The sequence below is a fragment of the Girardinichthys multiradiatus genome, chromosome 19, assembly GCF_021462225.1.
Source record: "Girardinichthys multiradiatus isolate DD_20200921_A chromosome 19, DD_fGirMul_XY1, whole genome shotgun sequence".
Taxonomy (NCBI): Eukaryota; Metazoa; Chordata; class Actinopteri; order Cyprinodontiformes; family Goodeidae; genus Girardinichthys; species Girardinichthys multiradiatus.
The window spans coordinates 1039271-1111359 of record NC_061811.1 but is presented as its reverse complement, the minus strand read 5'-3'; the positions used below and the strand labels follow the sequence as shown (position 1 = coordinate 1111359).

Sequence of the window (72089 nt, the reverse complement as noted above, 5' to 3'; positions counted from 1 at the left end):
CAGTGGCAAACATATTCATCTAGAAATGTCTTAAAATATCTTATATTCATGTTAGAATATCTGCCAAGCAAGCGGAAAAGACTTAGTTGGACTTTGTTCTCAACAGCAACACGAAGGATCCAATACAGCCAACAGTGATATAATAATAATAATTAATCATCTTTATTTTGTTATTGCAATTGTGCATTCCAGCAAAAATTGTCCTCTGCATTTAATCCATCCCATAGGGAGCAGTGGGCTGCCATTAAGTGGCGCCCGGGGAGCATTCTGGGGCTAAGGGTCTTGCTCAGTGACCCAGAGTGGCAGCCTGTGGGATAAGATGCTTGTGGCCTCTCAGGGGCACAATGCTCTGCCCTCTAACCACCAGGCCACCACTCCCACCCCACTTGTTGGTTGAATGAAAATATTTATCCTCAGCCTCTTCATTTATTTCTGGATGATGACTTTTTTTTTTTGAAGATTTTTGTCATATGTGTCACTTTTATATACACCTTGATTTTTTAGAAATACAACAACCTGGAACCAACAAACACTAGAGGACCTTGGGACACTTCCTTTATACTTCACAAGGAAAGTCTGGGGCAACTTCCAAGATGTAAGTCTTATAGTGTTGAGATGAGATCTCGATGCATTATAAAATTCACTAAATAACAAATTACACTTATTTATCTTTGTGTGAAAGCACTAACTGGCATTATTTCAACTTTCTCAGACAACAAAGAAAAAGTTCCTTAAGGGTTTCATGCCCACTTTAAGGAAAGAAGAAACAGAGAAGAAGAAGCTCAAGAACCTGTTTAAACAGATCAACCCTCGAATAGCAAAACGAGGAGCAGGTAAACAAATTTAGAAAGCTGCTACTGAAGCCAGCACTGCAAGATTTCCTTAATATGGAAACCCAAATATTTTACAAAAAAAAGCTAAATTATATCAGCGGGATGCATCAGCTGCAAACCAAACCCCTGCCTTTCTTTCTCTAATCTCTCATTTTTAAAAGGATGCACTGTGGGCAACATCACCCAGGTGACCATTGGCAACCCATCCTTCCCCTTTGGCTACAATCTGATGCAGTTTGACCTCTGCCTGGACATCCCCATTCTGAAAGATAACCTTAAATCCATCTGCCAGAACGTGGATGAAGATGACTACCAAAAGGTCATTCTCAATAAGCTCAACCAGGTAATATGGAAATATGTGTTACTTGTTAAAAAAGAAAAAAAATATTTTTTTAACGATAAAATCCACATTTCCTTCATGTCTTTTCTATCTGCTAGTGCAACGATTCCCAACTTCTTTTAAGCAAAACTTTCTCAGAGTTTAGTGCAGTTGTTGGTTTCTCCTGAAGCATTTAAGTGTGTCAAAAGTGCAGATATGGCTCAGCTGATTCAAAAGGGCCACCTAAGCTAGGGATTCCCTACCTTCGGGGGCCCTCAAGAACTCATTGAGTTCTTGAAAAACTACATTAATTGGAAAAAAGTTAATTATTTGCAAAGTTAACTTTTTGACATTTGCCTGCATATGTGTGCAGGCATAAATGTGGACATATGTGTCTGCCTGTGTGAGTCTGCTCATGTGCATGCACAGGCTTGCACCCGTGGACTACGGGGGTGGGGACCCTGAAAAAAGGGGGCTTTCTTTAGAAGAGGTTGCTAACCACTGGATTGAGTTCAAAATGTTTTGCACATTTTTAAAAATGAAGTGCAAACTGTTTTATTCAACACAAATTTTGGTGTTCGATCAACATATTTTAGTCAGCACCCATCTTTGTGCTTTCAGGCATTCCCAACTGGAGTTCCTGATCAGGAAGTACAGATGCTTGCTTCAGTGTCTCGCACAGCAACACTTGAAGACATCTCCAAATGGAACATCATTACACTGGATACCTTGGCAGCTCTCATGAAACCTGAAGATGGAACCTGGGAGAACACAAAGGTACAGCAGACGGACGGTAAACACGACAAAAATGTTCATACGGCTGTAATTTGGTAACTTGGTGTGTTTTTCTTCATGGTATATTTAGAGCAAAGAAATCATCACCAAGTACCTGAATAACCCTGGAAATTCACTGGGCAGCACAGAGCTGAACGTTATTGACTCCAACCTGTGCTCCTTGGACACCAGCACGTTGCAGACCATCACAGCAGACAGCATCAGGTTTGTTTCAGCATGAATATAATAAATAAACATATCCGCCATATTGGTTAAAGTAACACTGAATGCTTCTTTATCTTTCATCTGGTCAGAAATGCCAAGCTTCTGAAGGTGGCATCATGTTCAGCTGAGCAGAAGAGAGTCCTCTATGAGATCAGCAACAACTCCTTCAGCGGATATCGTGATAATCCGATTAACTTTTACAACCTGATTAAAGGCTATCTAGGTGAGCATTCATGGTAACTATCTAGTTATCCAGCTGAGAACAGTTCAGTAAGGTAACCTTCTTAATCCTTGTTGGTAGGCGGAGCACCTCTAACAGATATTGTAGCATTATCAACCCAGAACATCAGCATGGATGTCAACACTTTCAGGAGTCTGGATATCAATGTGAAAACTGTAAGTTTACATGTTAGGGAAACAATACCAGAAAAAAGCTTGTTTGTCTGTGTAAGTATTTTTTGTGGATGGGAAGTGATTTTAGTGGGCAAAGCTGTTGAATCAAACCTGCCTCTACTGCATTTAGAAGGGGTAACAGTATCTGTGTGGTTTTGAAAATTAATGAATCTTGGAGCAGAAATGAATGAAATTGTCCTGTCTGTTCTTTTCTGACACAGAATTTGACTGTAAGCAACGTCCGAGGTCTCCTGGCTGAAAACCTTCCAGATCTGAAGCTGTTTGAGAATGATACTGTGGTTCAGACCTGGGTGAACCTACAGCTACAGTCTGACCTGGACACACTGGGTTTGGGTCTAATCACCAACAGGGCCAGCCCGACAGCAGTAACTAGCTCAAACACAACCGGCGCACACGCGACAGTCCAGACTACTACAGATGGCACTGTGACACAGGGTAAAAATATAAAGTTGGCTCTTTAGATAGGGTTCTAGTAGGGTTTAGGAAATACCGTCTTTCCAGTTGGAATGAAAAACAGCACGAGTGAGGGTAGGTTTTGATCGAACATTTAGGCCACAATGTGCTACCAAGCTTCACTGGAACCAAGCCTGGTTCTCTGGAACCTTTTAAACAAGTGAAAGAATTAAAACAACTTTCTTAAATGAAAGAAGCCTTTCTGTGTTGTAGGTTTTAGACCATCAGTAGTGTGTTTTCTGTATTGAACTCTTAATATGTCCAACTGTTGATGCTATGTGAGCTAAAGAAACAATTAGACATCTGATGGATCAATTCAAAGGGTTTAAACAGTTACTGTTCTAATGAACCAAAGATTGTTTCTGAGCTTTGTAGTAATGGTTTAATGGGGATGCTCTTTAGATCATCATGCCACTGACTAACAAACTTCATTCTTATTTTTAGGAAACACAAACAGTACCCCTACACCATCACAATGTGAGTATGCTTTACTAACAGCAAACAATTCAGTTCTGTTTCATTCAAAAGCTGAGTTTAAAGGTGAAACTCTGCTATAAATAAACTATTTGTTTTACAGCTGCAACCACTAGTGGTGTCCTGGAGCTCACCAGATCACCAGCCTCTGTTCTCCTGGCAGCTCTGTTCACAGCAGTTCTACGAGTACTACTGCAACCAGCCTAAAATGCCCCACTGCAGCAACATTTATGGGGTTTATAAGCAAAGTTTTTATGTAAGGTATAGTTATTATCATTACTAGCTGGATTATTTGTTGTCATGTAGATAAAATGCTTAATTTCAACAGTTTATTATCTGCTTTGTTCTTTTCTATATTATCATCATCTAACTGTCACTGAAGAATCAACAAAATCTTAACATAACTAGTTGTAGGTGGAAATTTGGGGAAAATTAAATAATGTGCATAAGTAATGCATGAAAATGATAAATCATAAAAAAAATAATTACATTGGTTATCCTTTCAAATATAATCTTGTTCTTCTGTACTTTTAGCAGCAATGTTGTTATCTAAATAAATGAAATCAGATTAACACAGATTTTATGCTTGTGTCTTTTTCTAATGGCATACATCTTACATCTCAAGCATGTGACATTTTGATTTTTCATCAAATTCTACCATGAAATTATATAAAAATACTTTTTATAGAAAGCATCTATAGTAGCAGTGAATTTTAGAACATCCTAAAGGTTAAATCTACAGGGGTTGGACAATGAAACTGAAACACCTGGTTTTAGACCTCAATAATTTATTAGTATGGTGTAGGGCCTCCTTTTGCAGCCAATACAGCGTCAATTCATCTTGGGAATGACATATACAAGTCCTGCACAGTGGTCAGAGGGATTTTAAGCCATTCTTCTTGCAGGATAGTGGCCAGGTCACTATGTGATACTGGTGGAGGAAAACGTTTCCTGACTCGCTCCTCCAAAACACCCCAAAGTGGCTCAATAATATTTAGATCTGGTGACTGTGCAGGCCATGGGAGATGTTCAACTTCACTTTCATGTTCATCAAACCAATCTTTCACCAGTCTTGCTGTGTGTATTGGTGCATTGTTATCCTGATACACGGCACCGCCTTCAGGATACAATGTTTGAACCATTGGATGAACATGGTCCTCAAGAATGGTTCGGTAGTCCTTGGCAGTGACGCGCCCATCTAACACAAGTATTGGACCAAGGTAATGCCATGATATGGCAGCCCAAACCATCACTGATCCACCCCCATGCTTCACTCTGGGCATGCAACAGTCTGGGTGGTACGCTTCTTTGGGGTTTCTCCACACCGTAACTCTCCTGGATGTGGGGAAAACAGTAAAGGTGGACTCATCAGAGAACAATACATGTTTCACATTGTCCACAGCCCAAGATTTGCGCTCCTTGCATCATTGAAACCGACGTTTGGCATTGGCATGAGTGACCAAAGGTTTGGCTATAGCAGCCCGGCCGTGTATATTGACCCTGTGGAGCTCCCGACGGACAGTTCTGGTGGAAACAGGAGAGTTAAGGTGCACATTTAATTCTGCCGTGATTTGGTCAGCCGTGATTTTTTGGATACAATCCGGGTTAGCACCCGAACATCCCTTTCAGACAGCTTCCTCTTGCGTCCACAGTTAATCCTGTTGGATGTGGTTCGTCCTTCTTGGTGGTATGCTGACATTACCCTGGATACCGTGGCTCTTGATACATCACAAAGACTTGCTGTCTTGGTCACAGATGCGCCAGCAAGACGTGCACCAACAATTTGTCCTCTTTTGAACTCTGGTATGTCACCCATAATGTTGTGTGCATTTCAATATTTTGAGCAAAACTGTGCTCTTACCCTGCTAATTGAACCTTCACTCTCTGCTCTTACTGGTGCAATGTGCAATCAATGAAGACTGGCTACCAGGCTGGTCCAATTTAGCCATGAAACCTCCCACACTAAAATGACAGGTGTTTCACTTTCATTGTCCAGTTCTTGTCCATAGTTCTTCTTGTCCATAGTTCTTATTGCTTTGTTGTTTTTTTGTATCTAGCTTGTTCTTGACATTTGATTACCTTTTAGTGCTTTATTGTTTTAGCATTTGCTGATGTCGTGAAAAGATTGTTGATAAAATTCATAAAGTGACAAAGAAACGTGAAACACACACATGCCAGTCAGCCGTAAGAGTAAGATCATAGACAAGTAAAGCAAGAAACAATGCTCGTGTTGTTACCGTGCAACACTGTGCTCACATGGATACTTCACACTGACACTCGTCAGCTTTCTCAAAATTGTTTGGATTAATCTCATAGACAGTTAAACCCAATATTATTCATAACCCAGGCAGAGTTAGGTTTAAAGTGATATTTTAACTTTTTCTGACTATATGTAATGTTAATGTTTTAAAGTCCAGTCTGATGGAGAATCTGTGGAGGAAGCTGAAGATTAAGTTGGTGGCAAAGAGGTCTTCCAACCTTGAAGACTTAGAGCTCATTATCAAAGATAAATCATCAAAACACCACAGGAAACATGTAAAAATAAGATGTGCAATCAGGATGCTTATATTATTAAGTATTTCATTAAACAACCATTCTGTCTGTCAAGTATCATCCTGGGAATACCAGCCAAATATGACGGTGGTATGAGAACAATATATGAAGGAGTAATTCGAGCACTGGCATTACTGAACAGCAAACTCTGCATACATATAGAATAAATTCACAAAAACTTAAAAAATAAGAATTTAGTGACGAAAACAATTCAACTCCAACATATTTCAGCATCATTGGTCACTGGGAGTTGTTCAAATGTTGGGGTGGTTGTAGCTTTTCTTGCTTGGTTCGGGGTGTGTGGGCGGCCTTGGGTGGGGTTAGACATTGTTTTTGTCTGGGAGGATCCGGTTTCCTGTTTCGGTTCCAGTTCTGTGTGGAGGAGGGGTCGGGGGGGTCTGCATGGATTGGGAGGGCGGGCTGACTAGAGTTATTGTAGTGTGGTCTCGGCTGCTTGGTGGGTTTTGGTTTTGGCTATGTGGGCTTCCTGCCTTTTGTGGGCTTCAATGTGAGTTATCTCGCAGGGCTGCCTCTAGTATTTGAGTTTTGGGCATGTATCTTGGGTGTGTGTTTCCTTTTTGCGACACTGCAGCTTCACGGGGGGGCTTTATTTGTGGGAGGCTGGTGGGGGTGCATTTGCGCGGTGTGGGCTTTGTGTGCAGCTTTTGCTTTGGGTGTGTATTTGCCAACGCCGGCGGTTTGCATTTGGGTTGGCCTGCCAATTTGGGTCGGGTGTGGCTTAATGGTCGCTTAGATGTTGGTCTGGGGCCTGTTTCATTGTTCTGCTGGCCTGATTGTGGCTGTGGTCCAGTGCAGGGCTGGGGGTCAGTTTGGGTGTCGGGGACTGGTTCTGCTCCTTGGGTCCGGGGTTGTTTGGGCATGTTGGCCGTGCACCCTCTTTTGCGTGGTGTATTCTTGACTGGCTTGGCTGGCTGAGTGGGAGCGGGCTCTTGGTTGCTGCTTAGCTCTTCCGCATAGTTTTTCTTTGGAGATCGGTGGCTTGTTAGGTTGATGAATTGGGTGTCGGTGCTGGGAATTGGGGTTTGAGAGTTTAGGAAGTACAGGGGGTGTTGGTCCCAGTTTTCGGTTGGTTCTCAAGGCTCAGTGTCTGTCTCTAGACTTTGGTTTTGTCAATGTGCTGGTGGCTCCCCCCTTTGGTTCATCTCGTTAAATGGAGGTGCTTGTTAGGGTTGGCTGGAGAGCTGGCTCCCTGGGAGAGCATTTTGCCCCCCAGTCCTTCCCTCCCCATTCCCAGACAGCTATCTCAGCCCGTTCCATCACACTACCACTCATGTAGGTCCTTGGGATGCGGGTGCATCATTGTAGTGTGGGGAAGGTTTTCCATCTCCACGGTCCCATGGCAGCCTGGGTCCCAATTTTATTGTACAACTTAGACACTCTTATTTAACATTTATTACATGTTCTTTACACACACATGTATGGCCTTTGGGGTGGGCACACTTAATGGCATCCAGAGGGGGATTTATTTATTTAGCAGTTTTCTTTGCAATCTCAAACTGTATCCTGCTAAGGATAAAGTGTGAAATATGATTTTTTCCATCTACTTACCTAATGTGGCCTCTTTTCTCATCTAGCAAGGGCAGCGCCTGTGAGTGGGCAGCAAAGCCTCGGTGACCCGTCCCCCCTTGTCTTGTGTCATGATGTATGTTTGGATGGGTTGTACTGGAATTCTTATTTCCCCTCAGGGATCAATAAAATATATTTGAATTGAATTGAATTGAATTGAATCACGTCTGGTGTCTGCGCCCACCTCTAAATGTTAAGTTGCATGCAGACATCGAGGGTTCTGTGTGGAGGCAGAGGCACCAACAAAAAAAAAGAAAGGAGAGAAGGAGAAAAGAATACAGGAGAGAAAAAGATGAAGAGAATAGAAGACACCACCCTAGAAGACTGCTTCTACACCTGCAGAAACATATATAAACAACAGCAATATTACTGAAAAGTGCATGGTACTAATAAATGCAAGATATATTTAGTGGCAACTTTGGCTCAACATAGAGTACATCTGTGTCTGTAAACATCTGAATCAAAAACACCTGTAGGTGTGTGTGCGAACATAAGGTTTCTCCATAAGAATATTCAATAGTGGCCGTCAAGAGCCACAGGCCGCCTCCTAGGACCCAAGACAGACACGGAGGAGATCGGTGCCACAGACATCCAAGGGCCCCCAAGAGCCTGGGAACCCTGGCTGGACCACCACTGGGACTGCCCCAGGGGAACCACCCAGCAGCGACAGTGCAGATGTACCAGGGAGCTACAGCGACCAGCCCACAGGTCTCGTCGGCAGCCAGCTATGCCAGATCCAGCCATGGACCGAGAGACCCAAGGGTGCAGCCACCCTCCCCCCTGCCGGCCTGCACCAATATGACCCACCACCCACCCAGATCACCCAATGTCTACATTCAGCTTAACATTTAGAGGTGGGCAAAGGCACCCGATGGGAGGCCAGTTAAATAGATCCCCCTCTGGGTGCTAATAGAAGTGCCCACCCCCAAGGCCCTACATGTGCTCATGCTCGTACTCGTACTCATTGTCTTCCGCTTTATCTGGGACCGGGTCGCTGGGGCAGCAGACTCAGCAGAGACACCCAGATGTCCCACTCCCCAGACACCTCCTCCAGCTCCTCTGGGGGGAGCCCAAGGCGTTCCCAGGCCAGCCAAGAGACATAGTCCCTCCATTGGTCCTGGGCGTCCCCTGGGCCTTCTCCCGGTGGGACGTACCTGGAACACCTCCGGAGGAAGGCGTCCAGGAGGCATCCGGTATAGATGCCCAGGCCACCTCAACTGGCTCCTCTCGACGTGGAGGAGCAGCAGCTCTACTCCGAGCCCCTCCCGGATGGCCGAGCTCCTCACCCTATCTCTAAGGGAGTGCCCGGCCACCCTACGGAGGAAGCTCATTTCAGCCGCTTGTATCCAGGATCTCGTTCTTTCCGTCATGACCCAAAGTTCATGGCCATAGGTGAGGGTAGGAACGTAGACCGACCGGGAAATCGAGAGCTTCGCTTTTCAGCTCAGCTCTCTCTTCACCACAACGGACTGGCACAGCGCCCCCATTACTGCAGCCGACTTGACCCACATGCAGAAAAACACAACTAAACAGAGAAGCGTTTAGTAAGAAGTTTTATTTGCAGAACCAGGTACTTGAAACCGAGGATGCTGAGCGACTGCAAGAGAAAAGCGAATGCAGGTAAGACACCATCAAAGAAACCTTAACAATGTGCTCTATGTGAGAGCTTACGTCCGGTTGAGTTAGGTCCGCCAGGGAGAGAGGTCATGATCCTGGAGGGGCTGTGAGCAACACTGCAACGTTGGAGCAAGGTAGTCCTGAGAGGTTCGGAGGAGGGTGGACAGGGTTCGCCTGGAGCTGTGAAGCAAACGTCTGATCCGGCAGCCAGCGGGTAGAAGAGCGAGAATCCAGAATCCATAAACTGTTAGAGGTCTTCCAGAGATCTCTTAGGAACTAGGCTTTGGTATCCTGAGACAGATAAGACCATTAGTCAAGGGAATAAACAGAGTCTTCACAGAAGATCAAAAAACTTCACAAAATCATAAAATTGGCCAGGCTGAATACCACGAGGAGGCAAAACACTCAGGCGTCGAAGTACTGGCTCGCCTCCTTCTTATAGTCCTCCAGCTGATGACACTCATGCGATACACCTGACCACCCAGAACTCAGCTCCTAACGCCCCTACTGGTGGAAAAGGGTTAGTAGCAGGCAAAAATAACCAGGATCTGACGGTCGATCTCCCGCTCCATTCTTCCCTCACTTGTGAGATAATCGAACTTCTCCACTTGAGGCAGGAACTCCCCTCCAACCTGAAGAGGACAAGCCTCCCTTTTCCGGTCGAGTACCATATGTCGAAGAGGGATTTTGGGTCGGACCAAAGTGTAGACAAGAGCTTGGCAACCGCATCTTAGTTTATTCTCAAAAAGGTCAAAAACGTAACAAAAACCCTGCAGGTATGAATCAGAGACAAAATCCAAAACTTACAAAACACTGCAGGTAACTTGGCAAAACGTAGCATAAGCGAAGCATAAACAAAACATAGTCATGGTAGGGAAAGGGGTAGTGACGAACACAAGGAACCAGCGACGAACAGAAACACCAAACCATCTCATATACTGGGGAAAGACAAAGGCAGGTAGATTCATTGCACACTAACTGAAATATTTCAGGTCTTTTATTGTCTTAATACGGATGATTGTGGCATACAGCTCATGAAAACCCAAAATTCCTATCTCACACAATTAGCATATCATTAAAAGGGTCTCTAAACGAGCTATGAACCTAATCATCTGAATCAACGAGTTAACTCTAAACACCTGCAAAAGATTCCTGAGGCCTTTAAAACTCCCAGCCTGGTTCATCACTCAAAACCCCAATCATGGGTAAGACTGCCGACCTGACTGCTGTCCAGAAGGCCACTATTGACACCCTCAAGCAAGAGGGTAAGACACAGAAAGACATTTCTGAACGAATAGGCTGTTCCCAGAGTGCTGTATCAAGGCACCTCAGTGGGAAGTCTGTCGGAAGGAAAAAGTGTGGCATTAAGACAATAAAAGACCTGAAATATTTCAGTTAGTGTGCAATGAATCTAAAATATATGAATGTTAAATTTTCATCATGACATTATGGAAAATAATGAACTTTATCACAATATGCTAATATTTTGAGAAGGACCTGTATGTGTGGAGGTGTCCAGAGCTTCCTAGTGTCTTCCGCTAACACTACTTCAGCAACTGAAGTACGGTTCCCATCTGTATAAACATAAGTTACCATGACTTTAGTAGGGGTTACTTTAGTTAATGCTTCTTCATAAGTTTTATCTGGTCCAGGAGTATTTTTATACCACATGGTAATATGTAGATCATCTGGTGTCATCTGATCTTGTAGTCGAGTAATGACATTTCTTCCTTCTGTTAGTAAAGCTGTCCCTATGTCTAGGGGTGGCTTATTCAGAACATCCAGTGAATAATGGTAATAAGGTGGTCCCACTCCTTTTAACATGAAATAATCTCCTTGGCTGAGTTCTGCTGTTCTCTTTACTACAATATGTCCTTCTGAGGTCGGAATTAATGCTAACCCCAGATGTAATAATCCATCTCGTCCCAATAGATTCACCGGACACTCAGGGAACATTAGAATAGATAGCTGGCATGACTGTCCATTGGGATCTCTTATCCAAACTGGTTCAGACTCACAGACTTGTGTCAATTTCCCACTAGCTGACCTTACTGTTATTTGCTGATCACTAAGTCTGGAATTTGGGATTGTTTCTCTACAGGTGGTCCTGCATGCTCCAGTATCACAAAGAAAAGTAATTTATTTTCCATTCAACAGTAAGGTAACTTCAGGTTTTATGCTATCTAGGGAGAGAAGGTCCTAGAAATGTAGGAGGACATCCTGCCCCTGTGTTTTTTGTTTTTTTGTTTTCATCAATGTCTGAGGTACTAGGAACAATTTCACTTATTTTCTGTCCTAGTCATGCTGAATCATTATTTCTCCTCTCAGGACAGTCTCTGATCAGATGTCCTTCTCTCCCACAACACCAACACCCTGAGGTGTATTGTCTGTAATTTCCTCTGCTCACTCCTCCTCTCTGACACCTGCAGTTTTGTCCTCTGCCTCTAAATCATCCTCTTCCTCTGTTGTTCTGATAATAAATCTGTTCTTCTTCTTCTTCTTGCTGAAAAAAGGTGTTGACTATCTTTTTTTGTTTTTATCCTTCATTACTTTTTCTGCATGGAGGGCATGATTAACATAGTCTTATAGATTTGCTGTGGTGAACCCTATAAAATGTCTCCTTACTCAGGTATTAATTACATCCCTGGAACCAGCATATAGTGCATTTTTTAACTGCTGTCGATAAGCTCCTTGCTCGTCTTCATCTTCTTGTAGACCACTATGTATTTTAAACACTTTTGTCAGTCTAATCCTATATTCTTCAAAAGATTCTTCCTCTTTTTGTTTCACTCTGGCTATTTCTGCGTAGTCAGCTCTGCGTCTGTATCTAACTGTAAGCCTATCGATTAATCCCCTCACTCTGTTTGTTCTGCTGTTAAAAAGAGTAAAATATTTTCTAAGGTTACACAGAAAAAAAAACCCATGTCATGCCATGAACCTCGTGACAAACTGTATCAACATCCTTCAGCGTCTCAAAACAATAATAGAAAAAAAACAAACAAATAAAACATACATGAGGTACAGCCATGGTGGGGATGGATTTATTCACCAAAGGGACTCATTTTAGCCCATCTTATCCTGTCAAACCTCATCAGATCTTTGGTACAAAACAAAAACTTTCCACCTACTGTTTTTACTCCCTTTATTTTGTCCTGCTGTTCTACTTTGCAAGTCCATCAAAAATTACTTCTTAGCTCTCTGACCTTTTCTGCTTTCCACAAAAACATCCATTCTTATCTCCTGCATCACATCTCTCTCTTTTTAGTTACTTTTAACCAATAATCTACATCATCATAACCTTCTTTGTCCATTTTTCTTAAATTCAATTCAATTCAGTTTATTTCTATAGCACCAATTCACAACACATGTTGTCTCAAGGTTCTTCACAACAGTCAGGTTCATACATTCCAGTTAATCGTAATCATTGAACAGTTCAGTCAGATTCAGTTATTTCTTCAAATTGGATAAAAAGTTTTTCTATCTAAGGAAACCCAGCAGATTGCATCCAGTCAGTGACTTGCAGCATTCACTCCTCCTGGATGAGCATGTAGAGACAGTGGACAGTCACTGGTGTTGACTTTGCAGCAATCCCTCATACTGAGCATGCATGTAGCGACAGTGGAGAGGAAAAACTCCCTTTTAACAGGAAGAAACCTCCAGCAGAACCAGAACCAGGCTCAGTGTGAGCGGCCATCTGCCACGACCGACTGGAGGTTTGAGAGAACAGAGCAGAGACACAAAGAGAACAAAGAAGCACTGATCCAGGAGTACTTTCTATGGGAAGGAAAAGTAAATGTTAATGGATGTAGCTCCTTTAGTCGTTTCATCTAGAAAGAAAGAACAGATAAACTCTGATCCAGTTTTCAAGGTTAGAGTCTGAAAGAGAGAACATAGAGTTAGTCACAGTAAAAGCTCAGTCAGTAGCCATGTCTAGGAGAGAGAAAGGGTTGAACACTGAAAGACAGGGCCATGTGGATCATCTGTAGAAGGTGAGCATTAAGTTGTTGCCAGCAGAAGCTCGGACGATGCCCCTCTCCAGAAAGGTGTCACAGGTAGACACAGAGTCAGGCCAGGTGTAGCTTCTAGATGGAGAAAAGTGTCCTTTGCACTTTTCTCTTAGCCAAAATTACGGAAATATTGGACTAAAACAACTTCTTACCAGCGACTCCCAAGGATTATTATTATTATTATAATAATTGTTTTTAAAGGATTTTGATGTTTTTATAATCGAACTCAAAAGAAGGACAAGTTGACGCCAGCTAATCAGCACAAAATGCCTCCCTTCACCACAGAGGACTTTGACAAACTTTTACAGAAATTGGCTGTATTGGAGATGAAAATCCATCGTCTAGAAGTTAATGTGGAGGTGAATATGAGGTACAACGATGATTCAACTCTTCCTGTGATCCCAAACAGTGACATCCAGCTCAACAACTCAGCCGGCAATCAGAACACTGAGAATAAACCTACCAGCAGCAGACCCCCTGGCATATTTTAGGGGCATGCCCAAAAAATCAAGGTGGACGACTCACTGGAAGATCTCAGCAATTAAATAAATTAGAATGGCCAGAATTACAGAGAAATGCCCCCGTTTCTCCTGGGAAAAGGAGACTTCGACAGCGAGCTGCTGTCACAACAACTGATAGAAGTGAGACAGCTGGAAATAATGGAGTTCTCCTCCAGAACAGATTTGCTCCACTACAGAATGAAAACCAGGAAAATGATCCATCTTCTGAGAACAATAAAAGGTTTGAGAACAACCTTCATTCTAAACAGTCTTCTCCTAAGCTGCCAGAGAAAAAGCGCCCCACCAGACCAAGAACCTTAATAGTGGGCAACACAGCTGTGGATGGGATTAAAAACTTCTGCAACAAGAAAAACACAGAAGTTCTGATTGGTACCAGTAACGTGGTGTCTGATATCTCAGAGAATATTCTTGCAATCACAGAAAAGCGCCCGTCTCTAGAAAACCTTATTATACACTGTGGAGCCATGGATGACGTAGCTAAGAAAAAATCAGAAGGATTGAAGGAGGATTTCACTCGTCTTCTGAATATTGTTGGAGGTCTCAATATCAAGGTGTTTCTCAGCGGATCCTTTGCACCGATTTTCTGTGGAGATGAGATTTATTCCAGACTTCTGATGATTAATAAGTGGTTGAAAAAAACATGTGCTACCACACTTGTGAACTTCATCGACAACTTTAATATTTTTTTGGGAAAAAAGACAACTCTCCAAGCAAGATGGTTTCTGTTTGAACAAGCTGGGAGCCAGACATCTCACATCTAATCTCTTCTATTCAGTAAATAATCCGCCAGCAGCTTCAACCTTCAGCAGAGAACATGGAGTATCAACAACAATGATAACGCTGCCTCCAACAACTCCAGCAGAAACAATCAGCCAGTGGGCTGAGAAAGAGAGGTCATCACAAAAGGTCTCCCCGTCGAAATCCACAGGAGAAGTGGACCCCCCCCCCCCCCCCCATTATACCCCCAGACCCAGACCGACCCCCCGGTGAACACCCCTCACCCCAGACCCCGACCCAGAACTCTACCATCTCTGCACTGAGCCCGCTTTTTGCTTTACTGGATTCTGATAACATGAAAGGAGCTCTTAAGATCGGGACCCAAATGGTTCTGACATCTTCTCCATTCAACACCCCCTGTGGCCGAGGCCCTGCTCCTAAACCAACACCACCACCTCCTAATCTATCTCCTCCTAATCAGGACCTTCAAATCACTTCTCTGTGATACAGTCTGGTCCCCAGTGGTAACTCTATCAGAAATGATCATGTCCAGGAAAAACTTGGGCCCCTAATAGGAGATAGTTGTAAAATCTCTGTGTTTATACGTGACAGAAAGAACAAAGCTAAAAGGATAAGAGACAGTAATAAACAATCAATGAAAGCCATAAACTGTCAGGTACAACCAGACACAGAGTTAATATCAGCAACTAAGTCATATAAACTGGGTTTATTGAACATTAGATCTCTGTCAGGAAAATCATTTTTAATCATTGACTTCATTACTGACCACGATCTTGATGTTCTGTTTTTAACAGAAACATGGTTACATTAATTTAATGAAGCTCCCATTCTGATAGAGGCGACGCCTCCAAACTACAATTTTCTTTGTGAGAGCAGACAGCAAAGAAAAGGTGGAGGGGCCACTTTGTTTAAAGATTTATTAGAGTGTAAAAAAGTATTTCTGGGCAAATTTGACTCTTTTGAATATTTGGCTTTCCAGGTAAAGAGCCCGGTCCGAACCATGTTCTTGAATATTTACAGGCCTCCTAAGTCCAAAACAAACTTTATCAGTGATTTTAATGAGCTTTTATCTGTGATATGTGTTGATTATGACTGTTTAATTATTGTGGGAGACTTCAACATTCACATGGACAATCCTGAAGACAGAAGTCCAATAGATCTATGTGACACTCTTAGAAATGTTGGTTTGACTCAACATGTTAAACAGCAAACGCACAAACAGGGACATATTTTGGACTTGATCATCACTAAGGGTCTAAACATTTCCAAGGTGTCTGTAACTGATGTTGCTCTATCTGACCACTTTTCTGTTATTTTTGAAAGCATCATCTCCAATGACTCAGTTTACCAAAGAGACATGATAAGAAAACACATCTTTAAGGACGGTGCTGCTGAAACCTTTAACCAGATTTACTCTTCTACCTCCACTTTGCCCTGTAACACTGTAGATGAGCTGGTAGATAACTTTCATTCTAAAATCTCAGACATCATTGATTCAATTGCTCCAATTAAAGTGAAAGTCGTTTCTGGGAAGAAAATGTCTCCATGGAGAAGTGCTCCACCAGTCAGAAGTGAAAAAAAGGAGTGTCGAAAAGCTGAACGCAGGTGGAGAAAGACTGGACTCCAGGTTCACTATATTATCTATAAAGAGAGACTATACAGATATAACCTACAACTGAACAAACAAACCCTCCTGTAACTGTAGCATCTGAACTCCACTCTACCAGGAACTGCAATGAATTTGTTAACTTCTTCTCTGAAAAAACCCAAAAGATCAGAGAGGCAGTCAGAACATCCACATCAACTCCAGGACCAATGTTGTCTCCAACTAGAACTGATTTTGACAAAATGTCCCAATTTCACCAAATAAACTGCAAAATCTTAGAAGAAATCGTACAGCAACTAAGCTCTTCTTCCTGCTGTCTCGATCTTTTACCCACAGCTTTCCTTAAGAAAGCTTTGCCTGTAATAACATCTGATTTAACACAAATAATAAACACGTCCCTTTTATCAGGTGTTTTCCTCCAGGCCCTGAAAACAGCAATTATCAAACCTTTATTGAAAAAGAGCAACTTGGACAAGCTGCTACTACAGAACTACAGGCCTATATCAAACCTCCCCTTCATCTGTAAGATTATTGAAAAAGCTGTGTTTCAGCAGTTAAACAACTTCCTAACAACAACCAACCGCTTCGATGTCTTCCAGTCAGGTTCCTGCTCACCACAGTACAGAGACTGCTCTTGTCAAGGTGTTCAATGACATCCGTATAAATGTAGACTGTGGAAGAACCACAGTGCTGGTATTATTGGACCTTAGTGCAGCATTCGACACTGTTGATCACTCCATTTTATTAGAGCGCCTGGAAAACTGGGTCGGTCCTTCTGGTACAGCACTCAACTGGTTTAAATCCTACTTAAAGGACAGGGACTTTTTTGTGTCAGTAGGTAACTTTACATCAGAGAGCTGTTGGAGTTTGTTAGCTAGAACTCCTGCGTGTTAGTTTGTTTTGGAAAAGCTATCCTATACTTTATAGTACAAATAAAAACACAAAGACTGCGCAGTCAAGTTATTCTGGCCAGCCAGGAGAAACTCTGCAGCCCCGTTGCTGCTCACCACGAACACTTCTGATCTCCTCTCCAGCTTCAGCAGTTTTTATTCAAAAGCAAGGCATGTACATGCAAAGAAAAAACATACACTTTTATCAGATGTCAGTTGAACTGTCTGATATGTTTTCACTGTTGCTGGGCAAATTATATCTAAGTCAAACACACACAGAAGGCCTGTTAGCCAGGCCACTAAGTTACACAATACATTTTATTTCACACATTATTAAACATAACTTGAGCATAGCAATTCAGACCCTATTAAGTATTTTAAATGTTTCCAACATTACCCCCTTTTGAAGTCTCAATAAGACTTCACCCTAAAATGCCCGCAGATTATATTTTGAGCAACTTTAAATCTTCAGCATGCCTTCCTGCTCCTCATCATCACCGTCTACCTCTAGCAGTGGCATCATGGTGGGATGCTGAGAAGCCTTCCCTTCAAAAGTGGAGGTGATAAATCTTACCACCAGAGAACGAATACATGGTACACAACAACACCCGCACGTCACCATAATAGCTACAAACACAGCAATAGAAATCAACAAAGACATTATCAGTCCTTTCCAGTGTCCAAACATGCCCGTCATCCACTCCTCAAGGGGATTATCAATTCCAGAATGTTCATGCATGGTTGCGGAGAGGGTCTTAAGTCCCTCTAAAGCCTTTGACACTGAACCATCCGGTGCAGTGTTATTGGGAATAAAAGTGCAACACATATCCCCAAACATCGAACAGACGCCCCCTTTTTCTGCTAACAACATATCTAATGCCATTCGGTTTTGCACAGCCATGAGGGAGGTTGGTGCCAATTGTTCAGACAGGCCTTCTACTGCATCCCTTGTTAGGTTAGCTAGACGTAAAACATTGTAATGGATGTAGTTAATGCGGTCAACATTCTTATTTGGGGTCACCGGGAAAAAGGCTGCAATTATTGGGATATTTTCAAAACCTGCTGAGACTTGATCCGCGAGTTTATATTCATTTGGCACTCCACGTGGCATCAATGTAAGTGGGGGAGCCCTGACTCAGGTGACCTTCAGGGTTCCTGCTGTTTAAGAAGCACCATTTGAGTAGGCCAGATTATCTTCAGCTGTGTGGCTGTGCCTGCCTGTCGCACCCTGCAGGAGGAGGTGAGAGAGAAACCACACACATGCACAACACAAACCTGCACTCTGCTCAATGGCCTGACAAAAATAGGAACAATTTAGTTGAGCAAGCTTATGATGAGGCATCTGGAACACGTGGAAAGAACTCTGGACTTCAAGCAATTGAGCCCCATTGTGAGGTGTTTCGTGAGGTCTTTAGATTGTGCCAATAGCTGTTACCATACCTGTGAGTACAGCTGCATGTGAAAGGAGCTTTTCAGTGCTCACATTGGCCAAAAATGACCTAAGATTGAGTATCCTGGGTGCGGTCAGAGTTGAATTGACATGGATCACTCTGTTAATCAGATTGCTTTAAATCACAGCAACCGAATCTGTTTGCTGTGACAAGGAGTTGGTGTAGAGATGGTATTGGTCTGATAAACAGTTGGAGTAGATTCTCATTCTCACAAAGAAGCGCTTTCATGGACAATATTTGTAAAATTAAATAAAACTTGAAAGTTCTGTGAATTTATTTGCTGTTGATTAATGTTTACTAAAAATCACAAATTAAAAGACAAATTTCACAAATGTGATATTTGTTACTTTTTGTGAATACATTAAGTGACCAAAATCACAGCTCAGTCCTTTCAATGTTTATATTATGAATAACCATCAATTATTAACTTAGACAGCATATATTCATAAATATAGGTATATATTTATAAGTATAGCATGGCCTTCAAGAAAATGTTTTCTGTTTTTAGTAAATAGTTTTGAAAATATGGATGTTGTGCTTCGAACTGGCTCTGGCACCAGTGTTGGCCACCCCTGAGTGAGCAACAGTCCCAGCCTGGCCACTCCCAATTTTCTGGCTCTGCCACTGCCCTAAGTGCCTCCATTTCAGGCTGACTGCTTCCATTACCCATGCTATACCAGTAGGTCCTCTGGTTGCCACCACTTCAGGCATGATAACCTTCAGGCCACAGTTCCTCAAAGCAGCATCTGAAGCTTGTTAGAAAAGGTTCCTCTGCCAGACATTCTCAGCTCACCGTCACTAATCGTTTAGGTTTACCGGATCTGTTGGGCAGCCTCACCTCCCATTGGATCCAACTCACTACCAGGTGGTGATCAGTTAACAGCCGTACCAATATCTTCACCAGAGTGTCCAACGCACAACACCACAATTCTGATGATACAATTACAAAATCAACCATTAAACGTTGGCCAAAGGTGGCCTGGTACCAAGTATACTAATGACCCACCTTTTGCTAGAAAATGATGTTTGTCATGGACATTCAGTGCTTCGTACAGAAGTCCAATAACAAAACATTGGGTTTAGATCAAGGATGTTGATCACACCCCTCCAGATTACATTGTTGTTAGCTACACAGGCACTGAGGTCTTCCAGGAGCAACACTGAATCCCTAGATGGCCTTCAGTACACTGTCCAGACACTCCAATAAGGCTGGATAATCTAATATTCCCCTGTAGTAACATAAAGTTGTAAAGAGGCAACCCTCTAACTCACCAGGGAAAACTCCAAAAATTAAGGCACACAGGCGGCGGCTTGCAAATATCCCCAAACCCGCCTGAAGCCAGCTGTGCAACTCTGGAGTAGTAGAGTGACTCTCTACTACTCCAGAGTTGCTCTGGAAGTCCTGGTGACTCCAGGACTTCCAGAGCCCAAGCTCTCCTAGGCCAAGCTGGTACTGCTCAACCTCACACACCAGCTCAGGCTCCTTACCTGCCAGTGAGGTGACTTTCCATGTCTCTAAAGCCACGGCTGAGGAGTACAACCAATTTGTGTTGCGAGACTGAAAAACAAATTTAACAGTTATCCTTAAGTACGAACAAGTGTAGACTGCAACTATGTAAAAACAAAATTATAGAGCACGTTTATTCAATAAATGTATATGCTTATATTTCAAAGGATGAAGTCTATGACTAAATAACTTCAGACGATTCAAGGTATTGACAGGAAACTAATCTACAGTAACGTCATCAAAGTGTTCCCATCAAGGACAAACTCACCAAGTAGGAGTGTTTAATGTTTCTATGAAAAGTATTTTGGTAGAAATATGCAAAAATATTCTTAAGTACAAAAACTTGTAATTGTATCAAAATAGAAAACTTGAAAACAACAATACAAAATTCTAAAATAAATATAATCAAGATGTCTTGCTGTGTTGTAGTTCATGAATTTACACTGTTTTGATCTTTGCAGAACCTGGATGTGCAGAAATTAGGACAGGAAGTGAAGAATGGCTGCAAAGAAACATTGGAGTTTTTTTTTTATTTGCAACACTTCAGGAACTTAAAGAAATGAACAAGAACTTCTCTGCTGTAAGTGAAGTAAAACATTTTAGAAGAGGACGTGCTTCTTATGCCTAAGAATATCAAATCAGATAATCTAAAATGAATGATAATAATTCATGCCACTACAGATTGAAGTCGTAGATAAACTTTCACCGCAACAGAAGTCTGAGCTAATCCTGGATCCAGACAGTGGTGCTTTGGAGGATGCAAACTTCGTAAGGGAGGTGCTCACCAACTTGAAACTGTCTGGCAGGGACGAACAGCTCAGTCAGTTTTTCCAGACTTTTGTGCAATTCAGTCAGCAGGTGAATCATTAACACTAACTTTCTGATATCTCCTCCATAAACTTCTTTATCAAACCACCCATGAACTACCTTCTCTGGACTCTGATAATGCTCATAAAAGCCAAAAACTCAAGTCAGCTATTGGATTCTTGCAAAAGACTTTTCACAGAACTTTTGACATGTCTTAATTTCAGTCTGTAATATAACTGAGAGGAAATATTGGCCAACAGTCTGAATTTCTCTGGTTTTCTGCATGCTAGTATTAGGATGAGGTGACCATTTGAACTACTACTTGAATGCTTTTGTTTCCAGAAAAACAAAACCGCAATAATGCGGATGCTGTTACAGTCTGTTGTGGTGAAGAGAGAGCTGAGCCAAAAGACAAAGTTCTCATTTTACTGATCAGTCTACGTTTCTACTTTTATCTATAGGCATAACCGAAGAACGAGATCCCGGATAAAAGTTGCTGAAATGAGCTTCCTCCGGGGGGCTGGTGTTCCAGCCACGTCCCACTAGAAGAAGTAGGAGCTGGAGGAGGTGTCTGGGGAGAGGGAAGTCTGGGCATCTCTGCTTAGACTGCTGCCCCCATGATCCAGTCCTGTATATGTACTCATACTCGTACAACAAGTATGAGTACTTTTGACCATCAATATAATGACTGCCTTATAAAAATCCTACTACACAACATGTTTGATGCTGACAGAGACTGGCCCTTTGAACATGTTAAGTAGAGCAAAGCATCAGACATCAATCCCAAGGAGAAGGCTTCACATCCCCAATGTGTAACCAGTCCTGATTTTGCAGAAATATGTGCATAGAGCCTGTGACATTGCATATTTTCCACCTTCCAATCCAATTCTAATGCAGTTTGTGTTGCATGGACACTTTGTTCATATAAATTATAACTTAATGGACTGGTCATCTTATGCAGCAGAAGAAGAATTGATGTGTCAGTAGAGACACAAGATAAGGTTCAGTTTTTCACAGTTTTAAGAACAGTACAGTAATTGGCGTATTTAAGAAAAGTGGCACCTCATCTAACATGTTTTTATGCAACAAACTCTTTCAGTAAAACAATATTTTATAAATACTCATTTAAATTTTACAAGAGTGCCATCTAGGATTATGATGCAGTCTGTTGCTTGGCTCAAGCTTTATTTGAATAAAAGAATGACAATTTTTAATCTTCATCTTCTGATTGCAAAAAAAGAACCTGTACTATTTATAGCCACAAGAGGGCAATGTCTCAGAATATTACTTACTAGCTTAAATACAACCACCTGCAGTAAAAGGAAAGTGCATTGCACTTACAATAAATTATGCTCTAGTATTTTAACAAGCGTCATTTTCACATATTAATTATGTGAATGATGCTACTACTAATGATACAAAAACATGCGTTCTTGGTTCCTAATTGAAGTAATCCCTGCCATCCATCCTCTGTACTGCTGTCAGTTTGGGACAGCAGTCTAAATCCAATCTATGAGCTCAGCATTCCAGAAAAGAAGGAATGATTCAGTATTTCTTTAATAATGCTTACTTCTTTACTATAAATAATTATTGTTCTTGTTTTGTGCATGCACAGCTGAGGCAGGGTTTTGTTAGTAGATCATGTTATTTAAAATATGAGTGACCTTGGAATTAAAAATTGCTTCCATTAAATCTGATCCAATCAACATATGATGTATCCAAACTAAATCTTTAAATTCTTTGAGAGTGTCTATCAGACAAAAGGAATGCATTTTTATTCTGATAATTATTAGGGTTACTACAACATTTCAAAGTCAGGAAGATTAGAAATACATTCAACACTTTTATGGACAATGATTTTTATTTTCTCCATTCAGAGAAAGATTTTTAACCACTTTAGAGCTTCTTGATTTTTTCTACCTAAATTGTATTTGTATGAGTATTTCAACAGAAACCACTGAGAGATTTTTGAACCTTTTACATGTTTTACATGTTACCTTTTAGATGTTAAAAAAGCCTTCAAATACAATTCACTTTTTACTGCAACATCATAATGTAACAGAGAATTTAGAAAATGCAACCTTTAATTTGTTCAGTGGAGGAAGAAACTTAATGTTTTGAAGAACCCTTGCTGGTAATACTTTGTATAATCATTCCCAACAGGACAGTACTCTTTGTGTTCAACATTTCCCAAAGCTTCAGCAGACAGATAGAGGAATCTTTGACATCTCCTCTCTAGATGGTCTAGAGTCCTGGTTCCTCTCTGATGCTCTCTTCTCTTCTGCTCAGACAACATGTTCTCTACAGGACTAAAGTCTGAGGACTGAGATGGTCATGTTAGAAGGTTGATTTAGTGTATTGATGTGGTCAGATGTGTTGAAACATTATCCTGCTGAACGACCTAATGGCAACAATCTTTTAGTTTACTGGCAGAGGAAAAGGGTTGACTAGACCATTGGAAGAGAAACAGACACACAGCATCACAGAACCCATGCCGTACTAAACACTGGGCATTAGGTGTTTTGCTGCATATACATCCTGTGTTTCAGAGCGGAAACAGTCTGATCTGAACAAACCCAAATGGCCAGCTAAAGTCCCAGTAGAAGACAGAAACCTTAGAAAGTTCAGTTATATTTCTTTTATAGGTCAGCAGCAGAACCAGTTGTGTTGAACATAAATTCTATTTCTTAATAACCCTCTTCAATGAAGAAACACATTTTTCTAAAACTTTTATATATTTTGTGAATGTTCAGTCTATGGGATTTGTTTATTTTTCAGAAGAACCTAAAATGTCTTTAATGCTCCATGGCGGTAGGACTCTTTGGTTTGTTGTACTGTTGATAATGAGAAGTGAACTTTAGCTCTGATTGACAATTGGTTGTCCAGCTCCTCTTTGTCAGGTTAGGTGTATATCACAAGATTCATCCACTGGAAAAAAGGGAATAAATCCATTATCAAAGATTTCACATCTTTAAGGCAGACAACAGTTATAAATTAAAACCGTGACAATAATGCAGGCTCTAAAGGATCGAATGATTTCTGCCGACAACTTGATGTAACAGTCCAGTTTTTGAAAATTCTCTGAATTACCTCTGATGCTCGAAGAGCTATGGCTGTTCCACTGCTTCACCGTAATGAAAGCAAACAGGCGAAAGGTTCACAGAGGGTTGCTCACAGACCTCTGTGAACCTTATAATGGAGACCCATCAGAGCCCAACATACTTCAAGAGTCACCAGCTATAAATGGCTGGTTTTACCAGGAATAATGGTTGATAGCCACAGCACAGTGTTTAAACTGATATAAATAGATGACCCTGACCGATAAAAGAAAGTTGAAGTACTCAGGAAGAGTGGTGGACATGTTAAAATGTCATGTGACTAAGTTGCAGTGATTCCAGTATCAGATCAGATGAATCCACAGTGTGGGAACACTCATGGTCTCATCTAGAGCTGCTCAATACATCAAGCTAGGAACATCATAACCATATCAACGTGTCCAAAATTGCACAAACAAACAGCTGCTTGAATGCTATATTTGCTCAGCTGGGATACTTTATCTGCTGACCAGTGGGATGGACGTTTTGATACAAAGCTAGAAATTAGTGACCTAGACATTAAAGCTCACACGGAACAGTGGTGATATAACAATGTTGAAGTAAAATGTGACTTAATCACAACCAAGCTGGTCATTACAATATTTGTCAATGTTATTTCAACTGCAGAATTCCCTCATATTGTGAATACTACATTCAGATGTATTAGAGAAAACCTTCCATTATGTAAATTAGCGACTTATGGTGTCATTTTTCCAGGTTGTCTCATCCATCCATTGTCTATACTCATTTGTCCTTGCTGGGGAACTGGTGCCTGTCTTCAGCAGTCATTGGGCAAGAGGTGGGGGACACCCTGGACAGGACGCCAGTCCATCACAGAGACACACAGAAAAGACAAGCATGCACACACTCAAACCTAAGCCAGAGAAAGCCAGAGTACTCGGAGGGAACCCATGCCTGCACTGGTAGAACATGCAAATTCTACGCAGAAAGACCCTAGGCCAGGATTTGAACCCATGTCCTTTTTGCAGCACTGTCCAGCCCTAGTTTGTCTTTTTAAATGAAATAATTAACTTATTTCTTTGCTCATAAACTTAACTAGATGTTATTTAGTAGTCATGTTTTAAAAGCAGCTGGTCACGTAGTTCTGTAGTAACTATTGAACAACCTGCAGCAGTGAATTCACCTTGACTTTGCTCCACTCACCTTGTGCGTGACAGTCTTTCACCACAAATTCCTAACTATTCAGCCTGCCAGTGATAGATATCTGATTAAACAGGTCATTAAGGTATTATGTACACTAATGTAGGCTCTGCACATGGAAAGGAAGACATGTTTTAACTTGTTCAGCTGCCTCTTCTCAGGCAAACAGGTTCACATAAACAAGTCAGAGGAGGATGCATAAATGAGAACAACCATGCTGCGACAGGCGTCAGCGCTGAAGCCTCCAGATTTCAGGTCTCCTGAATAAAAACAGAACAACGTAAGAGAATGATGCAGATAACGCAGAGATGCTTTGATAGTGGTACTGTCCAAAGCTTTGAGAATTCTGTCATTAAGGAGGCTCCAGAGCTGCTCAGCATTCACTGCCTCATACTTAAAATAAAGGATAATCACAAATATGTTATTTACCTGCAAGGTGCTAATCTTTCCTTGAAATGCACGTTACCTTGTCAGAGAACTGCTGCAACAAAGTTCTGTTATTTTCTTCATCTGTTGCATTGCCCTGTGGAGTTGTCTACAGATGAGTTAAAGAACTTACCTCCAGTTCAATATTTACTCAATTAATCTGAGAGACAAAAACATGGTTGACGTTCTGCAGCCTGCCTGTAGAAGAGGGGTCTGCAACTCCAGTCCATGAGTGCCACTGTAGAGCAACTTTGGATGCATCCAAGCTCTAACCCTCAATTAAACTCCAAGTTTATTTAAGGATCAATTATCTCAAATGTCTGCACGCTACATCTGGGACGCAGCGTGCAGGTCTGGGAAGGAACAGAGACTTTAAAGCTGGTCACCTCAACGAGACGTCAGAGATGTATGAAACCATCCAAGAGATCACCATTGCCTGCTGAACTCCTGAGACAAAGAAGTGTTGTTTTCTTTTTAACTCCTCTGTGTTCCTTCATCATCCAATGGGCCACCTTCCAGCTGGAATTTTGCTTTTCTCTGCTCTTACATGGAGGCATCTCGACTGGGATCCAAAAGACTTTACATCATGGGCCGAGGATTCTTCCTTCTTCTGGCCTGTCTACAAGGTCTAGCCAAGATAGAACCAGATTATCAGTGTCCGAACACAGAAGCACTAACACAGTTTACACACTAAAACCAGTTTGATGAAAAAACATCCTGTGAAAGTAGAGTTAGTCCTTTCTTCTGTCTGTTAATTTCCCTCATTTTCTTCCGTCATTTTGTCTCTGAAAGCAATCTGTTATGTTCTTTGTTTACTCACCTGACTCCACTTTAGTAACCTCCCTCCCTAGGTTCTCCTGTCGCTGCCTTGGTTCTGTCCTCCCTGGGTTTTATCATCCATTCAGCATTCTTAGTCCATCAGATCATTGTTGATTGTTTGCCTATCCTTAGTTTTGACGCAGTTTAACTTTGTTCTAGATCAGCTTAGTAGGTTGGTTCTCTGCCTCAGCAGAATGTTTCTGTTTATTGATACAGTCTATGCTCCCCCTGAGTCTTCTAACTTTCTGAGTAGAACACAGTGATACATAGCTTCACACACACAGTTTCTGAGTGTTGCCTACCTTCTCTGTTTCCATGTGCTCATGTTTGCAGCTTCCAGAGTTCTCACTGAGAGGAGTCATTAGAAATACTGACGTTCTACATATTTCATTAATAACTAACGTTAAACCTTTTTACCAAAGATGTTCACTGACTCTATGATTATTTCCTTCCAACATTCAACTAGGACATGTTGATGAAAAGATGGACATAAAATATTTCCTAATCTTTATTTGGTCAATCTTGTGTAACGCCACACGTATTCATGCTGATGATGTCTATGTGCAGATGTAAAGAATATGCTGTACTGCGCAACAAAAATGGAGCCAAATCAAAACACTGAAGTCTGCAGCAAGGGAACATTAAGGTTTCTTATTCAGTGTCAAAATAAGGTGAGATCTTTCCATGTAATCCATGCAACACTCATTAACTGCTCACAGTTTAATCCATAAAAACTACGATAAATATCCTTATGTGTAATCCATGCAATAATTATTAAAACACACAGTTGAAGCAGTGAGGAGTGAAACAAGCTTGTTCTCATATTCTGGAGTTAAAAGTCAAATTAAAAGATGTATGATTGAAAAGTGATTAAGAACTGAGGATTAGAGTAAAAAAAATCAAGGTTTGACATTCTCAGCTATATATGAAAGAAATATAATGTTATCAAAAGTTTGCATATAGCTCTTATAGCTGTGGAGCTATAACAGTCATTTAGTACAACGTCCAAGGAAATGACAAGTGGACAAAGTGGACAACAAAGAAGTAACAGGTGCCAAAATTACAGCAAAGTCTGAATTCATTTAAATGGCATCATCAAATCAGAGGTGTTGCTTTAATGTAGAAAAACTCATTAAGCTCCAATAAATGCAGCATTTTAGGCCAAGATGACCACAACTGCTCAGTGAGCTTGATGAAAAGCTGCAAGACCCTGTCAAGGAATCTGGTTTCACAAACTCCAGTTAGATTGTGCAGACTGGTGCTGGACTTCATGTCTACTTAGTGCTGTTAAATGTCTGAAAGAACCAAGTTAATTAGTTCAAATCTATACTAACCATCATTTGTTTCTTGAATCTACTACGCCTTCTCAGGGTGAGAAGATGTCTGAACTGAAAGAAGACCTTTCCATGACCTTTGCTTGGCTTTCATTAACCCTTTTCTAGTTCTTTTTGTCATATTTTAGCAGATACATCATTTGCCTCTAGCCTATATTCAGTTCGCAGCTCCCTGTTTCTTCCCTATATAATTGGTAACTGTCCTATAAAGGGGAGTGGGGGGGCAGTGGTTATAGAACAGGGCATTTGTGCCCCGAGGAGGCCACAAGTACCCTGGTTCGAATCCCACAGACTGCCACTCTATCCCTGAGCAAGATCCTTAGCCCATGAATGCTTAGAATATTATGCTTACATATTTAGCACATGCCCTCTCCAACAAAGCGGGCCAGAATTCCGTTGGGTTCTTAAAGTGGACAAAAATTAATTTGCCACAGAGTTTTGGTAGCTGGTTGTCAATGACAACATCGACCCATTTTCCAATCCTCCAGAACTCTGGAGGTCTGGAAATGAAAAATAAAAAAAATGTTAACATTGGTTTGACCTAAATATGGGTAACTGACCTTTTATTTTTAAATGAAATAATGAGAGAGATTAGAGAAACCTTTTCCAGAGCAGATAGATGGATGTTTGTCTGTCTGTAAGAACCTCCACCTCCATCAGTTGCCTCCACTCTCTCCACCAGGATAGTATATAGTATGTGCAGTGCTCATATTTATAATATGCCATACATCTGTTTATAGTTTTGTCTGTCTTCCTTTAATTTATATATGGTGTGTTTTTGTCTCTGCTTTGTCTGTTTACCTTGTTACCAACCTATAAGATCTATTGGACCTGTGTCATGTAGTTCAGGTTCTGCTTACACACAGGTTTGGGTTCACCTAAATGCTGTAGTAGCTCAACCAGTCTGGAGATGTGTTAGAGGTTAGCTTGATAACGAGCTGCCACAAACGTTTGCAGCAACAGCTACATTATCCTGGTAACAGGGTTACAGCCAAGAAGGTCACAACATATTTAGAGGACATGGATACAAGACTTAAGTTCAAACGTTTATTCATTACTTGGTTTCTTCTTTGAAGTTTCTTTTCTTCAGATGTTTTCAGACTTTCTGTGAAGGGAAAAAACCAAGAACCATTACCTCCCCGTGCCCAAAAGAAAACTCGATAAATAATACCACAAGACGTGTTTTAACTTGTTCAGCTGCCTCTTCTCAGGCAAACAGGTTCACATAAACAAGTCAGTGGAGGATACATAAATGAGAACAACCATGCTGCGACAGGCGTCAGCGCTGGAGCCTCCAGATTTCAGGTCTCCTGAATGAAAACAGAACAAAGTAGAAAGTAGAAAACGCCAAAGATATCAAACAAGTAACTAAGGGGCACAATTCCAAAGTCTGTCGGCCAAACTCCTCAACTAATGTTTAACAAAGGGAAGAGATGTTCTTTTAAAGAAGGTCCCAGAAAATTCCCAGAAAGCAGACTTTATTCATCAACTAATGCAACACAGTTAAATAAAATTTTCTTTAAAAAATGTTATTTAAAACTGTCATAATGTGGTTTACGGGCGGACCAAAGTGCAGACAAGAGCTGGGCAGCAACATGTTGCAAAAGGTCTTCATCTTTATTTCCAGAGATTTTCCAAAGAAACCAATCAAGGCACTGCAGATACAAACAAAAGTCCAGATCCAAAATCTTACAAGAATGGTTCTGCAGGAACATGGAAAAAACTCAGCACGAAGACGTGGGTAGAGAACGGGAGGAACCAGCGATGAACAGAGACACCAAACCAATTAATATACTGGGAAAGACAAAGGCAGGTAATCAAGGGAACTGAGAACAGGTGTGACAAGGAGGCAGAAGGAACAGGTGAAACAAATACAAAGGATGAGGAAGAGTGAAAGGACTAAATAAACAGAAAACACAAACTAAGCAAGAGAATAAATCAGAGGAGGAAATAAAGAACTAGAATAACTATAAACTAAAGTAAACAGAGAAACTAGAGGGAAACATAGAAACAAATAAACATGATGCAAAAACCAAAATGGAAACATCTAGACAAAATAAACCCTCACAAGACACCAAAACCAAAGTCCAAAATGTCACACCGTGACAAAAGCAAAAGTACAAATGTACAGACATTGATGTTAAATTAAATTTGTGTCTTATTAACGCTGCCGAATTTCCTCCAGGTCCCAACTTTATTTTAGGCTTTAACGGGTTGAGTTTTAAAGCATTTATGCTGACAGAGACTTTTACCTCAGACCTGCAGTCTTAAATTAAGACTTGTTTTGTAGTCCAACATGCTGGGTTCAAAGAGGGGACTGGTGAACCTCTTTGTTGTAAATGACAACAAATGTAGTGCAGGGAATCCAGAAACAGATGGACCTTACGACTAATTTAATCAATTATAAATACCAATGTTTAAAGATACATTATTATGTTTGACTTTTGCAGAAAAGCCTCTTCATAGTAGGTGGCCTAGGAGAACCAGTGTGTACAGGTGAGCATGGCGCCCTGTTCAGCCCTGAAATAAGAAATGATGCTACAGATGTTCTCTGTTAGTGATTTTCAACAGTTTGGTGCTGTTAAACAAGCCCCTGGGGACTGAAACATTAATAGGAAGATGGTGAGGGTTATTACAACATATAGTTTAAGTGTTGTTGAAATAATTCATCTGGACCCTTCTGTAAGGATGAATGAGGCAGCAAATGAGCTCCAACTACACAGCTCAGCCCGGATGAAGTGGTTAGTTAGGTTTTCATACAGTCAGAAGGTGTCACATTGCAGCAAGCCACTTCTGCAGCTCTAACTGCTTTGATTATCAAATTAATTATTGACAGATGTGCTGTTCTGACGATGAGTGTGCATATAATAAAGTCTGTGCAGGAACACTGCTCTGTAAATGAAATACTCCTCCCCACTTCACCCGTTTGGTCAACAGAAGCAGGAAGCAGCAGCAGTCTGCTGCAGGTGGCTTCAGACCTGGCCTGGTCATAGATCATTTCTGTATTTGCTTAAGAAACAAAAGGCCCAAAGTCAGTTGACGAAGCTTTGCTGTTCTCACCTTTCCACTCCTTTTTGAACCAGTAAGGTAAGGTCTAATGTTTTCTCAAAAACAGTACTTGTAAAACAGTCCTGCTTCCTGCAGGTAAACTAGAAACGCCATTTGATACCTGTTCACATTTACAGGAACTGAAATAGTGATTATATTTAGGCCGCAATTGATGATTCACAGCTTATCCCTCAGTTTCACTTTCTCTGGATTATCCATGTGTTCCTCTGTCTCTGAAAACTCATCTAGAAGTGTACAGGTGCATCATCAAAAAGGTAGAATTTCAGTAATTCAGTACAGAAAGTTTAAATTCATACCATATAAGGGTCATTGCTAAAAAAGTTGGCTGTTCAAAGTGCTACATCCAAGAATATTAATGAAAAGTTTCATGGAAGGAAAAATGTGGTTAAAAGAATATGCAGAAGCAACATGAAACTGCATTCTCCACAGGATTGTCAAGCAAAGCTCACACTGCTAAAAAAGTACCAATACCTCCTTTAGTCACCATGGTAACTCAAGGAACCTGGTCTGACCTAAACCCCACAAAGAATCTATGGGCTGTTGTTTTGAGGAAGACGATAGACACCAGAACTAACAATGAAAATGACCTGAAGGTCGCTATCAAAGCAACCTGGGCTTCCTGAACACCTGAGCAGAACTACTGGCTGATCTCCTCCATGCCACGCTGCATTGATGCCGTAGCTAATGCAAAAGGAGCCCAGACCAAATACTAAGGGGGAGATACTGAACAGAACATGGAGGTACTGTTCAGTAGGAACACATTTCTGGATTTAAATTGATTTTTATTGGTCCAATTGGTCTTAATTTTAATTAACTATAAACCAGGATCATCAGAATGAACAGAAATACACACTAAAATATTTGACTGTGTGGGATGGATCTGTATCTAAGGGATGATAAACAGTCATCAGTCTGGGAAATAATGTGTGATTTTCTTATTTCATTATTTTAGAGTAATTATCACAGAATTCTAATCGTATAACTAGATAATTATATTTAAAATAACCTGTCATCTAAAATTCTATCATTGCAATAACTATTAATGTTGTAAAAATGCTGCAGAGTAAAATCTTTGTACATTTGTCTATGCTATTGCTTGTTTCACTTTAAATTTCTATACTGCTATTTATTTTATATTATTACATTTCATTTCATTAGAGCTATTTAGAGCTTCGTTCATGTTGCACAGTTTTTGTGTGTGTGAATGACAATAAAAGTCAATCTATCTATACTTTACATAAAACAATTAGATTTATATTTCATAAAACATTTCATTTCAAAATCTGAAAAATGACACTTCAAGGCAAATTAAACAATACTGAAATAATTCATGGATCTAATAACCTATTAGAAATCCCAGTAATATGCAGAATCTCAATAATTGAATCAGTAAAGAAACAAAAGCCAAGCATAAAAAACATGAATTTTGTAAATAGTTAAAGTTCTATCAATATCTTTCCCTTTGAAATATGAGGTTTTCATGCATCAGTTCCAGTTAACATAACCTCTGACCCGCTGCACCTTACTGTGGAGGATCTGAGCAGCTCCTTCAGTGGCCGACTGAAACATCCTCAGTGAAGATAGGAGCGCTACCGCAGGTCCTTCATCCCCACCGCTGTCACACTGTTCAATTCCAATGCATAATAACTTGTGTAATAACCTGCGTATTTGTAAATACCTGCAATCATTATCACTTTAGCACAATCGACTCCATTATTTACTGTACATAACTTATTTTATTGTATTTTCTTCTGTTATTACTGCTTGGTTTTGCACAAAATGATGCAGCCAGAGTCCTGAACAAAACTAGAAAAATGGATCGAATCAGAACCAGCCCTTAAATCATTGCTCTGGCTTCCTGTTTGTCAAAGAGTTTGTTTTAAAATTCTGCCATTGGTCCATAAAGCACTAAATGATCTTGGGTGAAAATACATTCTGAGTTTCTGGTTAGGTATGAACTATGTAGACCCCTCAGGTCTGCTTACTCAGTGTTCCCAGAAGCAGAACTACACAAGGTGAGACAGCATTAAGCTTCTATGCTCCTCAGCTCTAGAATAAATTGTCTGAAAACCTGAGATATGCATAACTTGATGTCTCCTTTAAATTCAGAGTGAAAACATTATTTTTAACTGTAGCTACCCATAAAGTTTAAGGGTTACTTTACCAGGTGATTATTGTCAGGCCTAACTTTTTATTTTAAATGTGCATTTTAACATTTTATTCTTTTATGTGACGCTTACATTTTACTCTTATGTGTTTCCTGTTTTTAATGTAATTCTCCTGGGAGCACTTTGAACTACCCTGTGTATGAGAGGTGCATTAAAAAAAGCTTGCCTTGACTCGGAGTCCCACAACTTTTTATCATGACTGTAACAGTTAAATTTACACATTTGCATTTACTTTCTCCAGGGATCCGAGCTGAAACTCTGCAGCCATGCCTCCCCCAGGAGTGTGTCTGAACATTATGGAGGCCCGTCAAAAACAGGAAGGTTATGGGAGCCTCCTAAACCCCAGCTTGCTTTTCAGTCAAGACTACCAGCAGCTGAAGGAGTTCTGTGTCACCCAGAGAGTAAAGTTTATCGACGACATGTTCCCACCTGACAGGAAGTCCATTGGACAGGGAATACTGAGCCCCGCTGATCTGGCCCGGGTCGTGTGGCTCAGGCCTGCAGTGAGTGTGCTTCAACTCCAGATTTTATGTTTGGTTGTGTTCAACCATGTTGTTCAGATGGTGATAAGATTAAAAAATGTTTTGTCTTCCCACTCAACTTTTTGCTTCTTGTCTAGAAAATAAGTCAAAATCCATCCTTTGTCCTTCATGGGTTCTCAAGGTTTGACTTTGGTCAAGGAGCGCTTGGTGAGGCCATTTTTCCTTTCTCTTTTTTGCCTCTATTATCTGATTTCTTGATAACCTGTGTATGTTTTTTGGAACAGGAAACTGCTGGTTTCTTGCGTCTATTGGTGCTCTGACCTTCCAAGATCACATCTTCAGGCAGGTTGTTCCTGCTAAACAAGGGTTTGATGAGAACTACTGCGGCCTGTTTCATTTCATGGTAAATACCAACAACACCACCGCTGGAACTAAACCAAACACTGCTTCCATGAAAACAGTCATTATGGTCGACTGCACATAGCAGTAAATGTAAAAGAAACCTGTTGTTCCCATAGAAACCAACTTTCTGATGTGCTCAACCAGAGCATTTATAATAATAATAATAATAAGGTAAGGTAAGGTTATTTATATAGCGCTTTTCAGCAACGAGACACTCAAAGCGCTGTACATACAATTACAAAGCAAATAAACACAGATACAGACACAGAAAAACAAATCAAATGATAAAATCAAACAACAGAGGTCATTTAAAACAGTTAAATCAAATAAAGAGAATAGAATGATGGACAAGAAAATGAAAGGAAAATTGGACTGAAAACTTAACTAAAAATGTTTAGATGGCCCAGTCAAAGGCCACTCTAAACAAATACGTTTTTAATCTTGATTTAAAGCAACTTAGGGTTTCGGTGCTTTTACAGTTTTCTGGGAGTTTATTCCAGATTAGTGGAGCATAAGAACTAAAAGCTGCTTCTCCATGTTTGGTTCTGGTTCTGCAGAGTAGATTTGAGCCTGAAGACCTGAGAGGTCTGGGTGGTTGATCCACTGACAACAAGTCTGTAATATATTTTGGTGCTAAGCCATTCAGTGATTTATAGACTAACAGAAGTATTTTAAAGTCTATTCTCTGAGCTACAGGGAGCCAGTGTAGGGACTTTAGAACCGGGCTGATGTGGTCCACTTTATTAGTTCTAGTGAGGTCGCGGGCAGCAGCGTTCTGGATCAACTGCAGCGGTCTGATCCACTTTTTAGGCAGACCTGTGAAGACACCGTTGCAGTAATCAATTCTACTAAAGATGAACCCATGAATTAGTTTTTCAAGGTCCTGCTGAGACATTAGTCCTTTAATCCTGGAGATGTTCTTTAGGTGATAGAAGGCCAACCTTGTTACTGTCTTTATGTTTCTCTGAAGGTTCAGGTCTGAGTTCATCACTACACCCAGGTTTCCAGCCTGACTGGTGGTTTCTAGCTGTATTAACTGAAACTGTGTGCTAACTTTTAAACGCTCTTCCTTTGGTCCAAAGATTATTACTTCAGTTTTGTTTTGATTCAGTTGAAGATAATTTAGGCCCATCCATGCATTGATTTCTTCTAAGCATTTACCCAGCACTTGAATGGGTTCATGGTCACCTGATAACATCGTAACGTATAGCTGTGTGTCGTCTGCATAGTTATGATAACTTACGTTGTTGTTTATTAAAATCTGAGTTAGGGGGAGCATGTAGATATTGAATAGGAGGGGCCCTAAGATGGACCCTTGGGGAACGCCACATGTTATTTTTGTGTCTCTGATGTAAAGTTACCTACTGACACAAAAAAGTCCCTGTCCTTCAAGTAGGATTTAAACCAGTTGAGTGCTGATCCAGAAAGGCCGACCCAGTGTTCCAGGCGCTCTAATAAAATGGATCAACAGTGTTGAATGCTGCACTAAGGTCCAGTAATACCAGCACTGTGGTTCTTCCACAGTCTGCATTTATACGGATGTCATTGAACACCTTGACAAGAGCAGTCTCTGTACTGTGGTGAGCAGGAAGCCTGACTGGAAGACATCGCAGCGGTTGGTCGTTGTTAGGAAGTTGTTTAACTGCTGAAACACAGATTTTTCAATAATCTCACTGATGAAGAGGAGGTTTGATATAGGCCTGTAGTTCTGTAGTAGCAGCTTGTCCAAGTTGCTATTTTTCAATAGAGGTTTGATAATTGCTGTTTTCAGGGCCTGGAGGAAAACACCTGATAAAAGGGATGTGTTTATTATTTGTGTTAAATCAGATGTTATTACAGGCAAAGCTTTCTTAAGGAAAGCTGTGGGTAAAACATCGAGACAGCAGGAAGAAGAGCTTAGTTGCTGTACGATTTCTTCTAAGATTTTGCAGTTTATTTGATGAAATTGGGAAATTTTGTTAAAATCAGTTCTAATAATAGATTTTATTTGTAATGCACTTTACATTTCCAGCAAAATCTTAAAGTGCTACAATCGATAAAAAGAAAAAACCACTGATACAAACAGGGACATTAAAATGCAGATAAAATACACAAGTAGAAGTCTTGAGGCCATTAAATGCAAAAGAAAAATAGAAACAGGACAAAGCTTTGAATGGAGGCCATTAGAAACATTGTGTTATGATTTGGGTTTGTTTGATTTTTTGGTTTTGGGTTTTTTCTTTATGTTTTTCACAGTTAAGGTTTTGAATCGTTCTTCTGTTTGTTTTTCTGGTCATGTGTTAGTCTTGTACATGTTTTGTCAAGTTTGGTTTTTGGATCTGGTTATGTTTAGTTTCATGTTTTTCTAGTTTTTGTTAGTATGTATTCAAGAGTCTGTTTTGCTCCAGTTACGTTTTGTTCTCTCCTGTCTGTTAATTAACTTTATTTGGTTCACCTGCATCTAGTTAATCTGTCTTGCTTCACCTGGTTTACACTCCATATATGCACACCTGTTCTGTTTATTCCTCACGGAATCATTTCATGCTCAAGTCTTGTTTTCAATTCAAGCTCATATCCAGCTGTTCACGTCAAGCCTGTCTTGCCAGCCTGCCCATGTCAGTTTTGCCTGTGCGTTTATTGTTCTTGTTTCTGCCTCCTAGTGAGTGAGTTTTTTGTTATTAAATCTTTTGCACTTACCGTTATGCTGCCTACTAGTCTGCATTCCGGGGTCCTATATCTCGCGAGCCCTAACACATTGGGTAAAAAGGAAGGTTTTGAGGCCTGTTTTAAAATGTGTCAGGGTCTGTGGAGCCCTCAGATGTGGAGGCAAATTGTTCCACAACTGATGGGTGGTGCAGGAAAAGACCCGATCTCCCATGGTGTGGGATCAAGTCCTGGGAATGTGCAGGTCATTGTTAGAAGAATGGAGAGCGTGTGAGGGACAGTGAAGGGTGAGAAGGTCTTTTAAACAAAATGACGCATTACCATGCAGGCAATCTAAGGTAAGCAGAGAGATGTTATAGATGATCCGGGCAGAGATGGGAAGCGAGTAAAGAGAACAGAGAATGGGAGTGATATGTTCATGTTTTCGCACTTTCATCAGCATCCTGGCAGTTCTGAAAGTACTGGAATCTGTACGTTCTTGCCAGAAATCCCGCTAAGACGTGCGTTGCAATAGTCAAGAGTGGAAGAGACAAAGCCATGGGCAAGCCTTTCTGTATCCGAGAGGGAGAGTGAAGGCCGGAGTTTAGTAATATTTTAGAGGTGGAACAATGAGATTTTGCATATGTGCTTATTATGGCTTTCAAATGTAAGCTGTGGATCAAAATTGACACCAAGATTGGTGACCATACTGCAAAGAGAAGATAATGCTGAGATTTTTTGTTGTTGAATCTGATGTGAAGTACAAATTTGAATTACTTCCGTTTTTGAACTGTTAAGGTGGAGAACATTTTGCTACATCCATGCCTTTATCTTCTCCAGACAGGCCGTAAGTGTAGAAAGAGAGGAGAATTGGCAAAGTGAAGGGGCTGACTATGATGAAGATGGAATGGGTAGGGTCTCAGACACATTGCTACCAAGATAAAGGTACAGTTGGGTATCATCAACATAGCAATGAAATGAGACCCCATAGCTGCTGATTTTCAAAAAGAAAATGTGATTTCTCATTATCCTGATCCGGGAAATCTATATGGTTATCAAAATGTAACAACCAGATACAGTCATGTTTAGTCAATTTGGCTAAGGAGTCTGTGTTGGGTTTTTAGACATTTTTGTCCCAACCAGGCTGGCGGACAGCCTTGTCTGTGTTCTAGACAATGACCCATTTAAACTGTTCTGTATCTTCTTATATCCCAAGGCTGGAACCCCAGTCTGTTTTGTTACCAATATACACTGAAGGCACTGCCAAATAAGTATTAATATCAGCAGAGAGTCCATTCATGATGACCTAAGGTCTGCAATCATGACGAGTGGCAACAGCAACTTTCTGAAGTCTCACGCCCTAATGAAAATCAGCTGGAACCCAGCCTTCAGAGGGAGCAGCTTTAAGCACTTCAGAAACTACAAGACCAGTGAGACACCACTGATTGTAAGAGTCATAGTGGCAGAAAAGCAATAGCAAAGCTTGCATTTTACCAGGCAGTTCATTGAGCCTCGAGTCTGCATAACGTTCTACTGTATTCAACCTCTTTCAGTGCACAGCATGTTGACATATGGAGCTTTCACATGTGGTGTAAACTCTAGGTTGAGTAATTGGGAACACACATTTGTTTTAAGGATTTAACTGTAGCGAGAATATACAATCAGCTGGAGTAATTTTTGTAAATAAGACCTGGGTGCACAACCTTACACTCACACTAATATTTGAAGAATTTGGCAAGTTGCATCTCAACCACACACTTTTTGCAACCATCGCCAACTTCTGGCATTATCATGGCTGATATTTGCCCTCTCTTCTGGGCAGAACTGGTAGAGTTTACACTGATTGGTTTCCTGGCACACACCCGGATTTAAGTCCACAGATTTTCTACAGGGTTGAGGTCAGAGCTCTTGGAACGCCATTCCAGAATCTTAATATGTTTATGGGAATACTCTCCTGTTTGAACACCCAACTTAGTTTATAATCCAACGAGTAGTGGCAGTAAAAGAATCCCACAGGATGATGCTACAAGCACCTTGCTTGACAGTTGGTACAGTAGTCTCTGGTTTCCAAACACAATTTTTGTCAATGAGATGAAATGGTTTAATTTTGGTCTCTTCTGACCTTAAAACTCTTCTCCAGAGGACCCGCATTTTAATCAAGTCAGTCTGGGCTGTTCCTAAACATCCTAACCAGTTCACCTTCATGTAAAGAGGACCGTTTAGATCTTTTTTTAGAATGTGGCAAAGTGGTGAAATATCTGAATAACTGATTATGTAATCTGCAGTTGCTTAGAAAACTATTAAAACATTTTTCATGGCATCAGGGACCACAATAAGCGTATTTAAACGTCTGAACACAAATGCATATTTGGCAGCCAACTCTCGTGGATAATAAAGGTTTTTTCATATATTTAGTTCTGGAGATTTGGAAAGTGGGTGGATGTTGTGATTGATGATAAGCTGCCAACAATCAACGGCAGACTAGTCTTCGTTCAGTCCAAGAACCAAACTGAGTTCTGGCCCGCCCTGCTGGAGAAAGCCTACGCCAAGTAAGTACACTGCTTTTTCATATTTAGCTCTTTACATCTGATTAACAACTTCCACACCTTCTTCCATCAGGGTATGTGGCTCCTACACCGACATGAATGTTGGAACTCCTGCAGAGGCTATGGTGGACTTCACTGGAGGTGTCCACATATGTATCCAGCTGTCGGATCCTCCTCCAGACCTGTGGGAGTTGATGTCCAGAGCTGCTAACTTTGGTGCTCTGCTGGGCTGTAGCACACCACAAGAGGTATGCAGAAATCTACTTACACTTACTGTTTTTAATGTTGTCATGATATGCACCTCCAAAAATTTACAGATGAGGAAGATTTAACCCATTTTCTGTGAATGACCAACAACTAAACCTTATAATTGGTGTATCTCTTCTCAGTGAGACAGAAAAGATATACGTTGTTCCCTGTTCATAAAATCTAAAACCCCTCAACCAGGTGATTGGCACAACAGAATTAACAAAGCCTGGCCAAAGACCTCCGTCACACGACGCCAAGACCTTACAAAAGTAAGCCCAGATGGACTCTGCAGGGCTTACAAGTAAGGTGCAGTTCATTATCATGGTGGTTGCATATCCATGTCCTGCATGATGTGTGGAGCACCCAGGCAACAGCAGTGACAACTATTCTTGCTGCAACCACATCCTGCCACCACTGGGGCAACAGCAGACAAAGGGCCTGATCTTCAAAGATCCCAAATAGCGGGTGCTAATTTGCGTGTACTGTAAATAAATTGCACGTGCAATAAGTGGGTGTGTTACGTGCGATTTTCAAATATTGCGTGTGCAATGGACAACAGGTGCAGACCACCCTATTTAAATGAGGAAATTGCGTGTGCTACAGGCCAGAACCAGAGGAAAAGCAAACACATGCTCTGCTGTTTTGCTAGAAATATGCAGGGATTGTCGCGCTGCATCATTATAAATGATCCAGCTGCTGATTTTTTCCTTCTGTTCCGTTCAGCCCTTGCTTTTCGTGACTGTTACAGTTAGTTAGCTTTTGTTGTGCTACTCACAGCAGGTTTGTCATCTGTCCTGATGAGATTATTTCTCTTTTCTTGCTCGAAAAAACTCGCAACAAATTTTCCAATCAAAATTAACTATATAATATGTCTGTTAATTAATTTGTCTCCCTTGATCTTTTAATTATTTTCGGAGACTCACCAGGTTCTGCTGTTTTTTTAGAGTTTATGTTTGAAGAGTTTGGAGTTTATCATAATCAGCCACAATATTTAAGCCTGAACATAATATTAGCAACATAAAAATAGATTGTTGTTGGAGATGGCAATCTGTATCTTATAGCTTTGCTAATTTTAAAACATGGCGTCACATAACTGTCCTGCAAAAAAGTTAAATCAAACATTTATGTATGTAAAAATAAATAATTTTCCAATGATTTTCTAAATTTGTTTTGTTTGCTTTGCCAATATTTTAACAATATTTGTGTTTGATTGTTTAAATAGTTTTTTGGGGACAAAGTAATTTTTAACTGCATAAACAAAACCCTCCCCAGGCATATGTTCACATTTAAACAACGTAATCAAACTGATCCAGCTCCGATTGCCCTGCAATGACATAACATAATACAATGTGTTTTAGTCTCCAGCAGAACCAGGTTCAGTGTGAGCGGCCATCTGCCACGACCGACTGGGGGTTTGAGAGAACAGAGCAGAGACACAAAGAGAACAAAGAAGCACTGATCCAGGAGTACTTTCTATGGGAAGGAAAAGTAAATGTTAATGGATGTAGCTCCTTTAGTCGTTTCACCTAGAAAGAAAGAACAGATAAACTCTGAGCCAGTTTTCAAGGTTAGAGTCTGAAAGAGAGCACATAGAGTTAGTTACAGTAGAAGCTCAGTCAGTAGCCATGTCTAGGAGAGAGAAAGGGTTAAACACTGAAAGACAGGGTTATGTGGATCATCTGTAGAAGGTAAGCATTAAGTTGTTGCCAGCAGAAGCTTGGACAATGCCCCTCTCCAGAAAGGTGTCACAGGTAGACACAGAGACAGGCCAGGTGTAGCTTCTAGGAAGAGAAAAGAGAGAACAAAGTTAAAAGCTGAAATAACAGCAAATAATGCAAAATTGGAGAGTAGTGTGAGAATGTAGCGAAGAGGGTGAAAGTGGTCATTATGTCCTCCAGCAGCTTAAGCCTATAGCAGCATAACTACAGAGATAGCTCAGGATAAACTAAGCCACTCTAACTATAAGCTTTATTAAAAAGGAAAGTTTTAAGCCTAGCCTTAAAAGTAGACAGGCGTCTGCCTGATAATTTGACCTATTGGAAGCATATATATAGTAAAGAGAATTTGCCCAAGTACTGAACCCTGTGGTACTCCACAATTAACCCTGGAGTTTAAAGATGATTTATCATTTACATGAACAAACTGGAATCTGTCAGACAGATAAGATTTAAACCAGCCTAGCGCTGTTCCCCTGATCCCTACAGCATATTCCAGCCTTTTTAAGAGAATATTAAGGTCGACTGGATCAAATGCAGCACTGAGATCTAACAGAACCAGAACAGACACAAGTCCATTATCTGAGGCCATAAGAATATCATTAGTGACTTTCAGCAGAGCTGTTTCAGTGCTATGATGAGCTCTGAAACCTGACTGAAACTCTTCAAACAGGTCATTGCTGTATAAATGTTCACACATTTGATTAGCAACTATTTTCTCAAGAATTTTAGATAAGAATGGAAGATTGGATATAGGTCTGTAATTTATTAAATCATCTCGATCAAGCGAAGGTTTCTTAAGTAAAGGTTTAATTACAGCTAACTTAAAAGCTTGTGGTTCTGATCCATTTACTAAGGATAAATTAATCATATCTAAAATGGGGCTGGTAATCAGAGGGAACACTTCCTTAAATAATTTGGTTGGGATTGGGTCTAACATACAAGTTGAAGGTTTAGATGAAGCTAATATTTCTGATAACTCAGGAAGCTCCCCAGGATCAAAACAGTCCAAACACAGATCAGGTTCTGCAGTTATTTCCAATGTTGTGAAGTGAATCCTCTATTCTCATCTATTTTTAATATTTTTATTTTTGACAACACAAATCTGTTGGCACATGTACAGAAGCTTCTCTCTCCTTGTCATCTGTCTTTCTATCTATGCCTTCTTCTGGCCTAAGTGGCTGCAGACATTTTTGCATCCCGGTTAGTACCTACATTTCAAACATCCTAAATCCACACTCAAAAATTGCGTTCGCAAACCGTTTCAGGATTTGAAAATCACATTACAGGTGGTAAGGGATGACATTTGCATATCCTCCTCCCATGAATTTGAGCGTTTGGGTCATTGTCATATGTTTTGCATATTCATGAAGGCAAACACACTAAAACGTTTGCGCCCACAGTTCCACTGATTTTGCACACGCAATCTAATTACCACCTCGTTTGTAGATAAGCTTTGCTGATACAAAGAGGTTTGCTTGCGGTTTTGTACACGCAAACCTTTGGAAGATCAGGCCCAAAGTAGTTTATTGAGAGGCCCTTTGCACAGCAGCTGTTACGTGCAACCACATGATGTCACTAAACATCTGCAATAAACAGTTCATAATGTCCACCATCATATACTGAGAAACATTCAGGAACCCAGAACACAGTGATTGTTAAATATTGTAAATATAGGCAGGTTACTAGGAGACAGAGAAGACCAGAAGAATGCTGTGATTTTTTTAGGCTGCAGAACACATGCTAAATAATTGTCAAGCTTTTAAAGCTTAGCTTAGCTTAGCTTAGCTTATCTTAGCTTAGCTTATTTTAGCTTAGCTTAGCTTAGTTTAGTTTAGCTTAGCTTAGCTACACAGAACTCAGGTGACAATGCAATACATATACAGTAAATATTTTGACAAAAACAGAATGTGTGGAAGGCTCATCCCAGGAAAGTTATTTATAGCTTACAACAGGGCGTCTGGTCCCTCACAATAGTCTAGAAATCGGCCCGATATATTAATACATTCTCTTCCTACTCAGAAGATGGATTTCCCAAGATCCCAGTCAGAAAAACTAAAACCTTCCCTGAAGTTGGAATGTTGGAGTTTTTCAAGCAACTATGAGATCAGTATCCAACATGGTTACACGAGAAAGATGTGGTGAACGTTCTGAAGCTTTGTACTGGATCACACCAAAGGTGCCCATAGTGCTCTACAGTATCTACTAGTGAACACTACTTTGTGGTTAAATGCATAACATGGAGGCAAATATATTATCTACTTGTTATGCTAATTTTAACTAGCACCAAAACAGCAAATCTCACTGGTTTGAACCTTTCATTCAGAGGCTCACTTTGGGTTATGCCGGGTCAAAGCTCAGACTTCCGAGAGAACATATTTCCATCCTAAATGCATTCACACTCAAATAAAGTTTTCCACGATCCATCTGTTTGAAAGTGTGTAACACAGTATGTTTGTAGCAAGCTAAAACAACTTGTCAGTCTTGGACGGATGCAGCACTGTTGTTAATGTGTCATTTGTAGGAGACGTCCTCTTCGACCTCATCACCCAACGGGCTGGTTCATGGCCACGCCTACACTGTGACGGGTGTCATACAGGTAAAACATCCACTCATCAGTCGGGATTATAATAAATATCCTGTGACAGTTATTTATTTCATGTTTACATTACTGGTACATGACAGTGATGATCTCTGTGATGTTGGGCAGTTGATGAGCAGAAGGAAACCAGTAAAGATGGTACGTTTGTGGAATCCCTGGGGAAAAGGGGAGTGGAACGGAGACTGGAGTGATCGGTGAGAAGAAATTCACGTGTGATTCTTAATGAATGCCTCTGAAACTGAAGATGATTAATAAATCTGATGTTAAATAGTACCTTAAACCTCTGCTGCCTGCTATAATTAAACTAAGACTCCAGACAGTTGATAGATAACCAATAGTGCCCTTTACAGGTCCTCTCTGTGGCAAACTGTGAGCTCCCAAGATTGGGAAAAGTGCCTTTCAGTGGCTGAAGATGGAGAGTTTTGGTGAGCAAATTCAGTTATACAACTCATACAGCACGTTTTATTGTCCCCTAAAAGTTTAACATTTAAAGGTTTTATTTACTTGGTAATTATAACAGGATGACACTGGTGGACTTCTGTAAGTTCTACACAGATCTTGACATCTGCGGTCTAAATCCAAACTTTCTTGATGAGGACTCTTGCCACTGGAGGACCTCTATGGTTGAGGGCCGGTGGGTTGCAGGAACTACAGCTGGAGGCTGCATGAATTATAAAGGTATTCTATAAAACTTGTGGCAGAAGATACCAAAATATTTTCAACAGTTTATGAAAAACTTTACAGTAATTTCTACAAAATCCAACAGAGGTTCTATCTATCTATCTATCTATCTATCTATCTATCTATCTATCTATCTATCTATCTATCTATCTATCTATCTATCTATCTATCTATCTATCTATCTATCTATCTATCTATCTATCTATCTATCTATCTATCTATCTATCTATCTATCTATCTATCTATCTATCTATCTATCTATCTATCTATCTATCTATCTATCTATCTATCTATCTATCTATCTATCTATCTATCTATCTATCTATCTATCTATCTATCTATCTATCTATCTATCTATCTATCTATCTATCTATAACATTCAACCTACCTAGAAGTAAGCCAATACTTCTAATGGAGGCTTGAGATGAACAGCCACTCACCCAACCCATAGGAAAAGGGAGTGGATGAGACAGGAGTTGTTTTGTATTTAAGAGAGAAATGATACAGATAATTAAATCAAAGCTTTCTATTTGGAGGAAATCAGTAAAAGATCAGGGATGCTAGTCAGAGTTGATGGGAAGATGGATGGAGCTAAATCCAGGACAATCCTGGAAGAAAACCTGCTAGAGTCTGGAGGAGACCTGAGACTGGAGTGGAGGTTCACCTTCCATGTTCAATTTCTCTACACAGCTTTGTGTTTGTCTGTCACAAAAAGGGGTATGAATACTTTTGCCCTGTATGGAGTAAACTGTGGACTGCAAAAAAAGCAGCTGGCCAGCTGCAAAATGAAGCATGGTCAGGTCTTACAATTTCACTCTTTCTCAGCTCAGAGTGCCTAAACTGAACACCAACATGATGCAAAGTAGAAAAGCTGACAGATTTCATCCTCACTAATTCAGTTCATTCAGAATTTTTACTTTAGCTTTTCCATTTCTTGCTAACAAACTTTGCCTCTCTTTCACTTTTCAGACACCTTCTGGACCAATCCACAGTTTCGAGTCAAGGTGTGTGGTGAAAGCTCAAAGAGAAAGGCTGAGAAAAACATGCTGGTGTCTCTCATGCAAAAACCTGACAAAAGGAACCGACACCTGGTTCAAAACCTCTACATTGGGTTCTCCATATTTGAGGTAAATTTCACCTGTGTAAACCCAATGAGAAACACTTTCACATCTAAATCACAGCTGACTGAGCCAATTTCTTTTTGTCTTTCCAACTTTCTGACTGATTTTCTTCCAGATGAAAGAACAGGTAAGACATGTTTTAACCGAGACAACCTTTATTTAATATTTGATTACAACAATATAAACGAGGTATGTCTGTGGTACCACAGTATCTGTCACACAGGGGGAAATTTACAGCCTCATTCTTCAGCTCACAAACACCTGTTGCCCAAACTAAAACCTTCATGAATGCTCGTGAAGTGATGGAGTTCCTCACACTGAAGCCTGGAGAATACATGATCATTCCGTCCACCTTCCATCCCAATGAGACGGCTTCGTTCATCTTGACCATCCTCTGCAAGACAGAAACCCACTGCTAGTATGTCTCCGCTCTCTGCATCAGATCATCCAAATGTTCTATGTGCATTTTGGGCAACTTATCAGCTTCTAATCAGGGAAAAAGGTGTATGTCTTTATAAAACAGGTTCTGTGTGGATGTCTTTCTTCACAGTGATAATTCTTGTGCTATTTCTCCAGAACCAGTTCAAAAGGTACGTTCCAGGTAATGGAGAGCATGTTTGGTTGATGAATGTCACTCTATGAGATTAAATGTGCTCAATATATTTATTTTTCAGCCAATGAAGGTGAAGAACAGACAGGAGGATGAAAATAAAGCAACATTCTTCTGTCAATATTCAGACAAGGTGAATTCTGGTTTAAAATCCTGAATCTCAGCTTTATTTGAACCAACGCCAAGTAAAGGTTCTGTCAATCAGGTCATTAAAATCGTTCAAGATTTTTTACACAGATGGGAAACAAATAGCATAATCCAAATTAAACGGGTATATTTTGTTGTTTGACATTTAAACAGAAGCTGTTTGGAACAAACTCTTGGTTCTGTTTGGCTTGTTGGGATGTTTCTACAGAGATTGTGTGTTCATACTGGGTTTAGAACCGACCTCAAAGAAGTTTGACAGCTGGTTAATGTCATTTGTTTTCTCCAGTATGAAGAAGTTGATGCTGAGCAGCTCCAGAGGATTTTAAATAAGAGCCTCTTAAAAGGTTTGGACTGTAAAATCCTTCAGTGTGCATCAACATGTCACTTTAACATGGTTATATGCTGCTCTTTGTTTTATTCTTTAGAAGACCTCAAATCTGGAGGGTTCAGCATCGACGCCTGTAGGAGCATGGTTGCTCTCATGGATGTATCCTGCTCTAATACTTAGTCCCTTACTGATGATTGATCAAAGTACAAAACAACCTAGTCATCCTTACAGGTCTCTCCTGTTTGCTTTTTGGTCACACTTGGATTTTTCAGATGAGACAAATGTTAAAATCGGACAAAGATAACTTGAGTAAAGGGAAAAACTAACATGAGCACCAGTGAAAAATTGATTACTATCCTTGATCAATCATAAACTAACTTTGAATAACCAAACTGTTTTGGTTGAGCATCACTAGTAAAACCCGGGCCTGAGTACAGCCTGACCTGTAAAATCCCAAAATTATCTAAACAGAACCCATCTGACAGCATGAAGTAGGCTGAAAGGTCTCGAAAACGACCCATCATGATCCACTTTAAAATTCAAGAACAGATGAGAAACACAGTCACTGACTTCTATTAGTCTGGTAACGGGTTAAACGCCATTTCTAAGGCTTTGGGACTGCAGGGACCAAAGTGAGAACCGTTATCAGATGGAGAGAACATGGAACAGTGGAGAACCTTTCCAGGAGTAGCTGATCTACCAAATTTACTCCAAGAGCTCATCAACAACTAATCCAGGAGGTCACAAAAGACCCTAGAAGAACATATAAAGCTCTGCAGGTCTCAATATCTCAGTTAAGGTCAAAGGTTATGAATAAACAATAAGAAGGAAAGACTGGGCAAGAATGAGCTCCATAGGAGAGTTCTGATGCCAGAGCCACTGCTGACCCAAAATAACATAAAAATCTGTCTCATATTTACCAGAAAACATTTTACTGAAGCCCAAGAATTGTGGGAAAATATTTGGTGGACTAAAGAAACAAAAGTAGACCTTTTTTAAAAGTACTGTACATCTGGTGTAAATTTAGCAGTGTGATGGTGTGAGACTGCTTTGCTGCTTCAGAACATGCTAGAACTATGATTTCTGCTGTCTAGGAGAAGATCCTGAAGGAAAATGTCCGACCAACAGTCTGTGACCTTAAGCCCAGTCAGGCTTGGGTTCTGCAGCAGAGCCACAATCCAAAAAGCCTTACCCCGTAATTACTTATTCATACAAGGTCAGGTTGGTTTGGAAAGATGCCTTACCTTAAAAAGAAATCATCATTTGAAAACTGCTTCCTGTATTTACTCACATTATAATTGTCTTAACATTTGATGGATCATTTAAGTAGGTCAAAACCGTAGAAGCAGAAGAAATCTGTAGGGGGTAAAATGATTTTGACCTTACGTGTATTACCCTCTGGTCTCCACCAGGGATGTTGCAGCATTTTCTGCCCCCACCTTCCTCCAGCCTTGAGCTTTCTATGAAATTATTAGCGTCCCATACTCTGGGATGCCTGCTCCAGATCTTGGTTTTCTATCCAAAAAATATAAACTGGAGACAGAATGAACTATTGACTGCAGCACAATTGAACAAATGCCTGAAACAGAGCTGCACAACAGCTGTCACCCATTCCCCACAGATGGAAAGTAGTCCGTCTTCATACATCCCACCACGAAGCCTATCCTGACCTACTGATTTCCCACAGATTGCACCTTAAGGAACTTATGTCTTCTTTAAATGAAACCATTAAAAACTCTAAATCTGATTATTTTTGCCAACCGATAATTTTGAATAAGAGGAGACCACAGGTTTTGTTTGATACCATCAGCCCTATTGTGTGTCCCACTGTTCCTGTTACCCCTGTTTTTTGCAAAGTAGACAGTAATGGACTTTTAAGGTTTTTTGTCTCCACAAGCCAGGATATTACATTTTTACCTCCAACTCAGTCTATGCTTAGCACTGCTGCTGTTGAGCCTGCTTGTCATAACTGGTCCTCTTTTAAGCCTGTATCTCAGGCTGATATCTCAGGCCTGGTAGCCAAGATGAAGCCTTCTTCTTGTCCTTCAGATGCTCTTCCTTTTGGACTATTTTTAAAAGTATTTGATGTTATTGGCCCCTGGGTTACCAAGTTAATAAATTTGTCATTATCTTCTGGCGTATTTCACAGCTTTTTTAAGCATGCCTTCGTGGAACCTCTTCTTAAAAAACCCAATTTGGACCCTACTGTGTTAGGTAATTTCCAGCCTATTTCAAAACGTCCGTTTTTGTCCAAACTTTTGGAGAAGGTGTTCTCCAAACAATTTACTGTGTTCTTAGAAAATTCTGAGATTTTCGTCCATTTTCCATCTGGTTTCCGTAAGCATCGTTCTACGGAAACTGCCCTGATCAAAGTATCAAGTGACATTATGATGGCTGTGGATGCTGGGAAATGCACTGTTTTGGTCTTGCTGGACCTCTCTTCGGCATTTGACACTGTAGTTCATGAAATCCTGTTGAGAAGATTGCTTGATCTGGTCGGTCTAACAGGATCTGTACTAGTATGGTTCTCGTCTTATTTGTCTGGTAGGAGTTTTAGTGTCTCGACTAATCAGTTTATTTCTGACTCTGCAGATTTGGTGTGTGGAGTGCCCCGGGGTTCTATGTTGGGACCTATTCTATATTTGTTATATGTTTTTCCCCTGGGTAATATTTTTCAAGAGTTTGCCGATGTCTCCTATCATCTTTATGCAGATGATATCCAGCTATATTGCTCCTTTAAGCCCACTGAGATTCATAAACTGGACTCTTTAAAGAACTGCCTTGTGAAAATTAAACAGTGGCTTGGCGATAACTCTCTGCAGTTAAACTCCGATAAGACTGAGGTGCTGGTGATTACTCCAGACGATGTCATTCCTGGAATCAACCAGTATTTGGGTGACTTGAGCTCGTCTGCTAAACCAAGCCTAAGAAATCTGGGCGTGATTTTTGATAGAGATGTCACCTGAGCATCATTCAAAGCAGCTCACTAGGAACAGTTTTTTTTCCAGCTCAGGAAGATTTCGAAACTAAGAAGATTTGTTTCCAAAGATGATCTTGAGCTGATCATTCATGCTTTTGTGTCTTCTCGTTTAGACTATTGTAATAGCCTTTTTTCTTGTCTTAACAAAAAAGGAGCTGTCTCATCTGCAGCAGGTCCAAACTGCGGTGGCTAGGGTGCCTGTGCCTGTGCCATCCAGCTCTGTGGAGTCCTCCAGCATACTTTCAACATGATCCTGCACCTACAGAGAGTCCCTGTGATTTGGAAAACATCCTGCATTGTTCCGGTTCCTAAGATGCACTGTGGCTCCAAGGACTACAGGCCTGACGTCCCACATCACGAAGACTCTGGAGAGATTTGTCCTGGAGCAGCTCCGGACCCTGGTCCAACCACACTTGGATCCCTTGCAGTTTGCCTACCAGCCTAAACTTGGAGTTGGGGATGCCATCATCTTCCTGCTCAACCGTGTATATACACACCTGGACCAGCCAGCGAGCACTGTTAAAATTATGTTTTTTGACTTCTCCAGTGCATTCAACACCAACTGTCTGGCTCTACTGGGTGATAAGCTGACAACGATGCAGGTAGATCCCCCCTTGTGTCCTGGATTGTTGACTATCTGACTGGCAGACCACAGTTCGTGCACTTGCAACACTGTATGTCAGACAGTGTTGTCAGCAACACAGGGGCTCCACAAGGGACTGTCGTCTCTCCCTTCTTCTTCACACTCTATACAACCAACTTCAGCTATTGAACTGTCATCTAGAGAAGTTCTCAGATGACTCAGCTGTGGTTGGTTGTATCAGAGAGGACGATGAGGTTGAGTAGAGGGCTGCTGTAGGCAAATTTGTCACATGCTGTGGGCTAAGGCACATTCAGCTCAATGTGACAAAGACTGGTGGTGGATCTGAGGAGGAGGACTAGGATGTCAGTGACCCCTGTTTCCATCCAGGGGTCAGTGTGGACATTGTGGAGGAATATAAATATCTGGTACTCCACATTGATAAGAAACTGGACTGGGTCAAGAACACCAATTCTCTCTACAGTAGGCAGTTGAGGTCCGTCAACATCTGTCTGACCTTGCTCAGAATGTTCTATGAGTCTGTGGTTGCCAGTGCTATGCTGTATGCTGTGGTATGCTGGGGCAGTAGGGTGAGGGTTGAGGACACCATAAGACCGAACAGATTGTCAACCAATAAGCAATTTCCCTTTGGAACCAATAAAGTATATTCTATTCTATTCTAACCACCAGAGCCCATATTCACAAGGAATCCTAAGACTAAAGGTTGCTGATAGTGATGTCAATTTAAGAAAAATCTCAGAATTTATCTAATTCTACGATTTTTTTTAGAATTTTCCCTCAGTTAGATAAAAGTTATTCAGGAAGCATCTTCAGAGAGCTCCTAACGTGAGGAGATGTTCAGAGTAGTGAGGAGGACTTTTAATGAACCTAAGAGTGTCTGAAGCAGAGAAGATGGAGGAAAGACAGAGAGAAAGGAGAGATCTTCTCCTCCAATGAACAACAGTGAATGAATAAAATGCTACCAGCTCCATGGTAAATGGACTGAACTTATATAGCGCTTTTCCAGTCATACAGACCGCTCAAAGTGCTTTACACTAGAGCCACATTCACCCAATTGCACTCACTAACCCTCACACATTCATACACTGATACGTAGGCAACTTGAGGTAAAGTGCCTTGCCCAGGGGCACATTGACATATGGCAGGAGGAAGCTGGAATTGAACCCACAACCTTCTGATTGCAAGACAACTACTCTTCCTACTGAGCCACAGTGGTGCAGGGATCCACCTACTAAACAGTCGAGTCAATGAGAACAGAAACTTCTAGAACAATCATACAATTATTAATATAGAGATAAGATTCAATTTATCATCCCCCTAGGAGGAAATTAAATGGTTTCAGCAGCAGGACAGGTTAAAGGTCAACCTCTATTAAGGTATCATTAGGAAGGATAAATAAATAATAAATAACCATGAATAAAAAGTTAACAAAATTAAAAACAAAATAGTACAGAATAACTAGAAAATTTCGGAAGAAATTTAGACGGGGCCTGCCTCTTGGTGCGTTTTGCTCCGACCAGAGCTTGCTATTTTTTTATTTCTATTGTCTATGCTATTATCAGCTTAAAATATGACTAGTAACTCTGGAAGACTGAGGCTTTTATTTTGAAATTTTCAGTAAGCCTTATTTTAAAAGGCCAACACTGGGTGAGCTCCAACATAGTGTGAAGCCCAGTCCTGAAAAGATCTATTGTTTAAAATGCAAAGGCTTTTATTTTGTAGAGCATGTTTTGTCTTATTTTGAAAGTCCAGCATGGTTGTCCCTTCAGGTCTGGGTTAGTTCGATTAGTTATACAGAACCTGTTTGCTATTTCCAAATCATTTTCTATGCTCTTTTCAGCTCTCAAAATCCATAGTAACTATGGGGGGTTGAGGCTTTTATTTTGAAAGTTTCAGTAACCCATATTTCAAAGGAGCAGCATAGTCCCATTTCCAACACTGGGTGAACTCCAACAGTAGTGTAATGCCCAGTTCTGCAATGATCTATTGTTTAAAGTGTAAAGGCTTTTATTTTGTAGAGCATGTTTTGTCTTATTCTGAAAACCTAGTATGGGTGTCCTTTCAGGTCTGGGTTAGTTGCATTGGTTAAATAGAACCCGCTTGCTACTTAAAAATCCTTTTCTATGCTCTTGTGAGCTCACAAAATCCATAGTAACTATGGGGGGTTGAGGCTTTTATTTTGAAAGTTTCAGTAGGCTTTATTTTAAAAGGCCAACATGGTCCTATTTCCAATACTGGGGGAGCTCCAACAGTAGTGTGAAGCCCACTCCTGCAATCATCTATTGTTTAAAGGGTTTTATTTTGTAGAGCATGTTTTGTGTTATTCTGAAAACCTAGTATGGGTGTCCTTTCAGGTCTGGGTTACTTCCATTAGTTACATAGAATCTGCTTGCTCTTCTAAAACCATTGTGTATGCCATTATCAGCTTTAAATAATCATTAATAAGCATGGAGGGTTGATGAAAGAAATTGACCTTTAGGGTCAATCACTGTTGTGTGGATGTTGGAACAGCAGTACATGCTGTTTAAGTTCCCCACACAACATGGCCGCCATGTAGTTGCCTCCTATGAAGATGGTGAAAGGGTTAGGTGTCATGTCAGGTTTAAGCCATAGAAATGAATGAATATCAATTAAAGTCAATGCAAAGTCCTCAGAAAGATAGTAATCCATGCATGTGTGTGTGGGTGTGTGTCTGTGTGTGGGTGTGTGTCTGTGTGTGTGTGTGTGAGTGTGTGTGTGTGTGTGGGTGTGTGTCCCAGTGTGAGACACAGAGAGGCAGAAAGAAAGACAGAATCCCATCCAGACATATACAGTAGGAGATACACAGAGCTATAAATAGAACAGTGAGGAATGAATCAGCCAATCAGCAAAGAGCGTCAGTGTAACTTGACACCTGCTGTTTCTCACTCACGCAGCACCTCTCTCTCTGTCTCCCCTGGTCTAGGCTTTATAACATGGAGGCGCATGCTACCGAACAACTGGCTATAACTCTGAAACCGTAGGGGCGATCAATGTAATTCTTGGACCGTTTTTATCAGAACGGACAGGGGAACATTAATATTCATCCTTTATTTTTGAAAATATAATAATAAAGACACAACACTGGGTGAAAAGTAAGGGAAAATCGAGAAAAAGGCAAAAATGCCTGAACATGCTCCCGAACAAAGTCTAATATCTCGGAATCCGTACATGGTATTTGAAAAATTTTTAAACTGTGGGCGACAGCTGTCCCTCGTCCCCAATCATGGATATTTTCATAGCTCTATGTCATTCACAGTATAAAATATGATTTTTGAAAGAAATGGTGTCACTCATGGATTACAGGTCAAGCTCTCATTGAAAATACATGGGAGAAGGCCTACAGAAATCTACTGACTCTTGGCGATCGAGGGGTGTTTGACAGAAATCTATGAGACTTAGAACAATTTTGAAATTATTGTGTGAAAGCAGAGGCCCGGCCCTACAATCTGACCGAAAATTGTGGCTGTAGAGCGAAATTTGTGGCCGTGAGGGCCAGTTGAAACTCATTTTTCCTGAAAAAAATCCCCTCTTTCTACACTCTAGTAACTGCCATCTCCACTGTAAAGAGTGTGATTTTCTGTCAAACTTTGTGTCGCTTGGAGTCTAATTTTAGAGAAACCGTAGCAGTTATCAAGAAACCGTTTTCACTTCTGAAGAGCCGGCGGATTTTCCTACAAACTGAAAGTCAAACTGTTTTTCTAGGTGAAAGTATGGCGATACAGTAGAGCCTCAAAAACAGTGAATTTTGAGGATTTCTTCGCCCCTGACTCCATTCATTCCTATGGGGTTTTTGGGGCTCGGTTTTTCGTTAATTACGTCGCCATAGTAACTCGAAACGCCAATAAAAGTAATAGCACACCTCACGGGACCGAGCCGGTCGTTTTGATGTATATATTGTGGGGGTGCACGCAGCGGTTCGGGCCGCATTAACGGAGACGGAAGAAAAACTAGAAAATTTCGGAAGAAATTTAGACGGGGCCTGCCTCTTGGTGCGTGCTTCTGGGACCACAAAGTTTCTCTGGCCGTTGGGTTTAGCTATTTAAAAATCATTATGTATGCAATAATCACCTTCGAAAATTACTAGTAACTGTGGAAGACTGAGGCTTTTATTTTGAAATTTTCAGTAAGCCTTATTTTAAATGGGCAACACTGGGTGAGCTCCAACATTAGTGTGAAGTTCAGTCCTGAAATGATCTATTGTTTAAAATGCAAAGGCTTTTATTTTGTAGAGCATGTTTTGTCTTATTTTGAAAGTCCAGCATGGCTGTACTTTAAGGTGTGGGTTAGTTGTAATGGTTAAATAGAACATGCTTGCTATTTAAAAATCATTTTCTATGCTCTTGTCAGCTCACAAAATCCATAGTATCTCTGGAAGACTGAGGCTTTTATTTTGAAAGTTTCAGTAAGCCTTTTTTTAAAAGGCCAACATGTTCCTATTTCCAATACTGGGTGAGCTCCAAGAGTAGTGTGAAGCCCACTCCTGCGATCATCTATTGTTTAAAGGGTTTTATTTTGTAGAGCATGTTTTGTCTTATTCTGAAAACCTAGTATGGGTGTCCTTTCAGGTCTGGGTTAGTTGCATTGGTTAAATAGAACCCGCTTGCTATTTAAAAATCCTTTTCTATGCTCTTGTGAGCTCACAAAATCCATAGTAACTATGGGGGGTTGAGGCTTTTATTTTGAAAGTTTCAGTAGGCTTTATTTTAAAAGTCCAACATGGTCCTATTTCCAATACTGGGGGAGCTCCAACAGTAGTGTGAAGCCCACTCCTGCAATCATCTATTGTTTAAAGGCTTTTATTTTATAGAGCAGATTTTGTCTTATTTTGAAAATCAAGCATGGTTGTCCTTTCAGGTCTGGGTTATTTCTATTAGTTATATAGAACATGCTTGCTATTCTAAAATCATTGTGTATGTTATTATAAGCTTTAAATAATCATTAGTAAGCATGGAGGGTGTATGAAAGAAATTGACCTTTAGGGTCAATCACTGTTGTCTGGGTGTTGGAACAGCAGTACATGCTGTTTAAGTTCCCCACACAACATGGCCGCCATGTAGTTGCCCCCTATGAAGCTGGTCAAAGGGTTAGGTGTCAGGTCAGGTTTAAGCCATAGAAATGAATGAATATAAATGAAAGTCAATGCAAAGTCCTCAGAAAGATAGTAATCCATGCATGTGTGTGTGTGGGTGTGTGTCTGTGTGTGTCTGTGTGAGTGTGTGGGTGTGTGTGTGGGTGTGTGTGAGTGTGTGTGTGTGTGTGTGTGTGAGTGTGAGTGTGTGTGTGAGTGTGTGTGGGTGTGTGTCCCAGTGTGAGACACAGAGAGGCAGAAAGAAAGACAGAATCCCATCCAGACATATACAGTAGGAGATACACAGAGCTATAAATAGAACAGTGAGGAATGAATCAGCCAATCAGCAAAGAGCGTCAGTGTAACTTGACACCTGCTGTTTCTCACTCACGCAGCACCTCTCTCTCTGTCTCCCCTGGTCTAGGCTTTATAACATGGAGGCGCATGCTCCCGAACAACTGGCCATAACTCTGAAACCGTAGGGGCGATCGATGTCATTCTTGGACCGTTTTTATCAGAACGGACAGGGGATCGAGAATATTAACACATTTTTGTTGAAAATATAATAATAAAGACACAACACTGGGTGAAAAGTAAGGGAAAATGGAGAAAAAGGCAAAAATGCCTGAACATGCTCCCGAACAAAGTCTAATATCTCGGAATCCGTACATGGTATTTGAAAATTTTTTAAACTGTGGGCGACAGCTGTCCCTCGTCCCCAATCATGGATATTTTCATAGCTCTATGTCATTCACAGTATAAAATATTATTTTTGAAAGAAATGGTGTCACTCATGGATTACAGGTCAAGCTCTCATTGAAAATACATGGGAGAAGGCCTACAGAAATCTACTGACTCTTGGCGATCGAGGGGTGTTTGACAGAAATCTATGAGACTTAGAACAATTTTGCAATTATTGTGTGAAAGCAGAGGCCCGGCACTACAATCTGACCGAAAAATGTGGCTGTAGAGCGAAATTTGTGGCCGTGAGTGCCAGTTGAAACTCATTTTTCCTGAAAAAAATCCCCTCTTTTTACACTCTAGTAACTGCCATCTCCACTGTTAAGAGTGTGATTTTCTCTCAAACTTTGTGTCGCTTGGAGTCTAATTTTAGAGAAACCGTAGCAGTTATCAACAAACCGTTTTCACTTCTGAAGAGCTGACGGATTTTCCTACAAACTGAAAGTCAAACTGTTTTTCTAGGTGAAAGTATGGCGATACAGTAGAGCCTCAAAAACAGTGAATTTTGAGGATTTCTTCGCCCCTGACTCCATTCATTCCTATGGGGTTTTTGGGGCTCGGTTTTTCGTTAATTACGTCGCCATAGTAACTCGAAACGCCAATAAAAGTAATAGCACACCTCACGGGACCGAGCCGGTCGTTTTGATGTATATATTGTGGGGGTGCACGCAGCGGTTCGGGCCGCATTAACGGAGACGGAAGAAAAATAAAGATATAAACTAGAAAATTTCGGAAGAAATTTAGACGGGGCCTGCCTCTTGGTGCGTTTTGCTCCGACCAGAGCTTGCTATTTTTTTGTATGTAATTGTCTATGCTATATTCTATGCTATTATCAGCTTAAAATATTACTAGTAACTCTGGAAGACTCAGGCTTTTATTTTGAAATGTTCAATAAGCCTTATTTTAAATGGGCAACACTAGGTGAGCTCCAACATTAGTGTGAAGCCCAGTCCTGAAATGATCTATTGTTTAAAATGCAAAGGCTTTTATTTTGTAGAGCATGTTTTGTCTTATTTTGAAAGTCCAGCATGGCTGTACTTTCAGGTCTGGGTTAGTTGCATTGGTTAAATAGAACCCGCTTGCTATTTCAAAATCATTTTCTATGCTCTTGTGAGCTCACAAAATCCATAGTAACTATGGGGGGTTGAGGCTTTTATTTTGAAAGTTTCAGTAACCCATATTTCAAGCATAGTACCATTTCCAACACCGGGTGAACTCCAACAGTAGTGTAATGCCCAGTTCTGCAATGATCTATTGTTTAAAGTGTAAAGGCTTTTATTTTGTAGAGCATGTTTTGTCTTATTCTGAAAACCTAGTATGGGTGTCCTTTCAGGTCTGGTTTAGTTGCATTGGTTAAATAGAACCCGCTTGCTATTTAAAAATCCTTTTCTATGCTCTTGTGAGCTCACAAAATCCATAGTAACTATGGGGGGTTGAGGCTTTTATTTTGAAAGTTTCAATAGGCTTTATTTTAAAAGGCCAACATGGTCCTATTTCCAATACTGGGTGAGCTCCAAGAGTAGTGTGAAGCCCACTCCTGCAATCATCTATTGTTTAAAGGCTTTTATTTTATAGAGCAGATTTTGTCTTATTTTGAAAATCAAGCATGGTTGTCCTTTCAGATCTGGTTCACTTCCATTAGTTACATAGAACATGCTTGCTATTCTAAAACCATTGTGTATGTTATTATAAGCTTTAAATAATCATTAATAAGCATGGAGGGTTGATGAAAGAAATTGACCTTTAGGGTCAATCACTGTTGTCTGGGTGTTGGAACAGCAGTACATGCTGTTTAAGTTCCCCACACAACATGGCCGCCATGTAGTTGCCTCCTATGAAGCTGGTCAAAGGGTTAGGGGTCAGGTCAGGTTGAAGCCACAGAAATGACTGAAAATCAATGAAAGTCAATGCAAAGTCCTCAGAAAGACAGTAATCCATGCATGTGTGTGTGGGTGTGGGTGTGTGTGTGGGTGTGTGTGTGAGTGTGTGTGGGTGTGTGTCCCAGTGTGAGACACAGAGAGGCAGAAAGAAAGACAGAATCCCATCCAGACATATACAGTAGGAGATACACAGAGCTATAAATAGAACAGTGAGGAATGAATCAGCCAATCAGCAAAGAGCGTCAGTGTAACTTGACACCTGCTGTTTCTCACTCACGCAGCACCTCTCACTCTGTCTCCCCTGGTCTAGGCTTTATAACATGGAGGCGCATGCTCCCGAACAACTGGCCATAACTCTGAAACCGTAGGGGCGATCGATGTCATTCTTGGACCGTTTTTATCAGAACGGACAGGGGAACATTAATATTCATCCTTAATTTTTGAAAATATTATAATAAAGACACAACACTGGGTGAAAAGTAAGGGAAAATGGAGAAAAAGGCAAAAATGCCTGAACATGCTCCCGAACAAAGTCTAATATCTGGGAATCCGTACATGGTATTTGAAAATTTTTTAAACTGTGGGCGACAGCTATCCCTCGTCCCCAATCATGGATATTTTCATAGCTCTATGTCATTCACAGTATAAAATATGATTATGGAAAGAAATGGTGTCACTCATGGATTACAGGTCAAGCTCTCATTGAAAATACATGGGAGAAGGCCTACAGAAATCTACTGCCTCTTGGCGATCGAGGGGTGTTTGACAGAAATCTATGAGACTTAGAACAATTTTGAAATTATTGTGTGAAAGCAGAGGCCCGGCCCTACAATCTGACCGAAAATAGTGGCTGTAGAGCGAAATTTGTGGCCGTGAGGGCCAGTTGAAACTCATTTTTCCTGAAAAAAATCCCCTCTTTTTACACTCTAGTAACTGCCATCTCCACTGTAAAGAGTGTGATTTTCTCGCAAACTTTGTGTCGCTTGGAGTCTAATTTTAGAGAAACCGTAGCAGTTATCAACAAACCGTTTTCACTTCTGAAGAGCCGGCGGATTTTCCTACAAACTGAAAGTCAAACTGTGTTTCTAGGTGAAAGTATGGCGATACAGCAGAGCCTCAAAAACAGTGAATTTTGAGGATTTCTTCCGCCCCTGACTCCATTCATTCCTATGGGATTTTTGGGCTCGGTTTTTCGTTAATTACGTCGCCATAGTAACTCGAAACGCCAATAAAAGTAATAGCACACCTCACGGGACCGAGCCGGTCGTTTTGATGTATATATTGTGGGGGTGCACGCAGCGGTTCGGGCCGCATTAATTTTGACGGAAGAAAAATAAAGATATAAATAAACTAGAAAATTTCGGAAGAAATTTAGACGGGGCCTGCCTCTTGGTGCGTGCTTCTGGGACCACAAAGTTTCTCTGGCCGTTATTTAAAAATCATTATGTATGCAATAATCACCTTCAAAAATTACTAGTAACTCTGGAAGACTGAGGCTTTTATTTTGAAATTTTCAGTAAGCCTTATTTTAAATGGGCAACACTGGGTGAGCTCCAACATTAGTGTGAAGCCCATTCCTGAAATGATCTATTGTTTAAAATGCAAAGGCTTTTATTTTGTAGAGCATGTTTTGTCTTATTTTGAAAGTCCAGCATGGTTGTACTTTCAGGTATGGGTTAGTTCCATTAGTTAAATAGAACCCGCTTGCTATTTAAAAATAATTTTCTATGCACTTGTCAGCTCACAAAATTCATAGTAACTATGGGGGGTTGAGGCTTTTATTTTGAAAGTTTCAGTAACCCATATTTCAAAGGAGCAGCATAGTCCCATTTCCAACACTGGGTGAACTCCAACAGTAGTGTAATGCCCAGTTCTGCAATGATCTATTGTTTAAAGTGTAAAGGCTTTTATTTTGTAGAGCATGTTTTGTATTATTCTGAAAACCTAGTATGGGTGTCCTTTCAGGTCTGGGTTAGTTGCATTGGTTAAATAGAACCCGCTTGCTATTTAAAAATCCTTTTCTATGCTCTTGTGAGCTCACAAAATCCATAGTAAGTATGGGGGGTTGAGGCTTTTATTTTGAAAGTTTCAGTAGGCTTTATTTTAAAAGGCCAACATGGTCCTATTTCCAATACTGGGGGAGCTCCAACAGTAGTGTGAAGCCCACTCCTGCAATCATCTATTGTTTAAAGGGTTTTATTTTATAGAGCAGATTTTGTCTTATTTTGAAAATCAAGCATGGTTGTCCTTTCAGGTCCGGGTTATTTCTATTAGTTATATAGAACATGCTTGCTATTCTAAAACCATTGTGTATGTTATTATAAGCTTTAAATAATCATTAGTAAGCATGGAGGGTTGATGAAAGAAATTGACCTTTAGGGTCAATCACTGTTGTCTGGGTGTTGGAACAGCAGAACATGCTGTTTAAGTTCCCCACACAACATGGCCGCCATGTAGTTGCCTCCTATGAAGCTGGTCAAAGGGTTAGGTGTCAGGTCAGGTTAAGCCATAGAAATGAATGAATATCAATGAAAGTCAATGCAAAGTCGTCAGAAAGATAGTAATCCATGCATGTGTGTGTGTCTGTGTGTGTGTGTCTGTGTGTGTGTGTGGGTGTGTGGGTGTGTGTCTGTGTGTGAGTGTGTGTCCCAGTGTGAGACACAGAGAGGCAGAAAGAAAGACAGAATCACATCCAGACATATACAGTAGGAGATACACAGAGCTATAAATAGAACAGTGAGGAATGAATCAGCCAATCAGCAAAGAGCGTCAGTGTAACTTGACACCTGCTGTTTCTCACTCACGCAGCACCTCTCTCTCTGTCTCCCCTGGTCTAGGCTTTATAACATGGAGGCGCATGCTCCCGAACAACTGGCCATAACTCTGAAACCGTAGGGGCGATCGATGTCATTCTTGGACCGTTTTTATCAGAACGGACAGGAGATCGAGAATATTAACAAATTTGTGTTGAAAATATAATAATTAAGGCACAACACTGGGTGAAAAGAGAGGGAAAATGGAGAAAAAGGCAAAAATGCCTGAACATGCTCCCGAACAAAGTCTAATATCTCGGAATCCGTACATGGTATTTGAAAATTTTTTAAACTGTGGGCGACAGCTATCCCTCGTCCCCAATCATGGATATTTTCATAGCTCTATGTCATTCACAGTATAAAATATGATTATGGAAAGAAATGGTGTCACTCGTGGATTACAGGTCAAGCTCTCATTGAAAATACATGGGAGAAGGCCTACAGAAATCTACTGACTCTTGGCGATCGAGGGGTGTTTGACAGAAATCTATGAGACTTAGAACAATTTTGAAATTATTGTGTGAAAGCAGAGGCCCGGCCCTACAATCTGACCGAAAATTGTGGCTGTAGAGCGAAATTTGTGGCCGTGAGGGCCAGTTGAAACTCATTTTTCCTGTAAAAAATCCCCTCTTTCTACACTCTAGTAACTGCCATCTCCACTGTAAAGAGTGTGATTTTCTCTCAAACTTTGTGTCGCTTGGAGTCTAATTTTAGAGAAACCGTAGCAGTTATCAACAAACCGTTTTCACTTCTGAAGAGCCGGCGGATTTTCCTACAAACTGAAAGTCAAACTGTGTTTCTAGGTGAAAGTATGGCGATACAGCAGAGCCTCAAAAACAGTGAATTTTGAGGATTTCTTCCGCCCCTGACTCCATTCATTCCTATGGGATTTTTGGGCTCGGTTTTTCGTTAATTACGTCGCCATAGTAACTCGAAACGCCAATAAAAGTAATAGCACACCTCACGGGACCGAGCCGGTCGTTTTGATGTATAAATTGTGGGGGTGCACGCAGCGGTTCGGGCCGCATTAATTTTGACGGAAGAAAAATAAATAATAAACTAGAAAATTTCGGAAGAAATTTAGACGGGGCCTGCCTCTTGGTGCGTGCTTCTGGGACCGGAGCTAGCAATTTTTATTGAAATTCATTGTCTATGCTATTATCAACTATTATCAGCTTAAAATATTACTACTAACTCTGGAGGACTCAGGCTTTTATTTTGAAATTTTCAGTAAGCCTTATTTTAAATGGGCAACACTGGGTGAGCTCCAATATTAGTGTGATTCATAGTTCTGAAATGATCTATTGTTCAAAATGCAAAGGCTTTTATTTTGTAGAGCATGTTTTGTCTTATTTTGAAAGTCCAGCATGGTTGTACTTTCAGGTCTGGGTTAGTTGCATTGGTTATATAGATCCTGCTTGCAATTTAAAAATCATTATGTATGCCGTAATCAGCTGAAAAAAATCACTAATAATTATGAAAGACTGAGGCTTTTATTTTGAAATTTTCAGTAAGCCTTATTTTAAATGGGCTCCATCATTAGTGTGAAGCCCATTCCTGAAATGATCTATTGTTTAAAATGTAAAGGCTTTTATTTTGTAGAACATGTTTTGTCTTATTTTGAAAGTCCAGCATGGTTGTACTGTCAGGTATGGGTTAGTTCCATTAGTTATACAGAACATGTTTGCTATTTCAAAATCATTTTCTATGCTCTTTTCAGCTCTCCAAATCCATAGTAACTATGGGGGGTTGAGGCTTTTATTTTGAAAGTTTCAGTAACCCATATTTCAAAGGAGCAGCATAGTCCCATTTCCAACACTGGGTGAACTCCAACAGTAGTGTAATGCCCAGTTCTGCAATGATCTATTGTTTAAAGTGTAAAGGCTTTTATTTTGTAGAGCATGTTTTGTCTTATTCTGAAAACCTAGTATGGGTGTCCTTTCAGGTCTGGGTTAGTTGCATTGGTTAAATAGAACCCGCTTGCTATTAAAGAAATCATTATGAATGCTATTATAAGCTTAAAAAATCATTATTAAGTATGGGAGGTGTGGGCTTTTATTTTGAAAGTTTCAGTAAGCCTGTTTCAAAGGACCAGCATAGTCCCATTCCCAATACTGGGGGAGCTCCAACAGTAGTGTGAAGCCCACTCCTGCAATCATCTATTGTTTAAAGGTTTTTATTTTATAGAGCAGATTTAGTCTTATTTTGAAAATCAAGCATGGTTGTCCTTTCAGGTCTGGGTTATTTCTATTAGTTATATAGAACATGCTTGCTATTCTAAAACCATTGTGTATGTTATTATAAGCTTTAAATAATCATTAGTAAGCATGGAGGGTTGATGAAAGAAATTGACCTTTAGGGTCAATCACTGTTGTGTGGGTGTTGGAACAGCAGTACATGCTGTTTAAGTTCCCCACACAACATGGCCGCCATGTAGTTGCCCCCTATGAAGCTGGTCAAAGGGTTAGGTGTCAGGTCAGGTTTAAGCCATAGAAATGAATGAAAATCAATGAAAGTCAATGCAAAGTGCTCAGAAAGATAGTAATCCATGCATGTGTGTGTGGGTGTGTGTCTGTGGGTGGGTGTGTGTGTGGGTGTGTGTCCCAGTGTGAGACACAGAGAGGCAGAAAGAAAGACAGAATCCCATCCAGACATATACAGTAGGAGATACACAGAGCTATAAATAGAACAGTGAGGAATGAATCAGCCAATCAGCAAAGAGCGTCAGTGTAACTTGACACCTGCTGTTTCTCACTCACGCAGCACCTCTCTCTCTGTCTCCCCTGGTCTAGGCTTTATAACATGGAGGCGCATGCTCCCGAACAACTGGCCATAACTCTGAAACCGTAGGGGCGATCGATGTCATTCTTGGACCGTTTTTATCAGAACGGACAGGGGAACATTAATATTCATCCTTTATTTTTGAAAATATAATAATAAAGACACAACACTGGGTGAAAAGTAAGGGAAAATGGAGAAAAAGGCCAAAATGCCTGAACATGCTCCCGAACAAAGTCTAATATCTGGGAATCCGTACATGGTATTTGAAAATTTTTTAAACTGTGGGCGACAGCTATCCCTCGTCCCCAATCATGGAGATTTTCATAGCTCTATGTCATTCACAGTATAAAATATGATTATGGAAAGAAATGGTGTCACTCATGGATTACAGGTCAAGCTCTCATTGAAAATACATGGGAGAAGGCCTACAGAAATCTACTGACTCTTGGCGATCGAGGGGTGTTTGACAGAAATCTATGAGACTTAAAACAATTTTGAAATTATTGTGTGAAAGCAGAGGCCCGGCCCTACAATCTGAGCAAAAATTGTGGCTGTAGAGCTAAATTTGTGGCCGTGAGTGCCAGTTGAAACTCATTTTTCCTGAAAAAAATCCCCTCTTTTTACACTCTAGTAACTGCCATCTCCACTGTTAAGAGTGTGATTTTCTGGCAAACTTTGTGTCGCTTGGAGTCTAATTTTAGAGAAACCGTAGCAGTTATCAACAAACCGTTTTCACTTCTGAAGAGCCGACGGATTTTCCTACAAACTGAAAGTCAAACTGTGTTTCTAGGTGAAAGTATGGCGATACAGTAGAGGCTCAAAAACAGTGAATTTTGAGGATTTCTTCGCCCCTGACTCCATTCATTTCTATGGGATTTTGGGGCTCGGTTTTTCGTTAATTACGTCGCCATAGTAACTCGAAACGCCAATAAAAGTAATAGCACACCTCACGGGACCGAGCCGGTCGTTTTGATGTATATATTGTGGGGGTGCACGCAGCGGTTCGGGCCGCATTAATTTTGACGGAAGAAAAATAATAAATAAAGAGTCCAGTTTAGAGGTGAATAGTAATAGGTGCCTGCCATGCATTGCATGGAGGCAGTGCATTGCATTGCTTCGCAATGCAATGCACTGCTCTCCTATGCAATGCTATGGCAGGCCCCAATAAAGAGACCAGTTTAGAGGTGCATAGTAATAGGTGCCTGCCATGCATTGCATGGAGGCAGTGCATTGCATTGCTTCGCAATGCAATGCACTGCTCTCCTATGCATTGCTATGGCAGGCCCCAATAAAGAGACCAGTTTAGAGGTGAATAGTAATAGGTGCCTGCCATGCATTGCATGGGAGGCAGTGCATTGCTTCGCAATGCACTGCTCTCCTATGCAATGCTTGGGCAGGCCCCAATAAATAAAGAGACCAGTTTAGAGGTGCATAGTAATAGGTGCCTGCCATGCATTGCATGGGAGGCAGTGCATTGCTTCGCAATGCACTGCTCTCCTATGCAATGCTTGGGCAGGCCCCAATTAGACGGGGCCTGCCTCTTGGTGCGTTTTGCTCCGACCAGAGCTTGCTATTTTTTTATTGTCTATGCTATTATCAGCTTAAAATATGACTAGTAACTCTGGAAGACTGAGGCTTTTATTTTGAAATTTTCAGTAAGCCTTATTTTAAAAGGCCAACACTGGGTGAGCTCCAACATAGTGTGAAGCCCTAGTCCTGAAAAGATCTATTGTTTAAAATGCAAAGGCTTTTATTTTGTAGAGCATGTTTTGTCTTATTTTGAAAGTCCAGCATGGTTGTACTTTCAGGTATGGGTTAGTTCCATTAGTTAAATAGAACCCGCTTGCTATTTAAAAATAATTTTCTATGCACTTGTCAGCTCACAAAATTCATAGTAACTATGGGGGGTTGAGGCTTTTATTTTGAAAGTTTCAGTAACCCATATTTCAAAGGAGCAGCATAGTCCCATTTCCAACACTGGGTGAACTCCAACAGTAGTGTAATGCCCAGTTCTGCAATGATCTATTGTTTAAAGTGTAAAGGCTTTTATTTTGTAGAGCATGTTTTGTATTATTCTGAAAACCTAGTATGGGTGTCCTTTCAGGTCTGGGTTAGTTGCATTGATTAAATAGAACCCGCTTGCTATTTAAAAATCCTTTTCTATGCTCTTGTGAGCTCACAAAATCCATAGTAACTATGGGGTGTTGAGGCTTTTATTTTGAAAGTTTCAGTAACCCATATTTCAAAGGAGCAGCATAGTCCCATTTCCAACACTGGGTGAACTCCAACAGTAGTGTGAAGCCCACTCCTACAATCATCTATTGTTTAAAGGCTTTTATTTTGTAGAGCATGTTTTGTCTTATTGTGAAAACCTAGTATGGGTGTCCTTTCAGGTCTGGTTCACTTCCATTAGTTACATAGAACCTGCTTGCTCTTCTAAAACCATTGTGTATGCCATTATCAGCTTTAAAAAATCATTAGTAAGTATGGAAGGTGTGTGCTTTTATTTTGGAAGTTTTGGTAAGCCTGTTTCAAAGGACCAGCATAGTCCCATTCCCATCACTGGGGGAGCTCCAACAGTAGTGTGAAGCCCACTCCTGCAATCATCTATTGTTTAAAGGCTTTTATTTTGTAGAGCAGGTTTTGTCTTATTTTGAAAATCAAGCATGGTTGTCCTTTCAGGTCTGGGTTATTTCTATTAGTTATATAGAACATGCTTGCTATTGTAAAACCATTGTGTATGTTTTTATAAGCTTTAAATAATCATTAGTAAGCATGGAGGGTTGATGAAAGAAATTGACCTTTAGGGTCAATCACTGTTGTCTGGGTGTTGGAACAGCAGTACATGCTGTTTAAGTTCCCCACACAACATGGCCGCCATGTAGTTGCCCCTTATGAAGCTGGTCAAAGGGTTAGGTGTCAGGTCAGGTTTAAGCCATAGAAATGACTGAAAATCAATGAAAGTCAATGCAAAGTCCTCAGAAAGACAGTAATCCATGCATGTGTGTGTGAGTGTGTGAGTGTGTGTGTCTGTGTGTGTGTGGGTGTGTGTGGGTGGGTGTGTGTCCCAGTGTGAGACACAGAGAGGCAGAAAGAAAGACAGAATCCCATCCAGACATATACAGTAGGAGATACACAGAGCTATAAATAGAACAGTGAGGAATGAATCAGCCAATCAGCAAAGAGCGTCAGTGTAACTTGACACCTGCTGTTTCTCACTCACGCAGCACCTCTCTCTCTGTCTCCCCTGGTCTAGGCTTTATAACATGGAGGCGCATTCTCCCGAACAACTGGCCATAACTCTGAAACCGTAGGGGCGATCGATGTCATTCTTGGACCGTTTTTATCAGAACGGACAGGGGAACATTAATATTCATCCTTAATTTTTGAAAATATTATAATAAAGACACAACACTGGGTGAAAAGTAAGGGAAAATGGAGAAAAAGGCAAAAATGCCTGAACATGCTCCCGAACAAAGTCTAATATCTCGGAATCCGTACATGGTATTTGAAAAATTTTTAAACTGTGGGCGACAGCTATCCCTCGTCCCCAATCATGGATATTTTCATAGCTCTATGTCATTCACAGTATAAAATATGATTTTTGAAATAAATGGTGTCACTCATGGATTACAGGTCAAGCTCTCATTGAAAATACATGGGAGAAGGCCTACAGAAATCTACTGACTCTTGGCGATCGAGGGGTGTTTGACAGAAATCTATGAGACTTAGAACAATTTTGAAATTATTGTGTGAAAGCAGAGGCCCGGCCCTACAATCTGACCGAAAATTGTGGCTGTAGAGCGAAATTTGTGGCTGTGAGTGCCAGTTGAAACTCATTTTTCCTGTAAAAAATCCCCTCTTTCTACACTCTAGTAACTGCCATCTCCACTGTAAAGAGTGTGATTTTCTCTCAAACTTTGTGTCGCTTGGAGTCTAATTTTAGAGAAACCGTAGCAGTTATCAACAAACCGTTTTCACTTCTGAAGAGCCGACGGATTTTCCTACAAACTGAAAGTCAAACTGTGTTTCTAGGTGAAAGTATGGCGATACAGCAGAGCCTCAAAAACAGTGAATTTTGAGGATTTCTTCCGCCCCTGACTCCATTCATTCCTATGGGATTTTTGGGCTCGGTTTTTCGTTAATTACGTCGCCATAGTAACTCGAAACGCCAATAAAAGTAATAGCACACCTCACGGGACCGAGCCGGTCGTTTTGATGTATATATTGTGGGGGTGCACGCAGCGGTTCGGGCCGCATTAATTTTGACGGAAGAAAAATAAAGATATAAATAAATAAAGAGACCAGTTTAGAGGTGAATAGTAATAGGTGCCTGCCATGCATTGCATGGGAGGCAGTGCATTGCTTCGCAATGCACTGCTCTCCTATGCAATGCTTGGGCAGGCCCCAATAAAGAGACCAGTTTAGAGGTGAATAGTAATAGGTGCCTGCCATGCATTGCATGGAGGCAGTGCATTGCATTGCTTCGCAATGCAATGCACTGCTCTCCTATGCAATGCTATGGCAGGCCCCAATAAATAAATAAAGAGACCAGTTTAGAGGTGAATAGTAATAGGTGCCTGCCATGCATTGCTCTCCTATGCATTGCTATGGCAGGCCCCAATTAAAATATTGACAGACTGTTAAATGCTTTCAGAAAGACATTTTGGAATTTGATGGTTCATTTGTCTCCACTGATTACTGGGAGCCGATTTGTATTGTTTTTGTTTGTTTTTTGTAACAACCAATCACAGCTCTTAGAAGACAGCGTCACCTCTAGCAACAAGGTCAACAGCACCTCCTCACTAAGAGGAGTTTCTGTTGTCTCCTCCTCAGAGTTGCTCTCAGCAGAGAACTGAATCACTCTGAAGCTGAGACTCCTTGGCAGGAATGTTCAGGCTAAGGTAGGACATCTCAGAGAGACTCTGAGGGTCGCTGGGAATACGGGTTCTGGTTTCCTAGGTAATATCAGCTGGGTTTTGAAACAACCCCGGTCTCTGGTAGATTATATACTAATGATCTCTTCAATATAGTTTTTGGACCAACCATTACAACATGCTGCACCATGCCAGACCAAAGGTTCTGATGTTTTGCTGATGGCTCTGGGTTCTTTCAACGCCATGATTGCTTTTGTGAGACTAACACATTATTCACATAGAACGTATTATGGAGTTGAAGGAGTTGTTTCAGATGTCATCATTCCTCCTTTGTTTGACTTTGAGGTTGGCCAGGATCATTCTGGGTTGCTTGGCCCATGGAGCTGATGTGTGTGAAGGTTGCGGAAGTTGATCCTCGCTTGATATTACTGCTTTGTTAGGTTTATGTAGAGTTAATGAAAACAAGCCTGTCTGTATTTCGGTTTCGTCTTTCTATGTAGATATGGTTTTTTCTTGACGTTCTGTTTGAAAGACATCTATCACTGGAAAACTGAACAGTGAGGAGTTTATCCGACTCTGGAACAAAGTTGTCATTTACAAGGTAAGAACATCAACTCTAGCTCAAAACTACTTTACATGTTTCCATAGTTTTAAACAAAACATTGCAAAAGTATTCCAACCCCATGAACTTGTCCACTTTTTGTCCAGTTCCACTAACTTCTGTTTTTTATTGGGTTTTCTGACAGAACAACACAAAGTGGAGAGCAGTGAGGAGGACAGAAATCATTCATGGTTTTAAACAGTTTTTACTAATAATGATCTGAAAAGTGCAGGGTGTAATAATAGTCAGCCCTCTTGTGTCAGAACGTAGAAACACCTTTGGCTGCTGGTCCAGCTACAGGTCTTCTGGGGTTTGGCTCCGCCAGCTTTGAACATCTACAGACTGACATTTTGCTCATTATTCTTTGTAAAACATCTCAAGATCAGCCTTACTGGATGGAGAACATCTGTAAACATCAGTTTTCAAGTTTTACCAATAAGAAATATAAATAAAAATAAAAAGTGGATTTTACTTGTCGTTGTCTCCTCTGAGCAGAGGGAGAGAGAGGGGGAGGTGAAGAGCTCCACGCGTCCGTGGGTCCTAAGCAAAACAGTCTGTTTTCTTCCTTGGTGGCCTCCGTGGCAGAAAGGTAGAAAATTATGACGGGCCGTCACTAGTCGACTGATACAAAAACGAGGAAAAATTGCGTCTCCTTGAAACTCCGTGGTTTTTTGCTTACATGTTAAACCCACGTCTTCGATCGGTAAAGTTGAAACTTACAAGCCTTCTTATTCCTGTAAGCTTAATTCGCTTAGTTTTCTCGTTGGCCAACGAAGGAGAATGAATGAAATCCACGTAGGACTTTTTTCTCCAGAGAGGATGCGCTTCAGTTGCTGGTCCAGTTTCCAGTGTGAAAGCAAATGGTGGGCCGTCTGATACTCTGTTATATAGTTGACTGTGGCCTCAGGGCTGCGACGCCCCCGCCCCATCAGCCGCGGTGCCCGCTGGGATTTGTAGGAACAGACTATCCTGCGGTACAAAATGGCCGATGACGTTGGAAAGGCATAGTGGCGTCCGGCAACGTGCAAATGGTCCAATATTCAGCAAACAGGTGGTCCAACACTCACAAACCTCTGAGTCCAGAAGCAGAACAGTTACATTTAGACTTGGGTTAAATTGCACACAGCTGGACTCTGGTTCCTGAATGGTTTATTTCTAAAAATGTCACACCATAATTTTGGCTCCACTTCATAAGTATGGGTTGCTTTGTGTTACGCTCATGGAATGAGACAAAATCTGGAAACGTTCAGAGGGTATGAATACTTTTCCAAAGCAATGTACTCATATCAATAGTATTAATTATTTTTTGTCAGGACATTTTCTTTCAGACTGATGTTTCTCGGACTGGAACTCTTTCACTGACTGAGCTGAGGAATGCATTCGTAGCTTCAGGTATTCCATGATTCTCCAGAACCTCCTGATCCAGACTATATCAACGACAAGCTCCCTTCAACCTTGTTGTATAATATATTTTATGTACCTGCTACATACATAGCAAGTATGTAAGATTAGCAGTATTTATATATTATTATGTGCATGTGTAGTAATCATATCAAAGTTTACAGACGTGCTTTTTAAAAACACAAGTCAGCACACAGCAGCGATATCTCTGACCTGAACTGGACTCGGTTCTGGACTCCCAGAACCAGCTACACCTGTGCTCACCAAGTTTGGATCATGTGACTTTAACCCATTTGAGCTGACCTGTTACTGTGTGTTTGTCAGGGATGAGAGTCTCTGATGACATGCTCAACCTGATGGCTCTGCGCTACGGCGCCTCCTCTGGTCACATGACTCTGGAGAGCTTCATCAGCCTCATCCTCCGCCTTGAATGCATGTTTAGTAAGTCAAGCAGTATTAATTAAACTATATGATACACAAAAAAGTGAAAATTCTGACTTCAAATCAAAATCTTGCAGATGTATTTTTACCGTCTTATCAAAGCTGCTGTTGGTTTATTCAACAGAAATCTTCAGGCGGTTGTCTGATGGTAAAACGATGACTCTACAGGAATCAGAGGTGATGATCTCACATTTTACTGTTAACTTAGTGACAGTTTCCTAAGAGAAGAACCAACTAATGACTGAATGCTTTCTGTATTTCCAGTGGATCTATGTTTCCATGTACACATGACCCTGTAGGATAAACGGACCCACAGTTCTTCTGGAATACAGGAAGATGGTTGATCGACAAAAGCTTCCTAAATGCTTTCACTTTTACCTGAAACTGAGCCATTATAATGTGCTTTATCAATTATTTTTATGTCTATTTTCTGTGAAAATCATTTCAACCAAAACATGAAGCCAAACCAAACTTAATAAATTTATGTCAAACATGTTTAGAGGGGTTCTTGTGGGTTTTTTTGTTTTATTGATAATATTTTTTTAAGCAGCTTGGAACATGTTCAAGGATTTATCCATCCTTCCATCCACATCTTCAGCTTTGTGGAGATCATGTGGCAAAGCTAACAGGTTCTAAAGAGAGCAGATGTCCTTTGACCCCATGACCCCCATCCAGCTCATTTTGGGGACCTTTAAAGATTCCCAGTCAGAAAAACAACAGTTTGCAGTTTGCTGAAGCTTTGACTTAAGTAGGTGTGTATCATTCATCCAAAGCCAGTCAGTGGATTATTTTCAATCAAGGACTCCAGACAGATGTAGCTGAAAGATCTGAACTAAATGCAATGAAAGCATTAGAAGGTTTGCTAATTTTACTTTGGTATCTAAAAGCTCAGAGAGACAACATTTGCTCCATGTTGTTGTTGGACTACTACAGGACACCTCGTTTGTTGCTGTTTTGGGAAGATCTAATTATGTGGCTTTAATATTTGTGGTCTCCAGTGGACATGGGCAAGAATGCTCAGTAGAGATTATTCGGCTTTCTTTCTTAAAGTTGGTTGATTTCTATGTGGTTCTTCAGATGAACATGGGTAAAATAAAGAAGTATATCAGTCAGCTATGACTCAGTCATCATTAAACTAAGCAATAATGCCCCAAATTAAAACTGCTTTTAGCACTGTAAATTAGCTTAACATGGCTGGTCCATTAGCATATTAGCAATTGGCATATAAAAAAGTGTAAGCAAGTGGCCCGTAACATCATGGTAACACCCATATGACAAACTATATGAACCATGAACAATACTCTTGTATACAGTACCGGTCAAAAGTTGTAGAACCCCTTTTTTTAATTTAATGGTTTTCTTCATGTTTATGACTATTTCCAGTGTACGTAGATTCTCACTGAAGGCATCAAAACTGTGAATGAACACATATAGAATTATGTAGCAAACCAAAAATTGCAAAAGAACTTACTAGGTGCCCAGCCTGGACATAGGATCTCAGAGCAAGATGTAAACAGACTCTTTCCGCGCC

General features: G+C 40.7%; 2 protein-coding genes and 1 long non-coding RNA gene across 5 annotated transcripts in view; all 3 read left to right on the top strand.

Moving 5' to 3' along the window:
- LOC124885074 overlaps positions 1–4070 on the top strand; it is an 18593-nt gene extending 14523 nt beyond the window's left edge. The window contains exons 30-39 of the mRNA XM_047393269.1: positions 505–595; positions 713–833; positions 995–1176; positions 1774–1929; positions 2018–2151; positions 2241–2374; positions 2453–2547; positions 2766–3000; positions 3463–3495; positions 3596–4070. Coding sequence (XP_047249225.1) covers positions 505–595; positions 713–833; positions 995–1176; positions 1774–1929; positions 2018–2151; positions 2241–2374; positions 2453–2547; positions 2766–3000; positions 3463–3495; positions 3596–3699 — 1285 coding nt within the window. The 3' untranslated portion in view covers positions 3700–4070. The remainder of the gene's footprint in view (positions 1–504; positions 596–712; positions 834–994; positions 1177–1773; positions 1930–2017; positions 2152–2240; positions 2375–2452; positions 2548–2765; positions 3001–3462; positions 3496–3595) is intronic.
- Positions 4071–18152: 14082 nt separating this feature from the next.
- LOC124855950 lies at positions 18153–22000 on the top strand. Its single transcript, XR_007035198.1, has 5 exons — positions 18153–18251; positions 20137–20240; positions 20431–20549; positions 20651–20827; positions 21238–22000. It is a non-coding gene; the product is annotated as an uncharacterized LOC124855950 (long non-coding RNA).
- An 8557-nt stretch (positions 22001–30557) lies between these two features.
- Positions 30558–71053, top strand: LOC124884971 (calpain-8-like). 3 transcript variants are annotated; one of them, XM_047393054.1, is made up of 22 exons: positions 30558–30698; positions 33090–33351; positions 33468–33537; positions 33615–33733; positions 38770–38903; positions 38974–39148; positions 43389–43463; positions 43575–43660; positions 43817–43891; positions 43987–44144; positions 45117–45274; positions 45384–45395; positions 45478–45686; positions 45819–45858; positions 45943–46011; positions 46312–46369; positions 46451–46512; positions 68648–68716; positions 70045–70108; positions 70442–70558; positions 70683–70735; positions 70823–71053. In XM_047393054.1, exons 2-22 carry the CDS (start codon positions 33115–33117, stop codon positions 70847–70849), a joined length of 2067 nt encoding a protein of 688 aa, XP_047249010.1. In that variant the 5' UTR covers positions 30558–30698; positions 33090–33114; the 3' UTR covers positions 70850–71053. The 3 variants fall into 3 exon arrangements, with proteins under 3 accessions (XP_047249010.1, XP_047249009.1, XP_047249008.1); XM_047393053.1 differs by having other exon boundaries at positions 70030–70108; XM_047393052.1 differs by having other exon boundaries at positions 46312–46512; positions 70030–70108.
- The last annotated feature ends 1036 nt before the right edge of the window (positions 71054–72089 follow it).

Excerpts from the sequence above, each read along its gene's own strand:
- LOC124884971 (XM_047393052.1), top strand. The coding sequence starts at position 33,115 with ATGCCTCCCCCAGGAGTGTGTCTGAACATTATGGAGGCCCGTCAAAAA. Across the intron at positions 44,145-45,116 it reads AGGCTGCATGAATTATAAAG|ACACCTTCTGGACCAATCCA; the intron begins GTATTCTATAAA and ends TTCACTTTTCAG. Across the intron at positions 68,717-70,029 it reads ACAAAGTTGTCATTTACAAG|GACATTTTCTTTCAGACTGA; the intron begins GTAAGAACATCA and ends ATTTTTTGTCAG.